General features: G+C 37.0%; 1 protein-coding gene across 1 annotated transcript; it reads right to left on the reverse strand.

Moving 5' to 3' along the window:
- Nucleotides 1-40,013: 40,013 nt before the first annotated feature.
- Nucleotides 40,014-60,712, reverse strand: LOC148281738 (uncharacterized). The gene is made up of 9 exons (XM_088226188.1): nucleotides 60,463-60,712; nucleotides 59,027-59,603; nucleotides 53,621-53,878; nucleotides 51,016-51,169; nucleotides 45,534-45,720; nucleotides 43,994-44,136; nucleotides 41,702-42,049; nucleotides 40,800-41,619; nucleotides 40,014-40,725 (listed from the first exon to the last, which is right to left on the reverse strand). Coding segments are annotated over exons 1-9 (2,652 nt in total). The 5' UTR covers nucleotides 60,465-60,712; the 3' UTR covers nucleotides 40,014-40,562.
- Nucleotides 60,713-60,948: the final 236 nt, after the last annotated feature.

A 60,948-nucleotide genomic window follows, 5' to 3' on the forward strand; every position in this document is an offset into this window, starting at 1 on the left:
ACAAGCTCTACTGGGTCAGTAACTAAATATTTCTTTGAAAATTTAAATGACTGCAAACAATTTGGCAAAGCAAACAAACACACCTTTGAATTAACACAAATTCTCACAGGTCACGGTGCTACACTTTCGTATCTTCACAGATTTAAATTGAAGAGTAGCAGTGCCTGCCCATGCGATACGCTAAGCGAGCAAAATGTCCAACATCTTCTCCTTCACTGCCCAATGTTTGCGAAAGAAAGGTATGATATGGAAAAAGAGTGCAACAAAAGAAAAATTGCAATTGAAGATTTTCGGACAGTTCTACAGCACAGCATATTGTCCCAAAAGTTCGTGTCTTACGCTAAACTAATAATAGAAAAAATAAGGCCAATGAACAAGTAATGGGGCAGGTACCCAAAACTTTTCAACTGTGATATGCATGCACTAACAATAGACATAGCTATATTTTATATTTAAATTGCTATAGTTTAACCATTTTACAGTTGTTACTGTTATTTTGTTACTTGTTGTTACTTGTTGCTTTGACTGACTCTGTAATGTAACTTTTGTTACATTATTGTTTTGAAGTTGATATGTAACTTTTGCTACATATATATTGTTATGAAGTAGGTGCGTAACTTTTGTTAAGTATCTATTGTTAAATAACTTATTGTTACAAATTATTATGTAACTTTCGTTACATTTATTGTTATTATGTTATAGAAATATAAATTTATGTTAATCCCTTTCCAGTCAAGGTTTTACATGGTTCCCTTGACAACGGTGCTGATTCCAATTCCGAGTCTCGACATGCGCACGTGTTGCTGGATATGTTGTGGTGACTAAGTTAGTGTACGCAGAGCGCACTTGGCAAAAACCGCAAGGTGACCGCCTGTGCATGAAGCGTGACACTGGACTGGGAATCGCGACATTGTTTGGTAAAACGTGGGCGGGCGGGACGAAGATGGATAGGCACTAGACGAATGTCGGAAAGTGCAAATAGTCCATGTCACAGCTTCAACACAAAACATAAACACATAAAATCATACACAAAGCACTAACAAAAATAACAGCCCAAAAATATCACCTTGTATAGTTATAAGCAAGGGATATCAAAAAACACAACAAAGAAAAAAAAAAAAAAAACCTAACCTAACCTAACCTAACCTAACCTAACCTAACCTAACCTAACCTAACCTAACCTAACCTAACCTAACCTAACCTAACCTAACCTAACCTAACCTAACCTAACCTAACCTAACCTAACCTAACCTAACCTAACCTAACCTAACCTAACCTAACCTAACCTAACCTAACCTAACCTAACCTAACCTAACCTAACCTAACCTAACCCTAAGGTTAGCCCTTCTACTTGGCAAATTCTTACACGGGCAAATAAAGTTAACATTGGATACCAGAGAGTTGTAGTAGAGGACGAGAGTCCTCTGGTTCAATGCTTTAAATGTTTATCTTTTGGGCATATCCAAAAGTACTGCAGCAGTGAGGAAAAATGCGCGTATTGCACTTTAAATCATTCAACTATGGATTGTCCTACCAAAGAGCAGGGTCATCCTAAGTGCCATAACTGCATTGTTAGAAAAAATGAAAACAATGACCATTTCGCAACCAGCAAACTGTGTCCTCTTCGTTCCTTTATGGACTTAAGGGCCAGAGAAAGGGTTGATTACCTTTGTTAAGGGCGCTCTCCTGAAGATCATCCAATGTAACCTTCAACGAAGCCAGGCTGCCACGGACCAAATCATCAGAAACTTCAAGCAAGAGAATGGTGACATTATAATCGCTCAAGAACCGTATGTTGGTAGCAATGGAAAATGCAAGCAGTACGCCGGGGTCAGAGTTATTGAAAGTTCCGTTAGTTCCAAGCACGAACCCAATAAGGCGGTTATAATTGTTACCAATCCTTCTCTTCTGTGTTGGCAAAACTCCGAAATTCTGGCTGACAGAAACATTGCCATTGTGACTATTTCCTGTGAGTTTGACAAACACCTGAACATTATTTCGGTTTACATTGAGCCAAGTTCTAATGTCAACTCTGTCCTTGATGTATTGCAGAATTTTCTAAATAAAACCAAAAGTGTTTTTATAATGGGAGGCGATTTTAACTGTAAGCACATACTTTGGGGATGTCCTAGAACAGACCGTAGAGGTGATTTTCTGGCAGATTTTATTGCATCTAACGCCCTTGCAGTATTAAATTGTGGCAAGACTCCTACTTTTCAAGTTGTGCGTGGAGGAAAAGTTATTGAAAGCATTCTGGACATTACAATCTGTGCCTCTAAGATTGTTGATAAAATTGAAAATTGGAAAGTGGATCACGTGATCTCAACATTATCGGACCACAACGCAATTTCTTTTTCTGTAAACACCCAACTCAAGACACAAAGTAAATCTACCACCAGGAAATATCACATTTATCCTAAACTCTGGCCGAGATTTAGAAAAACCTTGTCTTCAGAACTAGCCAAAGTTGACTCCCTTACCCCTGAAAAAATTTCTGTTTCTTCTCAATATGAACTGGAAAATGCTACATCAATGTACTCAAAGATTATTGCCAAAACTTGTGATAGGATTTTTTCGACTATAAAACAATCCTCCAAAACAAAAAAACCTCCTTGGTGGACAAGAGAAATTGGAGATTTATCTAAAAAGATCACGAAGTCAAAGCGCAAAATTTCGAATGCTTCCGGCAGCAGAAAATTTTTTTTACTGAGTAATCATCAAATTTTAAAAAATGAACTTTATCTAGCTATTGACTTAGCCAAAACAAGTAGCTGGAAAGACTTTTGTTCTTCGCCCACCAAAGATGGAATATGGGGAAAAGTGAACAAAATCGTGAATAGCAAAATAAGTACTAGTCTTCCCATTCACTTAACGGATGGCACTCAAATATGCAAAAGTCCCAAAGAAACTCTAAACATGCTGTTTCAAACTTTTTATCCTGCAGATGATCCAACTTCTGATACAAATCAGCAGGACTTCTTGAGAAGGGTTTCCTCTCTTCCATATGCTGGCTCTAGAACGGAGCCTGTTTTTCAAGACCATGAAATTATGACGGCTCTTTGCCATCAAAACCATAAAAAAGCTCCTGGTCACGATCAACTTACAAGTGACATTTGCCTACATGCAGTTGAAGCACATCCGGATGTTTTCCTGCATTTAGTCAAGAGGTGTCAAGCCTTAGGATACTTTCCAAGAATCTGGAAAACTTCATACACCGTCATAATTCCTAAGGCAGGAAAAAATGACTATAACCACATTAGATCATATAGGCCAATTGGACTTTTACCTGTGTTTGGGAAAACTCTTGAAAAAATTGTATGCAATAGACTTATCTCGGATCTGTTACACAGAAATCAACTATCCGACAAACAATTTGGTTTTTTGCCACAACGGTCAACTGAAGATTCTGTTTATAATATTGTCCATCATCTAAATACGGTTAGAGAAATGGGAAAAAAGAAGATAGCCGTTGTCTCTCTTGATATTAAAGGCGCCTTCGATAACGCATGGTGGCCCATTCTCTTGTTCCAATTAAAGAAAATGGACATCCCAGCAGATCAATATAATCTCTTACACAGTTACCTTACTGAAAGGTGTATTAAAATTGAAATCGCGGGAGTAAGCGATACCCGACCGAATACTAAAGGATGTGTACAGGGGTCAATTTTGGGGCCTATTATGTGGAACATCATTATTAACGATCTTTTGGAGCTGTTGATGGATCCTTCTTTATTTGTTCAGGCTTATGCGGATGACATTATCGTTATTTTTGCAGAATTTGACATAATAAACCTAGTAAGAAAGTGTGAATTGACTCTGGAGACTGTACATAAATGGGGCATGAAAGCTAAACTTCAATTTGCCCCCGAAAAAACGAATGTTTTATTCTTCAAACCCGGCAAAACAGTCTATCCAAAGATACTCATGAATAATATTGAAGTTAAAGCAGTCAAATACCTGAGAATTCTGGGAATTTATCTAGATGATAAACTCAACTGGAATGAACATGTTGATCAAATATGCAGTAAGGCTTTAAATCTGCATAAACGGATTATTCGAGCTGCAAAACCAACTTGGGGTCTCTCTGACACAATTCGCAGGCTTATTTATGAAACACTCATTCTTCCAGTCATCACATATGGAGCAGGAGCCTGGGGCAACAACCTTAGCATCTTTAACAAAAAAAAGCTCATTGCCACACAAAGGTATTTTGCTATAATGCTCTGCAAGGGTTATAGAACAATATCAACCAACTCTGCTCTAGCTATATCTGGAATTGTGCCAGTAGATATAAAAATTCAAGAATTCCATGATATTTACCATACAAAGACTACTGGTGCCATCAAAGGACTACCTAGTGACCGACTAGTACAAAGGAGAGTCTCTTTTAAGCTTCTAAGACACCCTGCAGAGAGGTTACCACCTAACATTTCTTTCCCAGGTGAAACTCTAGAAGATGATGGCTCAGCCTTAAATATCTACACAGATGGGAGTAAAATTGACGGAAAAGTTGGAGCTGCTTTCGTTGCCTATGTAAACGATAGTGAAATTCGAGCAAAAACATTGAAGTTGGCTGACGAATGTAGTGTTTTTCAAGCGGAGCTGGTGGCCATAAAGGAAGCTGTCAAATGGAGTAATGACTACACACATCGGAACATTATCAACATCTATAGTGATAGTAAATCTGGGTTAGCGGCTCTGCAGGCTAATTACTCAACAAATTCAATCATCAACGAAATCCACGAGCTCTTGCGCTGTACAAACTCTACAATACACTTGATGTGGGTGAGGGCGCACGTAGGTTTAAAAGGTAATGAAAGAGCAGATGAGCTGGCAAAACGAGCAACCATTAAAAAGTCGGTACCTACTTTCTCAATGATTCCACTAAGCTATGTAAAATACCTGTACCACCAAAACTCCATGACTGTATGGAACAAAAGGTATAAAGAATGTGCAAATGGGAAAGTCACACAGATGTTCTTTGAGAGTGTGCATGATGCTGTTTGCATCCTCAACAAGCATGGAAGAAGATATTTTCTTACCCAAATGCTCACTGGACATGGAGCTTTTAGACAATATCTCAATCGTTTTGGACTTCGTTCTGATGCATGCTGCCCATGTGACAGCTCTACTGTTCAATCTGTGGAACACGTATTGAAATCTTGCCCAATGTTTGAGCGGAACAGATGGATTCTGAAGCAGGAGTGCGATGCTCAAAATATTGACGTTATGAATCCACGGGAGGTCCTTAGAAGTGGAGTTGCTACCGGGATTTATTTAGATTTTCTTGAAGAAACTGTTGTGCAGCTCAAAAAGTACAATGGAGGAGGATGAACTTCCAGATTTCTAAGCCTCTAGGCTTACTATTAATCTATATTTCATTTCTTGTTTTTATTTTAATTTTTTATTTTTGTAGAATATGTATACTTGTATCAAACAATTTAATTTACACTTATTTAAGTTACTTACATTTTACTCTTTTTTTTTTATTTTTTACAAAACCGTTATCTATCTGTCGTTATCTCATTATATCTAGAATTGTAAATAGTGTGCTAATTTGTTTGTTCATAAATGGGCTTTGTGCTCTTCTTACTGTGTCCTAAATACACGAGACATCAGAGGGTGAACAAATTGATTTATTATTTCTTATATTTATCACTTTGTTGGTGGCAAATCAAACACTATCATTTTTCTTTTTATTCTAACTTTTATTTTCTCTTTTCTCTTCTCAATGCAAACATGACCGTTTTTATTAAACCATTTTAAACTAAATGTCAACATATTTTCACTGTTCATATGTAAATATAATTATAAGTCCATGTCTTTTGCTAACCGTGAAGTGCAAATATAACTCTTAAATGTAAACCTGTAAATATAATGTTATCTTTCTTATTGTAAGGTGCTTTTATTTTGCACAGAAACTCATTTTATTTCATATAATATGTCGTCTTCACTATCTTCAATACTTTTTTATAACATGTATGTATAATCTTTGTGGAGAACCTAATATGTAGGTGTAAAGCAAATGAACTCTGTTTCTTCTTCTTTTGTTGCAAAATTTTGTCCTAAAAGTGAAAATCTGTAAATAAAAAGTTATTTTTATTATTGTAAGGTGCTTTCATTTGCACAAAAATTCATTTCATTTGACATCATTTTACTATTTCTTTATCTTTAATACTATTTTGAAACAATATATATAAAAACCTGGTGGGGAACCGTAGCACGTAGCTCGTAGGTATAAGTCAGTTAAACTCTGTTTCTTGTTCTTTTCTTGTTGTTGTTGTTCTCTTAATCTTAATGCAAATTCATTGATTATCAATATGTGTGCCAACAAATGTAACGCTATTATCGGATAACTCAAGTCTGAGTATATAGTCATATAGCTTTAGTTTGTTATCTTGTTTTCTTTATTTACTGTTTATGCGACTCTTTCTCATTTTCTTACTACCTGTATTTTCTGTAAGTGTGAATCTCGTTTCTATACTACTTTGTTGAAACAATTCGATTTATTCTTCACGTTTTCCAGAAATGGTTTATATTTGGATTTACGAAACTAACTTTGTTGTTTTTCTTTTTATGTTAATTTTAAAGTACTTCATAACCCTGTTTAGATTTAAGAAAGATAATATGTTACTACTTTATTGTTATATCAATGTACTAAAACCCCTATTGGAACCGTCCAGGAATTGGTCGGTTGTTTTTCATTTCTTTTTTTTTTTTCTGATGTTTTTTTTTATATTTAATCTTTTCTTATGTAGTTTAGCCATATGTATTCTCTATGTTTTTTTTTTTTTTTTTTTACTTGAATTTTCACTGAACTTTACTAAAGTAATCTAGTAACAATAAATTGTTGTAACTTTTTGTGAACTATGTACTATAAGGCGTTTTTTTTAGAACATGTTAGCATGTTTTTAGGACTTAGGACTTAGGAAAACTTATTTTTGCAGCTATTTTCATGTGCATATTTATGTAATTTATATAACCTTGCTTAAATTTAAGATTAGTTTGTAAAGATTAATGTTTTGTGTTTTAGGAAACTAATTTTAATGTGAACATTTATATATTATAAAATTCTGTTTATATTTAAGAAACTAACTATGTTCCTATTCTTGTTGAGGATCTTTACGGTTTATCTTTTCCCTCTTTCTAAATTATGAAAGTTTACTTCTTAATGTAAATGTATCAATTCTATCAAATTTTTTACGTAACTGCACTTTTTCAAGTTGGTGGTATAACTTAAGAAAACTCATTTATGTAGTTATTTTATAAGTTTTATAATAGTGTACTTTGTTTAGATTTAAGAAACTAATTCTGATGCTTTTCTTATGTGAACATTTAAATATGATTAAACCCTGTAGAGAAATAAGGAGCCATTGGATGCTAACTTTTTTACACCTATTTTCTGTAATGTGTACATTTTTGAACTTTAAGACGTCAAGCTATCAGGCAAAAAGCAGTTGAAACTGCACTCACAATTTTATTTATTCTCAAAACATGTTTAAAATTTGTATAATTTTTTTTAGATTTAAGAAACCATTTAAGTAGTTTGTGAAAAAACCTTGCATATATAAGCAAGGTGAAAATTAATGAAGGATAATAAAATTATTTAAAAAAAAAAAAAAAAAACCTAACCTAACCTAACCTAACCTAACCTAACCTAACCTAACCTAACCTAACCTAACCTAACCTAACCTAACCTAACCTAACCTAACCTAACCTAACCTAACCTAACCTAACCTAACCTAACCTAACCTAACCTAACCTAACCTAACCTAACCTAACCTAACCTAACCTAACCTAACCTAACCTAACCTAACCTAACCTAACCTAACCTAACCTAACCTAACCTAACCTAACCTAACCTAACCTAACCTAACCTAACCTAACCTAACCTAACCTAACCTAACCTAACCTAACCTAACCTAACCTAACCTAACCTAACCTAACCTAACCTAACCTAACCTAACCTAACCTAACCTAACCTAACCTAACCTAACCTAATTTAATGCGAGTCTGAGACTCGGCTGCTTCCCAGCACTATGGAAAATTGCCAGAGTAAAAGTAATCCCAAAACCAGGTAAGGAAGATTACGGAGACGTGTCTTCATATAGGCCAATCGGTCTTTTACCCGTATTTGGAAAGGTCTTAGAAAAACTTCTAATCAAAAGAATCTCATGGAGATTCAATAAACTTGAAAAACTAAGCCCTAATCAATACGGATTTACCCAACAAAAGAGTGCCGAAGACGCTATGGTGAACGCGGTCACTCTCATTAAAGAAGCAACAAAGAATGGTTACCATGTCTGTGCTATATCTTTAGATATTAAAGGGGCCTTCGATAACGCTTGGTGGCCCCATATTTTAAATCAATTAACAAAACTTGAGTGCCCGAAGAACATATTCAATGTCTTCCAAGACTACCACTCCGACAGGATGGTAGAAGTTAAATACGCTGGCGCATACTCAAATAAAAGTTCAAACAAAGGTTGCATACAGGGATCTGCTTGTGGACCGGTGCTTTGGAATATCGTCCTAGACGAACTTTTACAGTTAAGTTATCACTGCAATGTTCATTTACAAGCATTTGCAGATGATGTCCTAGTTTTAATAAAGCACAAAGATACGAACTTATTGGAACAAATAACAAACGAAACTCTCTCCTTAGTCACTTCTTGGGGAGACAAAGTAAAATTAAAATTTTCCGAAGAAAAAACAAATGCTCTATTTATAACTAAGAGAAAAGCACAACCTCCAAATATATTTATGAGAGGAAAAAGGCTTTATTTTGTCAAAGATTGTAAAATCCTTGGTGTAGTTCTGGACGAAAATCTAAATTGGAGTAAACACGTTGACTCAATAACAAAAAAAGCAGCGAAAATAGCAAATCGCCTAACATTCATGGCCAAACCGACATGGGGACTCAGCCCAGAAATAGTAAGAACGATTTATAGCGGGGTAGTAGAACCCACTATTACTTATGCTGCCGCGGTATGGTCAGAAGCAGCAAAGAGGAAAAATATCCAGACAAAACTAAATAGAATTCAACGGTCAATGGGAATAAGAATAAGCAAAGCATATAGAACTACATCCCTCACCTCGGTCCAGGCAATTGCAGGACTCATGCCATTGGATATTAGAATTAAAGAGATTAGCGATATCTATTACACAAAATTGAACCATACTATCATAAATGCTCCAAACGACATATTGTATCAAGGAAGGATCGCCTATACAGATCTTCCACATCCAAGCAAACAAGTGGGCTTATCTACTGGGCATCCAGAAACGTACGCCAGACTTGAATTTCCAGAGGATGAAATAGACATCTACACGGACGGCAGTAAAACTGGAGGGAAAGTGGGCGCTGCCTTCGCCGCATTTGACAATTCCGGAGAGTTGTACAGTAAGAAGCTTCCCATGGCAGACTACTGCACGGTATTCCAAGCCGAACTCTTCGCAATTGTGAAGGCACTAGAATGGGTAACTAGCAAAAAGAAAAACTGGAAGACTGTCAACTTATTGTCAGATTCAAAAAGCTCTATTCAGGCGCTAGATGATGGATCGCCTAACAATCCCATGGTATTCTGCATACAAGAATCTTCGAGAAATCTCGAGAAAAGAGGCATTGAATGCAAATTCTTGTGGATACGTGGTCATAACGGTCTCTCTGGAAATGATAGAGCTGACGAGTTAGCGAAAGATGCAGCCTTACACGTAAAAACTGTAAAGCTATACACAAAGTTTCCACTAAGCTACGCAAAAAGGGAACTAAGAGAAAAGTCTCTCGAAGAATGGGAAAACCGATACCAAACAAGCTCTACTGGGTCAGTAACTAAATATTTCTTTGAAAATTTAAATGACTGCAAACAATTTGGCAAAGCAAACAAACACACCTTTGAATTAACACAAATTCTCACAGGTCACGGTGCTACACTTTCGTATCTTCACAGATTTAAATTGAAGAGTAGCAGTGCCTGCCCATGCGATACGCTAAGCGAGCAAAATGTCCAACATCTTCTCCTTCACTGCCCAATGTTTGCGAAAGAAAGGTATGATTTGGAAAAAGAGTGCAACAAAAGAAAAATTGCAATTGAAGATTTTCGGACAGTTCTACAGCACAGCATATTGTCCCAAAAGTTCGTGTCTTACGCTAAACTAATAATAGAAAAAATAAGGCCAATGAACAAGTAATGGGGCAGGTACCCAAAACTTTTCAACTGTGATATGCATGCACTAACAATAGACATAGCTATATTTTATATTTAAATTGCTATAGTTTAACCATTTTACAGTTGTTACTGTTATTTTGTTACTTGTTGTTACTTGTTGCTTTGACTGACTCTGTAATGTAACTTTTGTTACATTATTGTTTTGAAGTTGATATGTAACTTTTGCTACATATATATTGTTATGAAGTAGGTGCGTAACTTTTGTTAAGTATCTATTGTTAAATAACTTATTGTTACAAATTATTATGTAACTTTCGTTACATTTATTGTTATTATGCTATAGAAATATAAATTTATGTTAATCCCTTTCCAGTCAAGGTTTTACATGGTTCCCTTGACAACGGTGCTGATTCCAATTCCGAGTCTCGACATGCGCACGTGTTGCTGGATATGTTGTGGTGACTAAGTTAGTGTACGCAGAGCGCACTTGGCAAAAACCGCAAGGTGACCGCCTGTGCATGAAGCGTGACACTGGACTGGGAATCGCGACATTGTTTAGTAAAACGTGGGCGGGCGGGACGAAGATGGATAGGCACTAGACGAATGTCGGAAAGTGCAAATAGTCCATGTCACAGCTTCAACACAAAACATAAACACATAAAATCATACACAAAGCACTAACAAAAATAACAGCCCAAAAATATCACCTTGTATAGTTATAAGCAAGGGATATCAAATAACACAACAAAGAAAAAAAAAAAAAAAAAAAAAAAAAAAACCTAACCTAACCTAACCTAACCTAACCTAACCTAACCTAACCTAACCTAACCTAACCTAACCTAACCTAACCTAACCTAACCTAACCTAACCTAACCTAACCTAACCTAACCTAACCTAACCTAACCTAACCTAACCTAACCTAACCTAACCTAACCTAACCTAACCTAACCTAACCTAACCTAACCTAACCTAACCTAACCTAACCTAACCTAACCTAACCTAACCTAACCTAACCTAACCTAACCTAACCTAACCTAACCTAACCTAACCTAACCTAACCTAACCTAACCTAACCTAATCGACATGCGCACGTGTTGCTGGATATGTTGTGGTGACTAAGTTAGTGTACGCAGAGCGCACTTGGCAAAAACCGCAAGGTGACCGCCTGTGCATGAAGCGTGACACTGGACTGGGAATCGCGACATTGTTTGGTAAAACGTGGGCGGGCGGGACGAAGATGGATAGGCACTAGACGAATGTCGGAAAGTGCAAATAGTCCATGTCACAGCTTCAACACAAAACATAAACACATAAAATCATACACAAAGCACTAACAAAAATAACAGCCCAAAAATATCACCTTGTATAGTTATAAGCAAGGGATATCAAAAAACACAACAAAGAAAAAAAAAAAAAAAAAAAAAAAAAAAAAAAAACCTAACCTAACCTAACCTAACCTAACCTAACCTAACCTAACCTAACCTAACCTAACCTAACCTAACCTAACCTTTTTTTTTTTTTTTTTTTTTTTTTTTTTTGCGAAGGAGGAGAAAATCTTCATAGACACCTGACAGCCCGTACTGTCAGGTAGTGCCAGATTTTTACTGGCTAAAAAACTCCTCCCTCTCGCAGTAGCATATACACCCAGCGGATCTCACGAGTGAATATTCTTCGCTGGGTTGCCGGTCTGCGAGGTTTTACCTCGCCTCATTTGTCGCGGGCGCTATGGCCCGCCCAGCCCGGTCAGTGACAGGTGCTCCTAACTGGTACAGCACCTAACTATCCAATCACTGTCCTAGCCTAACCATACACAGCTTAAGGCATCTCACCTGTGTCACCGGGCAGTGTAGGTCCACCTGCGCCCACTTCAAACGGGCGAGGGCGGAGGCGCCTTCTTTCCCGCTCGGCCTCCTCTTTCGCGAGCATAACCGATCTCGCGAACTTCTCCCAGCTAGACCAAGAGGACGCGTTTTGGAGCATGGAGGGAACCATCTCTTCCGGGGAGACACGGGTCCCTCCAAGAGATTCTTTTAGCTCCCTCCTGAGTTGGTCCCAGGAGGTGCACTCAAATGCTGTGTGCTCCGCCGTGTCCTCACTAGAGTTGCAGTGGTGGCACATGGCTGTTTCTTCCTTGCCTATTCTTTTCAGAAAGGCTCCAAAACATCCATGCCCCGTCAGTAGCTGAGTCAAGTGGAAGCTGAGGCATCCGTGCTCCCTTTCCATCCAAACACCCGGGTCGCATATCAGCCTCCGCGTCCACCTTCCCTTCGCCGCTGAATCCCACCGTTCCTGCCAGCGAGTCATCGTCGTAGCCCGTGCGGTTTCCTTCTCCATGCCCGCATACGTGGCCTGCCTCTCGGCGGCCAGTAGGTCCACGGGGACTATTCCCGCCACGATGAGTGCCGCGTCTTCAGACACCGTGCGGTAACCCATAGATACCCTCAGTGCCATCCGACGCTGCACTCTGGCCATCATGAGCCTGGTCCTCTCCACCCTCATTGCGTCCGCCCATATAGGCGCGCCATACAATAGGGTAGAGTGAACCACCTCACTGAGAAGCTTTCTTCGGGTGGACTTTGGTCCCCCGATGTTCGGCATCAATCTGGCGAGTTGTTCGCCTACAGCGGCTGCTTTGCTCGACGCTTGGCGAACGTGCTCGGTAAAGCGTAGTTTGCCATCAAGGTGAACGCCAAGATATCTCAGCGTCCTCCTGTAGGGCACCTCGAAATCCCCGACACACAACTTTGGCGGCGCAATTTCACGTTTCCGCGTGAAAAACACCGCTTCTGTCTTCTCCCGGGCGAGTTCGAGGCCTGCGTGCGTCATCCATCGGGTTACCCTTCGCAGCGCCTCATTTCCGGCTACTTCCATTGCGGCCACCGTCTTTGCGGTCACTGTCACCGCAATGTCGTCAGCGAATGCGACCAGTTTTGTGTCCTCAGGGAGATGGATCCTGAGGAGCCCGTCATACATAACGTTCCACAGAGAAGGGCCAATGACCGATCCCTGCGGGACGCCCGCAGTGACGCTCCATGTTTGGCCACCTTCTTCCAGACCAGGGCCATCGTAGCTAAGCGTTCGCCCCCTAAAATAGTCTCTGATCAGTCGTACTAGGTAGCCAGGTGCCCCGACATCCAACTCCAGCGCTCTGAGAATCACTTCCCAGCGGGCGGAGTTGAAAGCGTTGCGCACATCAAGCGCCACCAGCACAGTATGCCGGCTCCTCTTCACGCTTCCTTCGAAGCCGCTCTGTACACCGCTTACAACACTGGCCACTGCGTCGACCGTCGAACTTCCGGGTCTAAAGCCGTACTGAAGCGGCGACAGTCGCGTCTCTAGGCAAGGCTGCAACCTTTCGAGAATCATTCTCTCTAACACCTTTCCCAGCCCGTCCAGCATGCAGAGAGGTCTGTATGCAGACGGGCCCGGTGGTTTGTTGGCCTTGGGAATCAGGACCAGCCTTTGCCGCTTCCAGGGTGCGCCGAAGATGCCCTCATTGAGGCACTTATTGAACATGTCGAGCACCTCACCGGAGAAGTTCTCAGCGACCACCCGTACCACCTCGTTTGGAATTCCATCGGGTCCTGGTGCCTTGCCATTTTTCAATCGCCCGACAGCCAGGGATAGTTCCGCCCGAGTGAAAGGTGGTGGTCGGGTAGACTCCTCTAGTGAGTCATCCAACGCGTCCCTCCTCATCGGGCCATGATCAGGAAAGAGTTTCCCTACCACGGCTCGCACGTTCTCCGGCTCGCTGAGGAACGGGTCAAAGACGCGGCCACTCAGTTTCTGCCGCACAAGTTTGTACGGCAGCCCCCACGGGTCCGCGTCGATCAGTTCACATAGTTCCAGCCAGCACCGTTCTTTGCTCTCTTTAATTTCCTTTTTTAAGGCATTTTTTGCATTTTTGAAGAGAACTCTTCTCTCCGAATCTTCCGGGCGTCTTTGCGCCCTCCTACTGGCGGCGAGACACGCCCGCCGGAGGCCAGCTATAGTGTCGTTCCACCAATACACCTGCCTCCCGCGGGGCCCGCCACCCCGCTTTGGCATAGAGGCGTCGCAGCCCCTAATTATAGCTGCAGTCACCTTAGTGACTGCTTCCTCAGCGGTGTCCTCAGGACGTAGGTCAAGTTCCTCCGCGATGGCCTCGGATAGGACGTCAGCTCGAAGTCGCTTGACACTCCATCCGATTGGCGAAGGGTCAATCTGGCGGCTTCCACCATTCATAAGCTGAAAAGCTATATAGCGGTGGTCGCTCGCCGAATAGTCATCTGTCACCTTCCAGCCTTTGATCTTTCCTATTGTCGTCTCATCGGCGAAGGTGACGTCGATGACTGACCGGGATGCGCCTCTTCTAAAAGTCGGCGCATCTCCAACATTCGCCGTATGTAGACGCAGAGAGGCCGCTAAAGCGCCGAGAATCTGCCCTCGTCGGTCTGTCGTCGCGGATCCCCACTCCGCCGCTTTCGCATTGAAGTCGCCCGCGACTATGACCGGGATCCTCGCATTTTGGGCATCATCTCGAAGGCCCTCCATTTGCTCTTCGAACAGCTGTGTCGAGGTATTCGGGGAGCAGTAACAGGAGTAAATCCTGTACCCGTCTACCTCTATCCAGGTCCATCCGGTTCCTCCACCACCTGGCGCAGCCTTTGTGATTTGTAGGCCTGAGGGCAAGTAGATCGCCGCCCTCGTGGTCGGATCTGGGTACCATCCCCTTTTCAGGTTTCGGTACTGCTCCGACACAATGACGACATCCACCCGCCGCTCTCGTGCCACCTGCAGCATCAGATCCTGGGCAGCTTTGCACCCATTCAGGTTGATCTGCAGGAATCGGATGGTCAAGGAAGGGTCTTCTTTGGTCTCTTTCTCGCAATCGCGAGCGCCTCCTGGTGTGCCCGGCACTGAGAGCTACCGCTCCGATGTTTGGCGTTCTCTTTGCCATAGGTAATGCAAAGAGGGCATAGTGGGCTGCTCCGGCAGTCTGCAGCCTTATGTCCCGGCTGGGAACAATTCCGGCACAGATTAGATCTGTCAGGAAGCCGGCATACTCTCGCCAGATGCCCATATCCTAGACACCGAAAGCAACGGGTCAGGCTCATCCGCTCCCGGAGGCGGCACACGACAAGCCCAATTTTTAGTTTGCCTCTTTTTAGGAGCTCCGTGGTGAGCCTGCTGCACGGGAGTTTGCACCAGCATACCTGGGTGCCCCCGTATGCCGGTCGCAAGCTCAGAATCTTGACGTGTTCCGCCCTGTCAACCTCCACTTGCTTGGTGAGGGCATCCAGCACGTCCACAATCTCAACTCCTTCGTCCAAGTCCCTGATGACGACCGTGGTGGTAGAAACCGCGCGTCGCACGGTCGCAGACTCACCAACAATCTCCTTAATGACTTTTGCGAGACCGTCACCGTTCTTCAGAACCTCCAGCAGGAGATCCCCGGTTCTTGTGCGTCTCGCGGTTTTCACCTGCGGTGCATCGGGGGCGGACATCTTTGGGTGCTTACCCAATTTCTTGCAGATGTCCGCATAGGAAGCTGCGTCAGTCGCCTTGACGATGATCGCATCGCTATTTTTTGGTTTCCCGCTGCCCGCAAGTTCTCGTTTTCTTTCTTCTTTCACTCTTCCTCTCCTTTTTCCATGTCTCCCCACTTTTTTCCACTCCCCGTCTGTAGTCGGTGCCAACTTTGCTGCACCGGCCGACGTAGAAGGGAGAGAAAGGGAGTTGGTCTCAGTCTTTGGAGGAGGAATAGGCTTTGGGTCGATAAACTTGTGATTCCCCTGGCCCTTCTTATTCCTCTCACCCCGGACCACAGCAACTGAGGCCGTCATCATTTGGGGACAAGTGGGGACAAAGTTCGTTGTTACAGTTGTTACAACCCCATCACCCTTCTCTAAGTCCTCCAACTCGTCTGACAGCATCTGAAGGGAAGTGCCTAGGAAGGCGATTCCCTCTTTTAAGTGGAGATGGACATTTGATCTCCCCTTAACAAAGATCTGGAGCTTCTCAAGCTCAGCGCGATGTCGCGAGAGCAACTCCTTTAGTCTAGAAAAACTTCCTGTAGCAGAAGATGCGGTGGGGGCCAGGTCGGCCACCCCCTCCACACTGCGGTCGCAGGCTGACGATGCCCGGGAGCCCGCTTGCTCACTCCCGACCACCGGTACTGGGCGTCCGACACCCTGCACCGTAACTGCTGATGGTAATATTACCATATGGACATTTTCATACAGCATGTGCCTGTTCTTAGTAGTCGCCGAAGCGACAACAAGCCCCCCCTACCACGACAAGGTGACAGGCGCAGGGGGGAACCTAACCTAACCTAACCTAACCTAACCTAACCTTTTTTTTTTTTTTTTTTTTTTTTTTTTTTGTAGAGGGGAAATCCATCATGGACACCCAATCTTTCAGACTGGGTAGTGCCGGACTCGTACCGGCTAAAACCCCTCCTCTTCTTCACAGCCGTGTCCCTGCCTTCCGGCTTACCAGCAGCTGATCTTGTCTCTTTTTACTCCTATCCCGTGACTGTTCCTCCAGCTTGGATTTTTCTTTCATCGGTTTCTTTTTCATTTATCACATTTTCGATGAATCCTGCTACTAGTTTCCAGTTTCTTAGGTTTTCTAAAACTGTGTCAATTATATTTTCAGTGTTTAGATTCTCTGTTAGTCCGAGCGTCTCCTTCAGATCATTTCTTTCGATTTCCCATTTCTTGCAGTGAAAAATCGAGTGTTCTGCATCGTCGTGTGCCTCGTCACAGTATATACAACATGTTGATTCGGCTCTTTTTATGCCGTGAAGGAATGCATAGAACACTCCATGACCACTTAGGAACTGGGTCATTCTGAATGTTATGTCTCCGTGTGGTCTTGCTATCCAGGTTTTTATATTTTTTATAAGACGGTGTGTCCATCGACCTTTTTCGGAGGAGTCCCATTCTTGTTGCCATTTTTCTATTGTTTTGTCTTTTTCTCTCTTTCTTTCTTCCAGAGTTACCGGTTTGTCAAGTCTGTATAGTCTTGCGCGTTCTTCTGCTAGAAGGTTTGCTGGTATGAGTCCGGCTATTACCAGGGCTGCAACTGTAGAAATGGTTTTATATCCTTGGCATACTCTCAGGGCCATGGGTCTTTGACCACTCAGTAGGACTTCCTTGTGATTTCTTTTTTTCAATGCCTGTTCCCATACTGGTGCGGCGTAAAGGATAATTGACTGTACAGCCATAGCTAGAACTTTTCTTTTTTTATGGGTCGGGCCTCTTATATTGGGTAGTATAGCACATAGGTTTCGAGCTGTTTTCTGTGCTTTTTCACATGATTGTCGGATGTGCTTTCCAAAGTTCAGACCTGAGTCTAAGGTCACACCGAGATATTTTACCTCTTTGAGGGGCTTTATTTTCGCTCCACCAATTTCAAAAGTGACTTCTTTTATTCTTCTTTCTCCACTCAATATGACTGCAATTGTTTTTTGCGGTGCAGTTTCTAATTTGTGCATCTCCATCCATAGTTCTATACTATGGATAGCGGTCTCAGTCTTAGTGACCAGCTCGACCTTCGTTTGCGCAGTTACTGAAATTGCGAGGTCGTCTGCGTAGCAAATTAGTTCAACTCCCTCTGGGACGTTAACTGCCATTACTTCGTCATAGAGTACATTCCATAAAGTTGGTCCGAGGACTGAACCTTGTGGCACTCCTCCCCCTATTTTCATGCGTGTGTCCTTGTTTAGCCATACACTTCTGCTTGTAAAGTAATCTGCAATTATATTAACAAGATATTTGCTGATTTCTTTTTTCCTTAGTTTATTTATGCAGATTGGCCAGGATGCCGCGTTAAATGCATTTTTGACGTCGATGAGAATTAAAGCGTTGAGATGTTTTTTTGTTGATGCTTCCCTTGCCAACAATACAATCTTGGTCACTGCATCGACAGTTGATCTCCCCTTTCTGAATCCAAACTGGTTTATGTTCAGGCCATTTTTCTCTTCGAGCTCTGTCATGAGTCTTCTGTTAATTACGCTCTCAAATATTTTTGCCATAACATTAAGCAAGCATATGGGTCTAAATTTTGATTCTTCATTGGACGTTTTTTTCGGTTTCTCGATTAAAACCAAATTTGCACTCTTCCACGTAATAGGAAAGGTCCCTGTTTTAAACAATTCGCTGTAGAGTACTCCAAAATATTCCAGGTTTTTCATAACTAGGCTTTTGACAACCTCTGGTGGGATCGTGTCAGGACCTGGCGCTTTACCATTTTTGATTTGACCGATAGCTTTAATCAGTTCAATTTTTTCAACATCAGTTTGGAAGTCCTCTTTCTCAGGTCCTATCTCCTTTTTGAGAGTCTCCCCTTCTGTGGTTATAAAGAGTTGTTGAAAAATGTATTTCTTTTTTTCTAGAGGTATATCTAGTTTAGCGCTTGGCATTTTGAGCTTATTCTTTATGACTTGGTATGCTTCCCCGAAGACATCCTCATTTAGCTGCTCGCATAGTGAGTCCCAAGATCGTCTTTTTGAGGAAGCTATTTCTTTTTTTAGCTCGTCCTTTGAGTTTTTATATGTTTTCCCAAGAGTTACTTTCAGGAGTACATTTTTACATTTTTGATGGTTTTTTCTATTTTTCCTTACTCTTTTTATCTTTTCCTGGATTTCCAAGGTCCACCAGTAGGGCATTTTGCCTTCTTTGTTGCACCTTATTTTAGGTGTGCTTTTTTTATACGCTTCTTTCATGGCCTTTTCACATTCTTCAGGGTTTATTTCTTTGTTTATTGTTGCTTCTCTGAATATGTTGTTCATGGTCTCTGGGCTTGTTTTTCCATATATGTGCCTGGGTTTCGTATCTTTAGGTATGAACAGCTTTGTTTGGGTGTACTCGTGGTCGCTCAGAGAAATATCTTCTAGGACATTCCATTTGAAGCCCTGCCTTGTGGCTCTTTCATTTATTAGCGTCAAGTCAATGTAAGATTTCCCATTTGGCCTTATGCAGGTGGGCATCTTTCCGTCGTTGAGGACTACTAGGTTTTGAGAGTTTGCCCAGTCAAAAAGTTCTGTGCCTCTTTTATTTTTATTTTTTCCTCCCCAGCTTGGGTGTTTTGCATTGAAATCGCCCGTAATGATGACCATTTTGTCTTTAGCGTAGGTTTGAATATCTTTTTGTATATCTAGTAAATGTTGTTCGAAGTCTGCTGTAGTGCATTTATTTGGACTTATATAAGTACAATATATTAGCATGTCCTGTTTCTCTACGCATATCGTGCATTTGAGACTTCGATAGTTTTCGATTTTTAGGCTTTTGTTGGTCTTTACTATCGCTGCTCCACCGTCTTCGCTGATAAAACTGTAGTTGTTTTTTGTTGTTTTTACGTTTGGTTCATTTATTGCTAGGAGGTCACAGCCTTCTTTTTTTGCAACAGCCATAGCCATGTCGTAGGCACCGATTTTTCTGCCAACGTTTATCTGGATTATGGTGAAAAGGGAGACGGTTCACTCCTTTTTTGCGTTTTTTTTACTAGCTTTCCTTTTTTGCTAGCAGCGAGCAAGGCTTTTCTGAACACTCCGCATCTTGAGCTCCCAGCTATGTGGTTACTCTCACAGAGTGGGCAATGCTCCTTTTCTTTGCATTTGTCTGCGTTGTGGCCATCTCTGGCGCATCTGCGGCATTTTTTACTCATATCGTTGTTATTACAGCCGGCTGCTTTGTGTCCATAGGTCCAGCATCGGTAGCATTTTTCTAGGTCTAGTCTTTCTTTAAGTTGGCATATGCCAAAGCCTATACGGATTTTTTTTAGAGATAGGATTTTTTCTGCGTCTTGAGATTCCAGTAGCACTGTCCCAGCCTGCGAATCTCTTTCCATGGGTCGAAGTGGTTTTACTGTTAGAAGTTCCGGGTGTTGGATTAGGTTTGTTTCCAACAGCGCCTTTTTAACTTCGTTTTCGTCCACTGTTGGGTCCATGTTCCCCAGATGGATTACTTTTTTCTTTCGTCCCATTGTTCTTATCTCTTTTCCGTCAACGAGACTTTTGATTTTCTCCTTTACTGCGTTTGAACTTTTTGTCAGTTTCATCAGTAACTGACCATTTTTCGTTTTCCTTACGGCACCGATCGCGCTGACTTCTTCTTCTTTAAGTCCACTTTTTATTGTTTTTAGTGTGTTTGCGTACGTCTCTTGGGTTCCTTCAATAACAATTACTTCTGATTCTGGGTTGTGTTTAGTTTCCTTTTTTACGGTCTCTTTTTTCCGTCTTATAGTCACGTTGCCGGTTTTATTGTAAATGGCGGCTATCATCTTTTTAAAATCCTCGAGCTTAATTCCTTTCGGGGAGATCATAGTAATACATTCCTCCATATTTTTCTCGTTTAATTCTTTTAACTTAGTGAGTGAGTTAAAGAGCCAGCCCATTTCATTTTTTTCGCATATTTTCTCGTTTGAGAAGAACACTGTGAAATTTTTGCTCCTCGTCACTTTCCCGTCCCCTGTTTCGTATGTTATAACCTGTGATATATCTGTGAAATATCCCTCTTGACATTCTGTTTTCTTACCTTCTAGTATTTCAGGGTATCTTTGAAAGAGTTCTTGGTCCAGGCTTGTTCGTTTATTGTCATTGCAGAAGTAAGCAATTCTTCCAATGTGCGGCCTTAGGAGATCGCCACTTTCAACTACTATGTTTTTAAAGTTATTTTTATTCCATTGTATTTTTAAATGTTTTTCAAAATCTTCGAAGTCCAAAATTTCATGTTCGTCCAGGTCAAAAATCTCAGGAGTTTTATTTAAGCAATTGGGACATTTAGAGCCTGTTTTGTGATTTTCGTTATCTAAATGCGTTGTAGGGGCTATTTTTTTATATTCGGCTATTTCAGATTCAAGAAGAGCAAATCTCTCTTCCTGAGAGAACTTATATTCTGAAAATTCCTTCTGAATTTGGTTGATTCGTTCATTGTCCATATTTTGTCGTGATATGGCCCTTGTGACTAAACCTGTTAGTTGACACGACATTCTCTTTATGTCTTTGTGGACATTTTTATTTCCATTAACGAAGATGGCGAGTTCATCAATCGTTTTTTTTAGAGCGCTATGCTCCCTCCTATTTTCGTTTAGCACTAAAGTGACAGGGCTTGTTACCAATTTTCGCTTTTTGGCCTCTCTATCTTCTCCTATGTCTTTTGTCTCAGAATCGAGCATTTCTTTTTCTGATACAGTTTTTTGGTCTTTTTTAGAAACTTTCAGTGCAGGGGGAGTTCTTTGAATTGAATCCCTTCTTGAAAAAGGGTCCGTCGAAAGTTCTAGGTAATCTTGGGATAGCTGTCCAAGAGGTGGAGATTCTCCGCAAAGAGAGCCAGGCTGTTCGTCATCTTTTACAAGAAAATTTAAGTTTTTGTTGTTTTGGTTTTTGGTGTTTTGGTTTTTATTCATTTTTATTCCCACGAGTAGTGAGGAAATATATCGTCACTGCACGTAGAGCCTCTTACATGCAGAAGGCTATTGTACAAAGGGGTTTCGCCTAGTGCCCCCAGGGGGCCGTTCGTGACACTGGGATTTTGAAACTGTCCCCAGTGCCATTCAGTCATCAGCACGGAGCCACACACTTTGACTTAAGACAGTAGCAGGGTTTGTGGGGGCCTGCTCCCTTAGGACACATCTAAAAAGACTAGGGCATGTCCATGCCTCCTTTTCTGTCAGGGTGAGGTCCCTTATGGCATGACGGACTGTAGACTAAAGGCATGCCTATGCCTAGGTTTTGGTTCGCGCCGAGTATTTTATTTCCTCGGTACCACACATATCTGTGAGGCATTCCCCAATCCACCACCGGGGGACGCGCCCAATGGGGGACCTTAAAACCCCGCAAGGGAACCTAACCTAACCTAACCTAACCTAACCTAACCTAACCTAACCTAACCTAACCTAACCTAACCTAACCTAACCTAACCTAACCTAACCTAACCTAACCTAACCTAACCTAACCTAACCCAGCATGAAGGTGTAAAGCTGTTGGACTCAGCTTCTTCTTCTTTTCTTTTTTCTTTTCTTATAATTATTTTTTTTTTAAAGTGAAATCTATACAGATTTTATATACATAAAATGTTAATTTTCTTGTAATGTGTAAAAATTTATTACTTGTACTAATAAGTTTACGTCTGCACTATTTTTAATACTACTTTTTATAACAATATATGTCAAACCTTGTGGGTAACCTAGTATGAAGGTGTAATGCAGATGAACTCTGCTTTTTTTTTATTTTCTTATAAATTTTAAATTTTCTAAAAGTGAAAATTTGTACATTAAATGTTATTTTCCTGTATTGTGCTTTTGACATGCACAAAAAATATATTCTCTTTAATATTATTTTAACTTTTCATTACTTTTAATACTATTTTGTTACAATATATGTATAACCTTGTGCAGAACCTAGCATGTAGGCGTAAGGCATTTGAACTCTACTTCTTTTTCCTTTCTTACAAAATATTATTCTGAAACTGAAATTCTGAATTAAAATGTCATTTTTCTTGCAATGTGCTTTTGTATGCACAAAATTTATTGTCTAATATTATTTAACCTCTTCATTATTTTTTTTTAATACAACTTTATAACCAAATATGTAGAACCTTGTGGGCAACCTAGTATGAAGGTGAAATGCAGATGAACTCTGCTTCTTTTTCTTTTCTTATGAATTATTTTTCTAAAAGTGAATATCTATACATAAAATGTTATTTTTCTTGTAATGTGCTTTTATATGCACCAAATTTATTATTTAATACTACTCGTATAATACCTTTTCACTATTTTTAATACAACTTTATAGCAAATATGTACATTTTTATGGGCAACCTTGGCGTTTGAACTCTGCTTCTCTTTATTTTCTTATAAATTTTGAATTTTCCAAAAGTGACAATCTGTACATAAATTGTGAATTTCTTGTAATGTGCATTTGACATGCAAATTTTTTTTTATTCTTTTAAATATTATTTTACTTTTACTAAAGTTACTAGTTTTACTAGAGTTACTACTCTCAATACTATGCTATAAGAATGTATGTATAACCTTGTGCAGAACCAAGCATGTTGATGTAAGAAAAAAGGAAAAAAAAAAAAAAAAAAAAAAAAAAAAAAAAATTTCATGGTGTAATGTGTTTAAAACACAAACGAAAAAATTGAACATTATAAGAAGAGAAATATGAATGTGTATGGCGGTTTCTGTCTTTTTTTCTCTTCTAAATATTACGATGCTAATGGATATTCTTTATAAGAAAATATGTGGATAAATTATGTAAATGTGATGAAACCTTGCACATATAAGCAAGGTATAACAAATAAAGGAGGAGGAAAAAAAAAAAAAAAAAAAAACCTAACCTTTGCTGACCTGACCTTTTGACTTTTGCTGACCTGACCTTTTGACTTTTGCTGACCTGACCTTTTGACCTATACTGACCTTTGCTGACTGACTTGACCTTTTCTGACCTTTCCTGAACTTACTTTAGCTGACCTGACCTTTTACTCTTCGCTGACTGACTTGACCTTTGCTGACCTGAACTTACCTGACCTGACCTTTGCTGACCTTTGTTGACCTGATCTTTTCTGACCTTACCTTTGCTGACCTAACCTATTGACCTTTACTGTCCTTTGCTGACTGACCTTACCTTTGCTGACCTGACCTTTGCTTACCTAATCTTTGCTGACTTGACCTTTGCTGATCTTACCTGACCTTATCTTTGCTGACTGACGTTAGCTTACTTGACCCTTTTACCCCATCTGAACAACTTGACCTTTGCTGACCCTGACCTTTGCTGACCCTGACCTTTGATAACCTGACCATTGCTGACATGACCTTTACTAACCTAATCTTTGCTGACTTGACCTTTGCTGATCTTACCTGACCTTACCTTTGCTGACCCTTGACCTATGCTAACCTAACCTTTGCTGACCTGACCTTTTGACCTTTACTGACCTTTGCTGACTAACCTGACCATTGCTGACTCATGTCACTGCTGACAAAAGTCATCCTTTGCTTACTTAATCTTTGCTGACTTGACCTTTGCTGATCGTACCTGACCTGACCTTTGCTGACCTTTGCTGACTGACCTTTTCTGACCTTTGCTTACTTGACCCTTTAACCCCTTTTGACCGACTTGACCTTTGCTGACTCCTGACCTTTGATAACCTGACCATTGCTGACATGACCTTTGCTAACCTAACCTTTGCTGACCTGATCTTTTGACTTTTGCTGACCTGACCTTTTGACCTTTCCTGACCTTTTACTCTTTGCTGACTGACTTGACCTTTGCTGACCTGAACTTACTTGATCTGACCTTTGCTGACCTTTGTTGACCTGATCTTTTCTGACCTTACCTTTGCTGACCTGACCTATTGACCTTTACTGTCCTTTGCTGACTGACCTTACCTTTGCTGACCTGACCTATTGACCTTTACTGTCCTTTGCTGATCAGTCAGGTCAGCCTGACCTTTGCTGACCTGATCTGACCTGAATATTTGCACGCCTCAAGCGTTGAGAAAGTCAACTGGAAGAAACTGAACTCTATTCAGCAACAAATAACCATCAGGTCATGGCAAAGGATACAGAACAACATCCTTGGTATTAGCACAGGTTTTGAGTGGATTCACGCCACTCGATCTGAGGATCAGGGATCTTGCAAAAGAATCATTTGCTTATACCTCAAGGTGAAGAAGAGCCTCACGGTCGCTACGATGGTCAGGTTCTGCCTGGGACGGCACAGGAAGAGTTTTAGATCTCTAGACAGATGGCAGTCTCTAGGACGGCAAAGTGGGTGCAGCTTTTATACCTTACGATGGCGTCAGAGAACTACCGTCGAGAAAGTTGAAACTCAACGATCGTTATTTGAGTGAACCTACCGGAATTTTAACTTAAATGTTTTCCCCTACCATTTTTCATGCCTATGATTTCAAGATAAAGCAGAATGCTGGCTACGAGCTCACCTCTGGGTGAGCTCGTAGCCAGCATCTGTGCTTACGGGTCATGGTGGGGTTTATAATAAGCAAGGTGACTAATAAAGTAACTCTCGCATTTAAAAAAAATAATTAAAAAACCTTATCTCACCTAACTGAACCTAACCTAACCATCCGTCAATTTTCGTATTTTCGCACTATTTGTTAAAATGAACTCATTATTATTTTTTATTTATTTATTTAAGTTTAAACACAAAACACTTTTTTTCCATCTATATTTTTAAATTTACCAGTTTAATTTGTTAAATAAGCACACATTCAAAACGGTTTTTTTTGTTGCCGTTCCATAATAATGATGAAACGGCAACAATAATTTATAAATCATTATGTATGTTGTTTAGAATTCAAAGTTTACAGCAAATGGTATTTGAACAGTATTTTCCGCTTATTTATTGGTTAATTTTTTATAGTTTAACAACATCTTTCGTGGACATCTCTTTAAAGTTTAATTTGAAATACTTAAATAATAACAAACAGAATGATAAATATCTCGTGATTTAAATCACCAAATTTAGTCCATTCGTCTATGATATGAAAAAATTTCATAAAAATAATTAGTTCCCTTAGTTTTTTAACGTTTTGGAAATTTAGAAAATAATAGCTCTTTTATAAAATTCCTCAAGAGTTAGGTAATTCCGTGAAATTGGAATTGGCGGTCTGCGGTCGGCGGTCGGCGGTCGGCGGTTGGCGGTCGGCGGTCGGCGGTCAGCGGTCGGCGGTCGGCGGTCAAGGGCTCTCGAAGCTCCCGCAGAAGATGACGTCGCGGGGCGCGGATGCGGCGTGCACCAGAAGCAGACGGAAGGGATGTCGCGCCTCGAATGGGCTATTATCACGGTTTTTTTTTATTAGCTAATAAATTAATTCGAAAAATCACAAGACAATCGGTACTACTCTTATTAAAATCCGTTAAGAAATAAGGGAGATATAAAGGATTAAAGTCTAGTCATTTGAATATAAATAAAAACAGAAAATTCATGACGTCACCAAGTTTGACGTCATCGTATGCGAATATAGTTTTTACGTAAAAATTTATGATTCGAGTAGAGTAAGTGGAATGGGGTGACTTTGTTCAGTTTCGAACTTCAAACCTTCGTAAAAGAAAAATTAAAATTCTTATTTTTTAAATGAGAAAATATTATGTTGTGTGAGCGAGAAAATAATAAAAACTTTGTGATCAAAGTCAACCCTTCGGAGTGGGGTCGCTTTGATACATCATGATTTTATGCGTTTGTTTTGAACATTTCATTTTATTTTTTCTTTATTTAGATAAAAAATATAAGTATACAACGTATACAACATTACTACTAAATACAATTTTATATTAATTTAATACATATATTTACATTAACGTTTCGCTTTACGTAAAAATTAAAACGATTCTTGAGTATAAAATGGGAAGTGATGTTTTACAATAATTTGTTTATTTTATTTTTAATCGGTAAATATTTTTAGTATAACATATAAATTATTTAAAAAAAACTGTGTTTTAAGTCAGTGCTACACAAAAAAGAATTATAAATATAACTTTTCACTTCTTTTTTAATTACATTATCCATCCTTCGATAGTAAATTACTTGCAAAAAAAACACTCAGGTATCAGCAAATTATGATTAGGCGTGTATTTAATAAGCGTTTAAGTCGAATCTCATGAAATAATATACTTTAATTCCACATAAAACAAAAATTATTTTTCTAATTATTGTAAACCAAAAAATTGAATTTTTATATAAACTCAAAAATAATAATTGAAATATAAATCAAGATTAAAATATAAATCAAGAAAAATATTATGGTGATTTAAAAAATGTATTTATGAAATATTTTAAATAATTGATAAAGCTAACATAATATACCTTGCTTTTTGATGGAATAAAATTATCAGTTAATGAATGTATTATTGTGTATAGGAATTTGTTCATTGACTGACATTATTATCGAAACAGAATGAGAGGTTATTGTGTTCTTTTTATTTGGTGAAAACTTATCTTTCACAGCTTTGAAAACATTTATTTTACCGAATGAATTAGAATCCATTACTTTATTCCAGGAAAACAATTATTGTATCAGTTTATCTGTTTCTTACAAAGACGTGAAACATACTTAGGAAATTAATATTGGCCATTGAATATGAAAGTTGAATACAATGTTCGACAAAATTTCACAAGAAGTGCAATTGATGTGTATGAGGTTTTTTTTACAAGCATTTCGTAACAATTATCTGATTTACTAGATGAATAACTTCACCGTTATCATTCGAGAACGAAGCTTCACATTTATTTGCTCACCTTTAAAAGAAAATCTTTAAGACTCGTTCATTTTAGTCATAATATTTTTTATTTATATTCTGAAATCCCGTATGTTAAGGGAAAATACCCAGTCCTCACATTTTGGTAAATAAAATTTTCCTTCTGTTCTGGAAAACTGGCTTAAATGATTTGAAAGATGTTTAACTTTATATTATTCATTGTATAGTGTTTCTAATAATATTTTGTAATGGTTGGAAGCAGCCCGAATTTTCTTAGTAACAGCTTTTCTTAGTATTTGAGCAAAATATTTTTTTGTAGGCCCTGTTTCAAAACTTTTATTAATAAGTTCGAATCATGTCCCTCTCAAAAAAAAGATGTGTATAAAATGATCAATTTCAGCTCATTTTAGAAAACTTCTTATTATTCGTTAATTAAAAAATAAAATACTAAAACAATCATAATAATGGACACTCAGTGATATAAGTACCAGTAATGTCAAGACAATGCAAATTATGAAATTACTTGTATCATTAAAAAAAGTATATTACTAAATTTAAAAAAAATTAAAAATATCTTGACGATTCCACTTCAAACTTCTTGAAATCTTACTTTCAATAAAGTTATATAACAATTTCATTTAAATCGTATTCCGTGTTACCATTAAAAAAACAGTTAAAATTGATCGAAATTTATTAATGATCAGTAGTTATAGAGATAAATATAAACAATATATCCGCTGATCAAAGTCGCCTTACGATTTAAATGTCGCCCCATTTTACGGTCGCCATTTATTTCAAGGTTGGCTAGAGAAGGGGAAAAAATCATAGAGAGCAATACGCGTCGTTTCAATTTCTATTCGGATTACCAACATTTAAAACAAATGCACGATTCGTGGTGTACTGTTGGGTGGATTTGGATGATCGAATTTATTACCAACCGAATAGAAACGCTTTTCAGAGATGTTGAAAATAGTAAACGAAATTTATGAATGAAATTATTGATTATTAGAGCTTTTATAAACACTAAAGGAGTCTTTGAGAAATCCTTTATATGTACAATGTGTTAAATCCGATATTCCTCCCGGGTGATAATACCCTATTCTACGCGGTTTAGGGGTATCGGAGCCGAAAGTGATGTTATTCGCAAACCTACAAATACAAGTGAGAGATAAAAAGGCTGTAGACAACTACAACGGACCGTAAACATCGCGAACATTCATCCAACGGGCCCGCCACCCGCGATACGACGGACGTGATTCAAGGACATGCGAGAAAGTTTAGTATTTAAAAACCACAAATCGATGTTCTCGACTGCTTCAACATACCTAAATATATAGGAGATCTAAATATATCGAAATTAAATGAAGTCATTACAAATCCAGAAACTGCAGGAATATTTGTGGAATTTTTGAGGAAAATTGTAATTAAAATCATATGAAAAAAATTTGAAAAAAAATAAAAAAATAGTAATAATAAAAATAAAAAAAATATATATAAAAAAAAGAACAAATAATAAATATATGAATATAAATAACAAAAGTGCCGAAGCCTTGTACATTACACGCAAGGCGGTAAACAATAAAACCAAAAAAAAAAACAAAAAAAAAACCAAAAAAAAAACCTAACCTAACCTAGCTAATTTTTATAAATGTTCTTTTATGAATACCTACACTACAAAACAACATGAAATGTAGAGCGTGGGGAGACGTGGGTGACTGTCAAGTCTCGATGAACTTATTCTTTTATTTAATATATTAAAATAAAATAAAATCACTTTGTTTTTATGTACCACTTATATTTTTTATAATTTAACAACCAACTAGTTTCGGCAATACTATGCCTTCTTCAGGGTTAATTACAAACTAACATAACATGTATAAATTTTTTACAGTGAAGTTAGAGTGGGCGTGGCTACGGGGGTAGAGAAGAGAGGGGAGGGAACATATTTAAAATGGGACTATTACTAAGATGTATTTGATTATTTATAATATTTAAATTTTTATTTACAGCCTTTCTAATCTCCAATATTTCAGAACAATCTAGTGCATATCCTTTTTTGTTTGTATGTAGAATTTTGATGCCACCTTCAAAGTTGAATGAGTGACTATTTGTTAGGATATGGTCAGCAAACTCAGAAAAAATATTGTTTTTAAGACATCTCATATGTTCTTTAACTCTAGTTTTGATGTTTTTCCTATATAAAATGACTTGCAGTCATGGCACATCAACTTGTAAATGCCTGATCGATCTAATTTATCAGTTCTTTGTTTAGTGTTTTTTAGTATACTTCCTATATTATTGGCTGTATAAAATGCTGGTTTTATGTCATCCGGTAAATCGTTTAAAATTTTATTTGAATAATTGTTAATGTATAAAAATCTTCTCCACCGTCAATTAATATTTAAATCCCTGTTGTTTGAAAACAGGAATAGATTTTGAATACATTTTTTTTTAATAAAAGACAGTTTGTGGCATTGAAAATATGTATATATTTACTTAATTTTAAATTCTCACATTTTTTTATAAATTTACTATATAACTATTTAAAAAATATATTGAAATGTGTCAGTAGCAACTTTAGTAAAAACTACTTATGATATGCCGTTGTTCTACCATTTTCCATAGTGCGCCGTGCCGTGCAGACGCCCGGCGTAAAAAAGCTCCCACCGCTGGAATTTCAAATACTTACAAATCCACGTCAGTTTATACTGTGTTCGGTGCCAAAACGTATTAAGTGCCAGTCATTCTCTGACTCTCGTCTAGTGCAAACGTCTCCAGTCGGTCGCTCCGGGTATTTTGTTCTGTTTTTTTCGAAGTCAAATTATTTGTAAACTTTCAGTATTTAAATTTCGGGAAAATTTGAGTGAAAACTGTTTTAACTTCCAACTTGTCGGAAAAGTACGGAAAATCGTAGAAAATTCCGGAAATCATACTTCCGGTAGCTTGACGTTTTTCCTGAGTTCGTGTTTTCCCGCCTGCCGCCGCGTTTAAATATTTTTCTTCAAGATTTTTATATTGGCTCCTGGTTTCAGTGCCTTCACGTGCATTGAGTTAACTTACTCTACCTGGTTTTTGTTTTCTTTTGACCTTGGTTGACTCATTTAAATCACAGACGACAATGTCTGCCAAGCCACTTCGCCCAAGTCTAGGGCCTAAGATCCTTCCTGGTGGATCTCGGTCAGTTCGTGGATCCAGGAATTTATCTCCGATTCCCGGGACATCCATCGGGCCCGCTAAGACTCCCATTTAGAAACTATCACTACTACTGAGGAGTCTTTGCGTTTGATAGAGAAAGCGTTTGATGCTCTCAATTCTGCCGGTAACCTTAAGAAGGACATCAAGCTGGAGGTTGTAGCATCCCTTAAGGCCATTGACATGATTGTCAGGCAACTGGCTGCCAAGGAAAATTCTTTAAACACTTCCAGTATTGAAAGCCTTGAGAGGACTATCAAAGAACAGTCGGCGATGATAGCCGCCCTCCCAACCCTACAGACCCTGGAGGGTTTTCTTGGAACCGCCAAATACCTTTCAACTCCTGTTCTGTCTCCGCCGCTGCCCAGGATGAGTTATGCCCCAGTTTTCAAATCTCAAGATCCAAGCAAAAAAGGGGAGGAAATCGAGGACGTGGTTAAAAAGAACGTAAATGTTCGCACCACTGGCATTGGTATAAATGGCTTGAGGAAACTTAACAACCAACGAGTGATCATGAACTACTCGAGTCGAAAAGATCAACAGAAAATTATTAATGAAATCAACACGAAGACGTCCAACTTACTTGTGGAGGAGGGAAGACGAAAGAAACCTCTGATGACATCAAGAGTCCATGGTTACTTAAAACGGAAATTTAAAAGTGCCTAATGGAGACCTTGTTATTAAATACAAAATACGTGATCGGAACGCTCTCCTTGCGAATATTGTATGCGAGGTCAGCCCGCCTACTTCTTGGCATGCTCTAACTCAGGCAAAAAGGGTGAATATTGGTTATCAGAGAGTTGTGGTGGAGGATGAGAGTCCGCTAGTTCAGTGTTTTAAATGCCTTTCGTACGGCTATGTACAAAAATACTGCAACGGTGAGGAGAGATGTGCATACTGCACACTTAACCACTCCACGAAGGATTGTCCAACTAAGGACGAGGGTCACCCTATCTGCCACAACTGCAATGGTAGAAATTATGAAAATAAAGGCCATTTTGCTACAAGCGCGCTGTGCCCACTCCGGTCTCTTATGGATCAAAGAGCTAGAGAGAGGGTAGATTATCTCTGTTAAGGGCAACCCTAATCTAAATATCATTCAATGCAACCTTCAACGAAATCAAGCGGCCACAGACGAGCTTATAAGAAATTTCAAGCAAGCGAATGGAGACATTATAATCGCCCAAGAACCATATGTTGGTAACAATTGAAAATGCAAGCAGTACGCCTGAGTCAGAGTTATCGAAAGTTCCGTTAGTTCCAAGCACGAACCCAATGAGGCGGTAAAAATTGTCATCAATCCTTCTCTTTTGTGTTGGCAAAACATGATGATATGATATGATATGATAATTCTAAAAATGGGGGGCGATTTAAACTGCAAGCACATGCTATAGGGATGTCCTAGAACAGACCGTAGAGGCAAGTTTCTGGCAGATTTCATTGCATCTAACGCCCATGCAGTATTAAATTGTGGCAAGACTCCTACTTTTCAAGTTGTGCGTGGAGGAAAAATTATTGAAAGCATTCTGGACATCACAATCTGTGCCTCCAAAATCGTTGTAAAATTGAAAAGTGGAACAGGTGATCTCAACATTATCGGACTACAATGCAATTACTTTTTCTGTAAATACCCAACCAAAGACACAGTAAATCTACTACCAGGAAATATCGCATTTATCCTGAACTCTGGCCGAGATTTAGGAAAGCCGTGTTTTCAGAACTAGCCAAAGTCGACTCCCTTACCCCTGAAAAAATTTCAGTATCTTCTCAAAATGAACTGGAAAATGCTACATCGATGTATTCAAAGATTATTGCTCAAACTTGTGATAAGATTTTTTCGACTATAAAACAACCGTCTAAAATAAAAAAAACCTCCCTGGTGGACAAGAGAAATTGGAGATCTAAGAAAATCACCAAGTCAAAGCGTAAAATTTCTAATGCTGGTAGTAGGAAAATTTTATTAATGAGTAATCATCAAATCCTGAAAAATGATCTTTATCCGGCTATTGACTTAGCCAAACAAGTAGCTGGAAAGACTTTTGTTCTTCGCCCACCAAAGATAAAATATGGGGAAAAGTGAACAAAATTGTGAATAGCAAAATAAGTACCAGTCTTCCTATTCACTTAACGGATGGCACCCATATATGCAAAAGTCCCGAGGAAACTCTACACATGCTATTCCAAACCTTTTATCCTGCAGATGATCAAACTTCTGATACAAATCAGCAGTACTTCTTGAGAAAGTTTTCCTCTCTTCCATATGCTGGCTCCAGAACGGAGCCTGTTTTTCAAGACCATGAAATTATAACGGCTCTTTGCCATCAAAACCATAAAAAAGCTCGTGGTCACGATCAACTCACAAGCGACATTTGCCTGCATGCAGTTGAAGCACATCCGGATATTTTCCTGCATTTAGTCAAAAGGATATTTCCCAAGAATTCGGAAAACATCGTACACCGTAAAAATTCCTAAGGCAGGGAAGATGACTATAACCACATAAGATCATATAGGCCAATTGGACTATTACCTGTGTTTGGGAAAACTCTTGAAAAAATTGTTTGCAATAGACTTATCTCGGATCTGTTACACAGAGACCAACTATACGACAAACAATTTGGTTTTTTGCCACAGCGGTCAACTGAAGATGCTGTTCATAATATTGTCCATCACCTAAATACGGTTAGAGAAATGAGAAAAAAGAAGATAGCCGTTGTCTCTTTTGATATTAAAAGCGCTTTTGACAAAGCATAGTGGCCCATTCTCTTGTTCCAATAGGGTATTTTCACGTTTTTTTTTTATTTTGCAAAAAAATAGAAAAAAAAATACGTTGGTAACTGTACAGTTTTTATTTTTTTATGTCCACGCGTTAATTTTTCAGAGCGGTTTAAAAACGTATACTTTGAATTGGCGCCAAAACGAACATTCGGATGCCGTATGGGCTTGTGACGCCACGCGTTACGAATTTGACTAACCGTTCAAACAAATTCATACGAATTTGTATAGCCTACGTGTTGTTTTTGTTGTAATCGGTTGTTTTACACTGTTTTAACTAATTAACGCGCATAAAATGTCTTTAGTTATAAGATACAAGTACTGTTTACTTCTTTAATACTATATTTTATGATGTAGACTATAGACTATAAACATTTACTAACAGTAGGTACTGAAATTAGCACTTATAAAGCTTGACAGGTACTACAATACTAAAATAGTTTATTCTTTGAACGTTATTGTTTATATTTGTATTATATTTGTGTACTTATGTTACATGGTTTAATTTGTGGATCTGTTGGTTTTCTATATGAATAAAAAATAAAATTACTGAAAAATTGCTGTATGAAAACCTACCTTATTTATTTGTGAAATTTATTGCATTTACAAAATGGCAACTGACCTTGAGATGCTGGACAGTCTTCACACTTGCAGGAATCTATTATTTCCTAGACTTCATCGCAAATCAACGTCACCGAGTACGATTTGGTTCTAACTTTATGTTCTCCTGGGGTGACTCGACCTTTTACCATTCAAATATCACCCGTCCGTTTTACTTGAATGTAATCTATGGCATTGTCTCCGTAATTTACCCTAGCTGATATATTAATAAGTAAATCATATTTAATAAAAAAAGGCATTAACACGCACTCGAGCAACAGAGCTGTTTACAAGCAATGGTATTTTATGGATTATGTTGTGTCAAAGTCACGTTACTTCCCTTTTGCATTAAATGTACGCGAAACCATATATTTATAGTACATGCAAATTTATTTATTTTTTCATTTATTAGTTTATACATACAATGTTACAAAATGGCACAAAAAAACACTCTGGCAAATTCTGCTAGTACTAGGAGTAGGCTCAGTATATGAAGGGTCGGCAAGCCAGAAATATTAATACGCCTAATGTTGCAATCGGTTCCTATATGGGCAAATGCCTGTTCTAAGAAACCGATTTGTTGCGGCAAATATGGTTTACGAATATTTTTCCCATAAATAAAAAACAATATTGAAGAAAAAAAAAAATTTAAAAAAAACAGTTATAGCCCAAAAGAGAAGAAAAGAAAAAAAATTAAGTTTACATTAAATGTAAAAATACAATTAAATACATAAATATAAAGCATACATACTTCGTACATACATATACACATACATACATATATACACACATATACATACATATACATATATATACACACATTCATTCACAATATACATGCACATGCGGAAATACAATAAATTTATATATGATTCAATGGGATAGCATAATATTTAGATTACTATCTTCAATAAATTCTCAGATTCCTTACTTCCAATGTCTGTCAACCAAATTTTTAAATTTCTCCTCAAAACTGATGGTTTATCAGATTTCCAAAATGACGGTATCAGGTTGTATAGTTTAGGTCCGTAATATAGAAATAATTTTTGGAATACCGCTGTACGTGCTATTGGAATCACCAAATCATTTCTTACTGTACTCCTGGTTGAGTGCGCATGACTCACAATCACCTGAGTGCTCCCATTTTTGTGGATGTAATAATACAACTATTTAAATGAATACATTCTGGAAGCAAACATTATATATTTGCTTACCTTACGGCCTTTACATTTCTATACTCGGAACTTAAAAAGTTTGTATTGGATGAGAAAAAAATACCTATCATGATTATATATATTTTGGGTAAGTTATCGGATTTTCCTTGTAAAAAACCAATTTCAGTCATAATGCTATGGATGTTTATAAATGAAAACAAAAAAAAACAACGGAAAAGACGAAATTTAACTATAAAAAACAAATAAAAAGCCACAAGCCGCCCGCGTCGGAGTATCTCAGTATAGGATTTGAGTGAACGTAGGATATATAAGTCACGCGTGACGTCATCAACCCTATTGGTCAGTTACGGGCCGTTTTATTTCTATCAAACTTTAAATAGGAAATTATAAATGAAAACATTCGTTTCAGATTTTGATAGTAATATGGTTCCAATCGTAAAAATATTCTTTAAATACTGAATACATTAAAAATCATATCCCCAGTTTATGAAAATACCTTATCAAAGAAAATGGATATCCTAGCGGATCAACATAATCTCTTACATAGTTTTATCTTACTGAAAGGTGTATTAAAATTGAAATCGCGGGAGTAAGCGATACCCGACCAAATACTAAAGGGTGTGTACAAGGGTCAATTCTGGGGCCTATTATGTGGAACATTATTGTTAACGATCTTTTGGAGCTGCTGCTAGATCCTTCTTTAGTTGTTCAGGCTTATGCAGATGACATAATCATTATTTTTGCAGAATCTGAGATACAAAACCTAGTAAGAAAGTGTGAATCGACTCTTGACACTGTATATAAATGGGGCATGAAAGTTAAACTTCAATTTTCCCCCGACAAAAAGAAAGTTTTATTTTTTAAACCCGGCAAAACAGTTCATCCTAAGATAATCATGAATAATGTTGAGGTCAAAGCAGTCAAATGCCTAAGAATACTGGGAATTTATTTAGATGATAAACTCAACTGGAACAGATCAAATATGCAGTAAGGCCTAAACTTACTTTTATTTTCTCTTAAACTCTAATTCTCAATGCAAACATAATTGCTATTATTAAATCATGTAAAACTTAATGTTCATATAATTTCACTGTTCACATTTAAATATAATTATAAGTCTATGCTTGGACACATGTCCTTTTTGCTAATCTTGAAGTGCAAAATATCATTCTAAAATGTAAACGTGTAAATAAAATGTTAATTTTCTTGTTGTAAGATCCTTTTACTTGCACAGAAATTTATTTTATTTTATATTATTTGACTGTTCTTCTAGGAGACTTCTATGACCAGGGAATCAAAAAGATGGTGGCCCGGATGAAAAAGTGCATCGAAGTCAACGGGGACTATGTAGAAAAATAGTTGAAAGTCTGTGAAAAACAATAGGGAAACTTATTTTACGGACAACCCTCGTATAACTTCAATTTGATCAATAGAAAAGCTAAAATGTATCTATGAATTTAGGCCTAAGTGCACTTAGTGCCAAATCGATAGTAGTTTGGAGTAAAAAATAACAAGGAAAGGGGGCACAAGTCGTTAACAAGTACAAACAAAACAAAAAAGTGACATCCATAATTAAAGGTTAACGATAAGGATTTTATATATTTGTTTGATTCAGGGGCGTCGGTTTCCTAATACCAGAAAACATTTATGAAAAATATTTAAAAATTATAAATTGTCTTACGATCAAAGGAAATTACTTACTTATGACAATAACCAGTTAAAAGTTGTGGGGTAAATGTGAAATACCTATTAGGCATAAAGAAATTTTACAGAAGATTACGTTTATTATCATAAAAGGAAGTAATTCACTTATTTTAGGCAGGAATTTTTTAAAAACATTTAAATTTAGGTTAGCTCCTATAGAGCAGGTTCAAAATTTAACATCCTCAGAAATGGAAGAAAAATTTTTTCGATTATTTCCGGAAGTAATTTCTGATAAGTTAGGCAGATTAAATAAATATAAAGCAAAGATTAAAGTTCGCGTTAAAAGATTAAGTTGAGGCGGAATTAAAACAAATGGAAAGTTTGGGAATAATCTCACCGGTTAAGTTAAGTGAATTTTCTTCACCGATCGTGCTACGAACGTGATAAAAAATATGGTCGTATATGTATTTGCGGAGATTTTTAGCGAACATTGAATTTAGTTACAATAGCGGATACATTTCCGTTACCGGGGGTTGAAAATGTATGGAAATGAAAATGTACTCATTTGGGTTTGTATGTTTAAAATCGATTAGTTTTTGGCACAAATAGTTCACCAGCAGTTTCGCAAGAACAAGTTATAATTGTTTACAAGCAAACAAGTACAACGTTTTTCGTACAAAAAGTACAGCGTTTTTCTTAGACGATATTTTAATTTAAACAAGTGTCAGTTCGATAAACAATCAGTAGAATATTTGGGTTATGAAATTTCACAGGACGGGTTAAGACCTTTACGTAAAAAAGTGGAAGCTATTTTAAATGCGCCGTATCCGAAAAATGTAACCACATTAAAAATTTGGTTAGGACTCGTAATTTTTTATAGAAATTTTATACCGGAAATTTCAGGAAAGTTAGAAACGCTACATAAGTTATGAAGAAAAGATGTAGAATTCGGTTTTGACGAAAAATGACGAGATGCGGTCGATGAGATAAATAAAATTTTGTGCGGGGATTGTGTATTGACTAATTACAATCCAAATTTACCAGTTTCATTATATACAGATGCATCATTTGACGGTTTAGGAGCTACGCTAGTTCAAGTTTTCGAAAATGGACTTCAAAGGCCAGTCGCTTTTGCGAGTAAAACGTTATCTTGCGCAGAAAAGAAATATTCAATTTCGGATCTGGAAGTGACGGGTATCATTTTCGGAATAAAGAAGTTTTTCCAATATTTGTACGGGAGAAAATTTACATTATGCGTAGATAACTAACCATTATTTTTGGAAAAAATAAAAATATACCAGTTTTAGCAGCGAATAGATTACAAAGATATAGAGTGATTTTATTGGGTTTTGACTATGAGGTCGAGTATGTAAAATCAGAGGACAACTGTGCGGACATGTTGTCACGGTTACCGATTAAATCAGAATCTAATGAGGAATTAGAGGATGATAATGAATTATTTGTAGATTATTTAGAAAACGAAAATTCAGGTATAAATTTAAATGTGCAATCTGACGGAAATGACGTCACTTTAATGGAAAAAATATTTTTTTGCAGGGCAATTGGCACCACACCCTGGAGATGAGAATTACTTAGTCATACATTGGTTTCATATAATTGGTTTGGTTCATAGAATTGTGTGAATATTATATTAATTCTAACTAGGGAGACTATTAAGTTTATATAGAGTTTCATTGTTTTATATAGGTAAGTCCAGGTTATGTGGGGGGAGTTGAAAGGAATGTAGGTATATTGTTGATAACATTAATATATCTACAGTCGTCTGCATACCCACACAACTCGGCAAGTCATTGTAGATTTGTCTCTCCTAGTAAACAGTCGCTCTCTAACCACAGTAATATTGACTATTTATAATAAACATCAGTCTTATTACTGATCTTCTGTACCACCGTAGGGTAAACAGATAGCTTCAACTATCTTTCATTGTAAACGTAGAAAGATTACATGTTCATATAATACATATTCTATTTTGTTAAATAATGTGAATGAAGTCAAGGAATTAGTATTAATATCGGATGGGAAATTGAGTTTTGTAAGCCATATTGACAATATCGTACAAAGAGAATATAAAATGCTGGTAATCGAAGAGTCAAAGCCATTCAGTAACATGATTATTTTATTAATACTATATTATTCAAATACGGAAATTGGTTCAATGAGGAAGTCCAGTGGTTTTTAATGACTTTTTACTTGTTAATAGACTATTAAACTAGGCCAAAATCTTTTATGTGTCGCATTATCAGCACTATGATTTTTTTAAAGTTTTGTATTCCTAAAATTCCTCTGTGTGTGACGTCTTAAGTTCTCTTCCGCTTTTTCTCAGCGAGTTCTGCCGTTCGGTCCGTTGACGTACCGTAAACTGGAAATATTTCACAACTCTCTTATTATTGGTTGATTCATATGAACTAGTGACGTCATTCAAAGTAATTCATTTTAACTTTTAAAAAAAAACATGCGTTTTTTAGAAACTTTGACATACAATTTAATGCTCTAATTTTTACCAAACGCAATTTCCCATAGGGCTGAACTTCTTCATTATGCAGGTCCTATTTATTATTGCCACACAAAAAGAATTAAAAACATTCAAAATAAATTTATTAAAAATTATTACAGAACAAATTCTAAATTTCCAAACTATGTACACATCTGCAGCAAAACACTTCGGAATTAATTCTCTTAAAGATCAACAAAATAGATTCCACTGAACTATTGTCTCTTAATACGAATTATTATTTAATTAATTCATTTATTTAAAAAGGTGTTTTCACTCTAGAATATTTCATAGCTGAAGCTTAAGACTGATCATCTTACCTTCATGTAACAAAAATTATCAATATACGCTGCGATTGGTGTACCAATGCAGTACCCTATGCACCATTAGTTGCGGAAAGGGAATGATGATGAAAAACACCTTTTTAAATAAATATATCATGTCTGGAATCGAACCCGAGATCTCTTGCATGGTAGGCGAACGCGCTGACCACTAATTTATTACAGATTAAAAATCAGATCAACACACTTTTTTTAGCATCGTTACAATAATCAAACGAGAAAAAATAATCTAATATCTCCTCGTATAATAATCATTTTAGAACGATAGACCTTTTCAGTGAAACGTGTGCAAATTGCAATAGACATTACGTGAGCGTAATTGCTCCAGCTCTTTGTCGTTACTTTGTATGTACGGTTTAATTCTGTATGACTGTTTATTTCAATAAATAATTAAACAAACAATATCCCTTAGGTATTAGATCATCTTTAATGATTAATGTTAATTAAGAACAAGTACCGCCAAATGATCTTACTTTGCGGAACAAACTTAACTGAAATAGGTTAGTTCTGATCTCATTTACCGCAGTGTGAAATTATCTTACTGCATTAAAAATGTGTAAGAATTTACTTTTTGGTGTTTCTTTTTCACAAAATCATATATTTTAGCAAACGGATTATCATATACATATTTTACTCTGCCTGTCCATTTTTTTAAATTCGGGCAAATTAAAAATACAGAAAAAAAACCGTTTCCATAAAAAAAAAATTTCAAGACAAATCATGAAAATAACCCAACAATAAGAAATTTACCATCATATTATACCTACTATTTTCGAGGAGTTAGTTAAAATAATACAAAATATGAATTAATATTTGGCTCTTTTCGACACGAGCACTGACCAAAATGTTACTGTAAATGTTGACATCATGTTTGCCTCGTAAGGCAGACAGCACGGTATATCTGTATGATATTTGATTATCATTCAGAGGCATAATCATTTGAAAATAATGATCATCATTTCTTAGATCGAAGAGTGTAAGGTTGTGGTAAAGCCGGAGGTCGCATTATGTCGGGGGAGTTGGGCTCCAATACAAGGTCACACGCCAGAGGTTGGAAGGGCTCAGCCGCTAACATGTCGAGCCGCTGACGCGAGAACAGCTTGCGCCGCGCACTGCCGCTATAAGAAAACAATGTCATTACTTGGCATTCAACATATTTACATTTAAACTCACTTATCGTTGTTCTACTGACCAGTTCTCTTTGTCCGTGTTGTCTGGTTTTTGTTTCTTATCGGTGAAATAGCGCTGCACTTCGGGGAGGCCGGCAGTGAACTGGTACCTCCGAACGATCTCGGCAGGTGAGGTCGCCACGGTGATAGTAGGTAATGGATCTTCGGTGGATGAGGTCGTCCTGGTCGATATCGGCACTACATCCGCAGTGGGTGAGGTCAACTTAGTTGAGATTCCAAATAAAACATCAGTGTGAGAAGTCGCTCTAGTGGAGATCGGCACTAAATCTCGAGAAGGTGAGGTCATTCTAGTGGAGATTGGCACTACATCTCTAGTGGGCGAGATCGGCCTAGTGGAGATTGGCACTAAATCTTCAGTGGATGAGGTCATTCTAGCGGAGATTGGCACTAAATCTGCAGTGGATGAGGTCAACTTAGTTGAGATTGCAAATAAAACTTCAGTGGGTGAAGTCACTCTAGTGGAGATCGGCACTAAATCTCGAGTAGGTGAGGTCATTCCAGTGGAGATTGGCACTACATCTCCAATGGGCGAGGTGGACCTAGTGGGGCTCGGCACTAAATCTCTAGTGCATGAGGTCGATCTAATGGAAATCGACACTAAATCTCCAGTGGGTGAGGGCGCCGTAGTGAAGATCGGCATCAAATCTCGGACAGGTGACATAACCTTACCGCTCTGATCATTACTATTATTTTGGGCATTTTCGGGCACACTAGATTCCAAAGCGACAAAATCGTCAAAAAACTCATCGCTGTTTTCCTGTGTTCGATCGAAGGTTTCAAAAATGGGATAATCTTCTTTTTCAGAGCATGCTTTGCATTTTCCTGTAATGAAAAAAATTCCACAGATAATAAATACCGAAAATAACAGGATGAGATTGATTGATGGGAATACGAGTACACAAACCTAGGGCAAGGGCGAGGGCTAGCTCGGCCCGGAGCTCGGCTTCCCGGCGCGCGGCCGTCTGCTGCGCCACCTCATGCTGCTCCTGCGCCAGCGTGCGCTCCTGCGCCAGGCGCCGCGCCCAGTCCCGGTGAGCCTTGTCCAGGAGAGTCAAGAACTTGGCGGACGTGTCCCGCCTGACCTCGGCTTCTACGCGTAGCGCTCGGGCGCTCAGCTCAGCCTCGGCTAGCTCGGCTCGTGCACGCTCCTCCCTCAGCAGCCGCCGCAACGCCTCCACCTCCGCCTCTCCCTCTCTCCCTTCATCACCACTACTCGCCACCAACATGCGCTGCTGATCGGATTCCTCTACCACTGGAATTTATATAGTACATAAAAATTCATTCATAAAAAATTCTAGAGGGAACCGACATTTTACAGTTGTGGGTCCCAAAGTTGTGATTTTTTACTATACAGCTCAAGCTAGGCAGCTAGGCAAGGGTAACTCAATTTTGAACCGCTTCAAAAATATGGTTCGAACGCTTTGAGCTGTTGAGCTGCAGCTTAAATTTCTAATAGGCGGCTCACAGCAGTACATTTTGAGTTTCGTTTGAATAGTACGTGTATGCAACACTTTACAGAAAATTCAATATAAAGTCAGCTGACTGTACATTATACATTTATTAGTGTGTGAAAATATATTACGTATATAATATACCGTAAAACCTCAATTTTATGTTTTCCCGCTTTTTACACGGAAACGTTCAGGACTCATTTTTCTTCTTACATTCTCAAACAAATATTCCCCTCCAATTGATGTTTTTTACTTTTGTCATTACACCGGTTTTACGTTTAAAAATTTTCTGAATCCATTTGATGTGTCAAAAAAGCCAAAATTATGTCGTAATAATGATGCCGCAGCCCACGCGCTACTGCGTGTGTCACGCTAATGAAGAATAAACAGGTAAACAACTAATAAAGGATAAATTATTGTCTTAACCTAAATAATTTCAAATAACAAATATTTCCCAATTAATGTTTTTTACGTTTTTCATCACACCGGTTTTACGCTTCAAAATTTTCGGAATTCATTTGATGTGTCAAAAAGCCAAAAATAAGTTGTGATAATGAAGCAGCGGCCAGCGCGCCACCGCGTGTGACATGCAAATAAAGAATAAAAACAGGTAAACAACTAATAAAGGGTAAATTATTCTCTTAACCTAAATTCAAAGTGGGTGCAGTGTAATTGACCTTTTTGTTTAAGTGTCTTCCTTTAGGGTTAGTCTTAGTTTTCATTTGAACAAAAACGTCATATTTATTTGTACAAATCATGATACGCAGTTGACAAACGTTTAGAAACAATGAAGTTTTAATATCATTAAATTGCGATGTTTAAAACATAACAAAAGAAATATTTAAAGTTATAAAAAAAGATGGTTTAAAAAGTTGACATAAAAGTGGAAACAATTTGCCGCGATCTATACAGCAGTCGTTCTTAGTGATGCAATACATAAAAAGTGATACCACTAAAAAAAACACTTTACGAGAAATATAAATTTATAAAATTAAAAAAGTTTTAAACATAATAATAAAAGTTTACAGATATATACTAAACTATCTCACTATGTGAAAGCATGTTACACTAAAAACAGGCTCCACATTATTACTGCTTGCGTATTATATTTACTGTCACATCACCGAATCAAATAAACTCGAACAAATATAACGGAACCGACTAATTATATGTAGTTCTTCACATGCACAAGGAAGCAAAGAATACAAGATTTAAAACTGCTGTCGATTATATCAGAATTAGGGCTCGTCTTAAAACTTTTTCTGGAAACCGTATTCTAGATAAAGGACGCAAGATGCCGGTAGTCTGATGATTTGAGATTTTTCGGAGACCAAATTTCGCCTTCGGCTAGTAAGTTTTCATTCAGATATTGCGGAAGAAACTCGTGACTCACCAGTGAGTCGTCCGCGTGGATTGGGTTAAATCAAATAAAAAAACAGATTAAATAATGCTGTTTGAAAAAATACAAAATATAAAAATATTTTTAGTGAAATCATTGAAAATAGTCAAAAAAATATATTAACAATTCCAATTATCACCAATTTCACCAATTTTCTGGAAGTATGTGTACACTATAGCGTAGCAAATTAATTATATTTTCATGCAATTCCTATTTTTTCCATAAATTTTTCATTTCCTCACTTTACCGTTTTTCTCGGCTGTACACTTTTTTTCTTGCTCCCTTGAAAAATGTAAAAAAGGGGGTTTTACTGTTTATTTCAGAAACATAATGATACTCTACTTACAGATTACTCGAGCCAGGGTGGAGAACTTGAGCACATGCTGCGTCTCCTCAAAGCTCCGCGGCTGTGGGTTCACAGTGACCAGCATGGCTACAGCCTCCTGACCAGATAGCGCACGCTGCAGGAGGGTTGTCAGCTTAGATTCCCTGCGAGAGAGGGAGTGTGATCAGTGAGAGAAACATACACTACAAGCGCGGTCCGTCCATAGATTGGATGGAATCGATGCTTCCCTAAAAATTTTACTTTTATACAATTCCCATGCGTGAGTCAAGGGTCTTGAACCACTACACCACGGAGGCCGCCTACTATATAGTATTTTTTATATAATTCAATCAGCTATAAGTTTACTAATATAAGTAACTGTAACAAATGTTTTATAATTAGTTTGCTGTTAATCGTAGCGATCTGAAATGGATTCAATATTCATAACTTCTAAAACTTCTAAAACATACACACAACAACAACGGATTAAGCTGGCTTGCTTAGCGAACGATGCGTATATTTTTTTAGCTCTTGTTTTCAAATATTGAGTATTTACCATGTAAAACTGAGGAAAACGCTAAAGTGAGGAAATTAATTTCACAAAAATAAAATTGATTTGCTACACTATAGTTAAATATACTTCCAGAAAAATTTTAAAAATGGTAATAAGTGGAAATTGACACTATTTTTTTACCTATTTTCAATGATTTCACTAAAAACACTTTTATATTTTTTCAATCAATATGATGTAAACTGTTTTTTATTTGATTTAAAAACAACATGTTAAAATTATTTTATAAGACAACTTTTTAAACCATCTTTTTTATGACTTTTAATATTTCTATTGTTATGTTTTAAACATCGCAATTTATTGATATCAAAACTTTATTGTTACTTAAGGTTTGTCAACAGCGTATCATGATTCGGACAAAAAAGAAAACTAAAACTAACCCCAAAGGAACACACTTAAACAAAAAGGTCAATTACACTGCACCTGCTTTGAATTTAGGTTAAGACAATAATTTATCCTTTATTAGTAGTTTACCTGTTTTTATTCTAAATTCGCGTAACACACGCGGTAGCGCGCGGGCCGCGGCATCATTATTACGACATAACTTTGGCCTTTTTGACAAATCAAATGAATTCCGAAATTTTTTAAACGTACAACCGGTGCGATGAAAAATATAAATTACATTAATTGAGGGGAATATTTGTATGAGATTGTATGAAGAAAAATGGGTCCCGAACATGTTGGTGTAAAAAGCGGGAAAACGTAAAATTGAGGAACATAAAAACGAGGTTTCAATGTATGATAAATAATTTAGAAAATTGGAAAATGTAACGACATGGAAAATTTCATTCTGATACTCTTTCTCCAAAACAATCAGTTCTAGGGTGCAAAAACAGGACGTTGTCTTATTCACACAGTGAGAGAGAGTGACAGAAAAACAATGCTGAAATACCTATTGGGCCTTACTTATAAATTGTCTGGCGCCGCTTATCCTCTCAACTCTATATATTACCGTGTGCACTAGTACAGAGAGCACAGCGGCGGCAGTACCTGTACGGGGGCATGGTGCGCTGCCCCGCCTGGCGCTCCCGCAGTGCGGCCAAACAGCGCTCCAACACATGCAGGGAAGTGTTGATCTTGCACGACTCGTTGAGCCTCTCTCCGCTGTTTTCTGTCATCTTAACACGCTCCGATCCCGCCAGGTCACACAGCCTAAATGTGCTGATCTTCGCTCCATCTATAATTGATTAACGGAATAATATAGACATTAAATTGTCGCTGCGCCTGCAAATTCCGCCATGTAAAAAAACACAACTTTTCGGGAGAAGGAAAAAACTGATTTACTCGACGGTGTCTGGCATTTCTTAAAAAGCAAATAAACACAAAATTAGAGCCTTACGTCGGATTTAGTATAATGATGTTTTATAAAATGATATTTTAATATTTAAGCCTTAATGAATATTTTTGTGGCTGAAAGGCACATAGCTGGTTTTATTTGAGGCTTAAAATCCGTTTTGTAAAGGAGGCAGCACATAGCGGATTTTAATGAATGCGTATTTTCGACATACCTGGTTTTATAAAAGGTTGATGATTGTTTTTTTATTTTATTGTTAAATTATATTTTTAACTTATGTGTAAGACATATTTAACCGAGCCAATAGTCTGTTTCGAACAAACCTTTATCTTCCCCAGCCAAACGTTGATATACCTAACTAAATTGTTATTTATGTGACGGACTTATGCAGTCCATTATAACGATAGTAAATACAATTTCTTATAATAAATACAGACACTAATAAAATAAAATACAACTTAATAAAATTAAAGCTAGGACAAAAAAAATTAAAATTACTACCTCAAGACAAGATCCGGTCTGTCTTGGTGATTTTTTAAATCTATAAAGACTCAAACCAAAAGAGTCCAGATCTTATCTCGAGTTTACAATACGACACAATCGGGACATTGGTGCATGCAAGCCATAGTTTGCGCTGTGTTGATCGAGGAACAGCACATTATTATTTCGCAACCGGCGGATTGGAACATTGAATGCCACTTGTTCCAGTAACGATGGAACATCAATTAAGCCATTCAGTGATGTTATCGAGTAAAAGAGAAATAAACACATGCAGAATAAGATAGATATACAAATAATCAAACAAAATGTATTATACATGATGTTTTAGTAATTAATTACCCCAGTAGCGAGAAAAGAAAGTAAAAAATTATAAACATGTTGAAAGAAGAAAATAAAATAGAAACTACAAGTCAAACATTATTGTATAAACGTATAATATATATGTATAAACATTAAAAATAAGTAATACAGCAATAATGATGTTAACATTTTAATAAAATAAATTAACCTCTCAATGCAGTATTTTAACAATAATAACGACTACCTACTAGTAAAATCATAATTTTGTCATCAAACTGATAGTACCTATAATTTAAAAAAATCAGTATTTGAGATTATCGTAAAAGAAGTGATAGTCTTGATGTATCCCTATATAATTTTAAAGATTGTAATTGTTCAAACTTAGACTTGTCAATTTTTTTCGGCCTGTCCAGTTATCAATACGTCGCAGATTGTACATAATTTCCTCGTAGTTGTAAAGCAACCCTCTAATTTGTGTTACGGTAGGATCTCTGGTTGAATGGCGCTGTAATTAGTGGAGAGTGTGTCGTAAGTCTTGAAAAAGTTATAATCTATATGCTTAATAATGTACAGTTTGGATGGTCTAGCTTTCCTCATGCGGTCAACGTAATATGTAGGGAAGTATAATGGAGGAGTACACTGTTTTTCCAAGGTCGAATGGACACTATCTACCTCCATCATCGTGTGCCCCATTTTCAAAAAGTTGCTCATTGGAGCAGTGTCAATGTCCAATACCAATGTGCCAATCGTCCTCCGCAGTGCCAATGCACTGCGGAGGACTTTATTTTTGTTTTGGTGAACGCAGCCGTCCGATAAGTGATTGTTGTAAATCCCTTATGAATTTCTCCTTCCATAAAGTCTATGATGCAAGAAATAAACTCATTCACTGGTAACACCTCCATTACATTCATGCCAAACGTACAGAAAAACATCTTTCGTATTATTTTCATAGATTGTAAAATTATGTAAGGCAAGTTTTTGCTTATAATATTGAGCAGAAACTAAACATTTTGGACAAAGCTGTGTGCTCTGAAGATCCATTGTTGCAACTAAATGATGGTCAGTGCAGGATGCAATAGCCAGCTTCTTTGCATCTCTTGCCTCATTTTTCTTACTGAAGTGAAGTTGATATACTTCTCTTAATTTTCCTTCCTTGTAGGATACACATATGTCGCATTGATCTTTGCGTGGTTTAAATATTGATATTTAAACCACGCAAAGATTTGGACGGGAGTTTTGCCATTCTCTGCACACCAGAACGTATAAACTGTATGCATTTCTGATTACGATTTAAATGTATCCTCTGTGTTTATTCTCGAACTAGTTGAGCGGCAATAATGGCTCAAAACTTTAGACAGTTTATAGATCTAACTTTCAGTATTGTATCTTTAGTCTGTGGATCTAACCACTGTTTCACAGACTCAGACATAAAAGTGCTGGGACTATTTCGTATTCTAGCTGTTTGAGTCTAATGACAGTTATCTATCTGTTTAGATGATATCCATTGGGTAAATGTATCTTTCGTGATGCAGTGTAGTGTTAAAAAAATCTATGCATACTCTAACTTTTTTACCATTGAGCGTGGGTAAGAAGCAGTCGACCCCAATTTGGCGTTTCGAAACACGTTATCATCTGATTGTTGTCACCTCTTGATTATTTTTCTGATATTCACGAGCCCAAAAATATGAGCTTTTTTAGCTTCTCAAGGTTGACAAGCTCTCTTTATTAGATACATATATTCAAACCATGATGATTGCACGATGTTTCTCTTATTTTTCTTTGCGCTCTCTTGACGAAAATTGCATGCCCAATAAATGTTTTAATACTACTTTATTTTTTCCCCAGGACTCGTAATATTTTATTGACTTTTCGCTTGTCCTCTGTTTGATTCATTAGTCAACAGATCATCGTCTGAGTTGCAGTTAGAATCAGCGCATTCAAACTGTCCCGTTTCGTGGTTCAATATAAACCTATAATTACATGGTCCCAGTTTATCTGCGCTACTTTTCTCATCTGAATTTGAAGCTTTTCTGTTTTAAACAGTCCCGTTTCAGGGTTGAGAATAAGTTTTGTACTATCGACATCATTATTCATAGACAAGAGTACAACCGAAGATGAATTCTCCATGTCTTTCTCCAAAACTGTTTAAATATTATGTAAATTATGTGACACGTTCGGATTCATATTTCCGACATCATGGAAATCAGTAAAATCGGTACGATCAGCATGATTATGATCGTTCAGAACTATGTTCACTTATCGCCGAGCTCTAGAGGATCTAATTTTTCAAAAGTTTTTTTTTTTTTTCAGTCAGTTATAAATGCCCCAAATACAAAAAAATATTAAAATACTTAAAAGTTTATGATCAGGCACATCATTTAAAACGAAATCAAGGAAAATGTAAAATAATTAAGTATACTATTAAAAATCATTTAATGATTGGTATGTACATAATATTTCAGTTGATGTTTAAAAAATGTTTGAACTAGACGAAAAATTGTATTCGATAGCTTAACAAAATTTACAAACAAACAATAAACTAAGCTTCCACAGTTTTTTAAGGTAAATATTATACCTAACAGCCTATTATTATTTTCTAATTATATGATAAAAAATAAAGTACGTAAATTTAATGTGCACCGATCCATGGTTTTAGCCAAATGTTAAAGTTATTATTACAACATAATATGTCTGCAAAAGTTATTTATTCATGTATAAATGTACATCATACTATAACAACACAAGTATTCTTAGGTAAACTTTCTAAATTACATTTTTGAAGTTCTAAAAGGTTATTGTTATGTCTTTTATATGAGATAGTTGAACGAAAAACAAACTGTTATATTACTTACCGGGCTTTTAAAATAAACACTTCTTTGAGTAAACGTATGCAATTTATTTTAAACTGTAATGTAATTAATTACACTGTTCTTAAATATGTTTTATCGTATGTGCTGCAAGCTGTGAGTCACAACAAGACTAGCAAAAATAGCGTTCTGAGGGAAGAGTAGGTGCAAACTCCGTTATGTGTCATTGATGGGCGCAATAGTAAGTTTTCCCCTTTAGTTAAAAATGCGATATGTGAACGTAGTGTATTTTGAAAACCATTTTTCAAATGAAAAATACAGCTTATAGCTTATTTTGCATTTTTCTAAACTAGCTTTGATATCAAAAAAAGGGTTTTATAGGCCAATCGGTCTCCCTCATTACAAGGCAGGGCGGAAAAAAACAAAATTTGCAAAAAAATAATGTTTGGCGGATTTTGCAGGAGCAACGGCGAAATATAGCCAGTTGTAGCGGAATAGGTAATGAACTAAGGTTTAAGGCTCGATTGAAAATACGTTCAATTGAACATTAATAAGTTCAAAATTATTATGTTCAGTACTGTACTTAGTACTTTATTACAATTATAATTGTGAAAAATCCCATTTTAGTTTTATGTTCTCACAGGGAATCGAACCCGGAGCCTTCCGTTCGTGAGTCAAGCGTCTTTAACCGCTACACCACTTTATTGCGAGTGCCTAATCTTCAAACTTTAATTGAGAACTGTTTTCAAAAAGAGCTATAACTACAAAAAAAGCAAAATGTCTTTTTTAACGGAGATCGATTCTTCTGAGACCTATAGATTGGTGAAATAAAATTTTAGCAAAATGCGAATCAAATTGGATTGGACTATCATTTAATTGTATAATAATATAAAAACATTACAGAAATAACATACCAATACAAAGGTATACGTAGGCATATAAAATATTTTTAAAAAAACTTATATTTCTGTGTTAATAAGGTTACGGGAGATAAGTCAACAAATATATTGTAGTGAATTTGTTGACTTATCTCCCTTCACCTTATCAACACAGACGTTATATAATTACTATTTTATATTCCCGAGTCAAGTCAACTTTTCTATACATTCCTATCACAAAACATGTAGATGTTTTTTTTGTAAATTCGGAAAGTTTAATTTTTTTCAACGATCAGTTACATAATAGCCGCTTATTTCTATATTATTGACTATTCATATCCAGTAAATAAGTTAGTATGTAGAATTTATATGAAAGGGTATTTTTGTTTTTGTTAAAATCCTAGTTGTTATTTTTTTATCATGAAAAACCATCACCTGAAAATTTTACTTTTTGTAGATATTTGGCTTTGTGAAAACGGTCCTCAATTATAACCGATTCGATGTTTTCACAATAAATACTGTCTTTCAAATAAATAAGGCTGAAAATGAACAGCGTGCAATTAGTAGGTAAATAACTTATATACTAATAACATAATATTATAAAATGGGAATCAAGCTGCGGTAAAGCGGTACACTCGGTTCAATCTGTCGGGAGAATAACACGAGGATTAATAATATCAGGCGATACGAACCGTCGGTATGTTGAACCAGCTTAATGGTGAAAATGCAGTGAGAGCGCGAACTGGTGGCGTTAACATTAGTGTGGGCGTATCTGAGGTTGGCCCGGCCACAGACCAATAGAGCGTACGCCTCCACAGCGCTGCGCACGCACACCCAGCGCAGGTCCTGCAACGATCACCACAGGTACAATATTTTGAGATTGACTACTAATTCTGTAATTTAAATGTTTAGTAAATTTGTATTGTATATTTTCAATTCTTTTTGTGTGGCAATCATAAATAGTCTAGCAGACAACTATCTATGGGCCTCGGTTTATTAGGATCTCGAGCACCTAGAAATGTCTCCCCTTTTGGTCTCAAAACTTTTTTTTTTGTTGTTCGATGCAACTAAATATAATAAAGAAGAATCTGTCACTCAAAATAACGCTACCAAAACCATGCAAAACTTATAGATATGTACATATATATATACATCAAAATTGGTTAGTAAGCGACTAACATTGAATAGTGAAGAATCTGATACAGTAAAACCTCGTTTTTACGTTCCTTGATTTTACATTTTACCACTTTTTACACCGAAATGTTCAGGACCTATTTTTCTTCATACATTATTTTACAAATATTTCCCAATTAATGTTTTTTACGTTTTTCATCACACCGGTTTTACGCTTCAAAATTTTCGGAATTCATTTGATGTGTCAAAAAGCCAAAAATAAGTTGTGATAATGAAGCAGCGGCCAGCGCGCCACCGCGTGTGACATGCAAATAAAGAATAAAAACAGGTAAACAACTAATAAAGGGTAAATTATTCTCTTAACCTAAATTCAAAGTGGGTGCAGTGTAATTGACCTTTTGTTTAAGTGTCTTTCCTTTAGGGAAAGTCTTAGTTTTCATTTGAACAAAAATGTCATATTGATTTGTACAAATCATGATACGCAGTTGACAAACATTTTGAAACAATAAAGTTTTAATATCATTAAATTGTGATGTTTAAAACATAACAAAAGAAATATTTAAAGTTATAAAAAGATGGTTTAAAAAGTTGTCATAAAAGTGGAAACAATAATTTTGCCACGATCTATATGAAAGTTGTTTTTAGTGATGCCATAGAAAAAAAAAAACCGTATAAATAAAATTTCCCAACATTTAAAGGAATTATTTAATGCAAATTCAAAATTCAATTTTTTTTATTTACACATAAAATAATTTTAACATGCTGTTTTCAAATCAAATAAAAAAACAGATTACAGATTATTGTTTAAAAAAATATTTTTAGTGAAATCATTGAAAATGGGTAAAAAAATATTGACAATTTCCACTTATCACCATTTTTCTGGAAGTATATGTACACTATAGCGTAGCAAATCAATTTTATTTTATTTTTATGTAATTCCTATTTGTTTCATACATTTTTAATTTCCTCATTTTAGCGTTTTCCTCAGTTTTACACTTTTTTTTCTTGCTCCCTTGAAAAACACAAAAAGAGGGTTTTACTGTATTAAAATAACAACAGTCAGCTGATGGTGGCTATATAAACTTAGGTTGCTTTGACGGCGCTATCCCCTATGGGCATTGAAATCAGTAAATGTGAATTTTTGTAAACAAAGAATTGTTGAAAAAAAAAAAAAATTTAACGTTTACTAAAGTTAAAAAAAATTGTTTTTGCAATGTGCAGATCTGAAAAGAGGTTTTATCTAATGCATATTTAGATTTTTTTTAAATATATCGTGAATTAGAAAAAAAACAGCGTTTTAAAATGGCCAAAAGATCTTTAAAACGGATCCAGGTAAGTGGGTGGGTAATTAAATTGGCCATATGGGCCTGAATGGATATGTTTTCTTGGCCTTATTAAATACCTAGTCGATCAGCTCTTCGGACCTCGGTTAATAAGAATCTTGGATGCGCTATATAAATTCTCTAAACTCTCTACCCCAACTTGATTTTCATTTTCTAATAGTGAGTTATTTACAACTCGTTGAAAATGACCGCCAAAATTGAATCATTTTGATAAATTATAACAACACTAATATTTATGTTTTAAAAAAAAATAATAAGTGTAATAACACGGAGAAAACCATTAGAAAAAAAAATTGGGAAGAAGAGGAGAAGGTAAAATCGTTTACCTTTGGTTTATTTGTGTTTCTTTTTTTATCACAATTAATTACATACAAACATATAACATTTCAGATATTATTAAAAATCACTTGAATCGTATTGAGAAGGTCGCAGAACTTTGATATTTTTTATAATTGAAAAAAAACTGATAAAATATCCATTAAAATTACCGAAAAATATGACTTTTGACAGATCGCGTGCTTATTCCAGCGTTATACCACATAATGTGCAGGTATAAGTTTCAATAGTCGCTATCCCAGATTTAAACCGATTTTAACTCTATGCAAAGTTTATAAGTGATACTTTTTGCTATACCATCATTATTCTGCCACTATTCTCAAGCTTTACTTTATACCCGATTTATGAGTAAGGCCCTCCATATAAAAGGACCGAATCCAACCAGACCGTGCAAACATGAATAATATAATAAATATTGATGAAACATTTATAACACTAAATAATGGATTTGACATGCGATTCTCAAATGAACGCAGCTTCAAACCTTAAGGTAGGGACGGAGGCCGCTCGGCTGCAGGATGCGCAGTCTAGCGGGCGGCGCGGGAGAGCGCTCCCGCAGTAAATCAAAGGCCGCCTCGTTGTACAGCTCGGCGAAGGACACCCACACGTGCGCACGAGTGGCAGCACGCTGACGGTGGTGCCACGCGCGTGACGCCCGAGTGAGCGCCGTGCTCATGCGACGGTACGCCGCTATGCTCGCCACCACGTCATCGCCGCAGCGTTGCCTGATCGATTCTATTGCCTGAAATATTTACACCAGTTTAAAATTATCGAGGATACGGATTACATTATTTTAAAACCTTTTCTATAATAAATTGGTGGGTTAGCGCATAAAGCTCCCATGTAAATGCAGATGTAAATGTAGCTACTTGATAAGATTAAAGTTTAAATGGGTTACTGATAAACACGACAATAAATGTATGGGTCATTCCTTAAGCATTAAAGAACTTATTCGATGGTATAAGGAACAAAGATACGAGGGTAGATCATCTCTGAATTTTTTAATGAAAGATAGTTTTTCCAACAAAAAACATTTTTCCTGAATTTACTTCATCCAACGTTTTTCCAATTATAGGATCCCATCCTAATAATAAAATTTGTCAAGGTCCTCATATCCTTGGCAAAAATTTATGCGGTTGTCTGCTTTCAATGGCTGTCAAACAAAAACTATTGACTATGTTAGTAACTATTAACCTGATGGGTAATCAGAATACCTGAAACTGGTTGTATTATTATATAAAACTCGTGTGTGGTCTATATAATACACGGTGTTTTATTTTAAATATATTCAAAATGTTGTACCACAAAGTAAATGCTAAAACAATAAAGAGAATTTATTCGATGGAGACCCACAGCAAGTGCATCTTTCAGCAGGATGCCTTGCAAATTATGTACTTCTGGATTACTTTCTTGCAGCACAAAGATGCTAAGGCTACCAGATTACAGAAGGCTCTTTCAGGCAGCTTTTCTCGTTCGGCAACGAGCAAATTTTCCGTGTACATGGGCACCGCCAAGGAGACTTATGTCCTCAGATGCGGTGTGCGGTATGTGGTGGGCAAGCTGATTACACCTAAAGATTTGCAATGCCTGGGGAACTTGATGCCTTGACAACTTAAAGCGGCTCTAAAAAACAAAGGATATCCAACGAAATATTGACTGCTTAATATGATTAAATATTTGTATTTAACCACATACCGACTTTTCTATGTCTACCGGTTTTGAGACGTACCCGTCGCTTGTGAAAAGTGACAACCTGGACATTTTGTGAAAAATATTAATGCGTTTTCCTCAGGCAATGATGTCTTAAATGACACCTTGTATATTTTATTTGGTAAGTTTTTTGACTCTTTTCTTATACTTATTATTTATTCATTTTTTCGGCAGTAGTCGATTTGTACAAATTGTATAACATAGTTAAAAAGAAATCAAATTTAAGATACATATCAAATTTATAAATCTTACATACATATGATGTACACATAGGCACATTATGTATGTTGCATACGTTATTATAAATAAATAGAATTTTACATATAATATGTATTTTGCATTAAATGTTTCACATAAACGAGGGGTGGTAGAATGTTTCCGATGATTCTAGATTTAATTTTCAGTACTATACATAACATTTGTGTATCTGAATCTATTAATCCTTTGTTGCACATTGGCAAATATCACCTACCACTTAATATAAATGTTACGCATGCCTTTAATATTGACTCACTTAAACCTAACGATAATGCGCATTACAAGTTTGATAAAGGTGATTATAACGGGTTGAAACCTATATTTCTTGTCTTATGACTGGAGCACTCTTCTTTCTAATACTGATATTAATGAGGCTATAATTAACTTACCAATGCTTGAATGAAGCGGTAGATACTAAATGTGTTCATCCCTAAAGCTGACTTTATCCAACCAAAGTTGTTACAGCCTCGCTAAACCATTTTCATGCTAATTTAATCTTTCTCTGTCATCTGGTGAGTTTCCATCCTTATGGAAAATGAGTTACAAAAGGCCTGTTTTAAAATCAGGTGATAAATCTGATGTACACAAATATAGGCCTATTTCAACATTATCTTATATACCTAAAATTGTTGAAGCCATTATTGCTAGCAAAATCACACCCCTGTTAAAGAATATACTGATTGATGAACAGCGTGGATTTAGATCTGCCAGATCAACCACCTCTAACCTGGTAGATTATACTCAGATTATTTTCAAAGCACTCGAGGATGGTCAGCAGATTGACTGATTTTTCCAAAGCATTTGACAAAGTAGACCATAAAATTCTTACATATAAATTACATGCCTTGGGATTAAGAGATCCATTACTCCCATTTATTAATTCTTCTTAAGAGAAAGGAATAAATTTCCGGTAGGAAATTAAATGTTTGGATAGATAACTATTTGTCAACCAGTGTTGATGTTACATCGGGTGTACCTAAGGGTGCCCATTTGGCACTGCTTTGCAATTTGTTTATTAATGATGTTGCTAAATCATTCTCTAACTCTCGCTTCTGGCTCTTCATAGACGACAACAAAATTAATAAAATAATTCAAACTTTACAAGACTGATTTTTCCTTCAATCAGACATCAAGTCTTTTAACCAATGGTGTGAAGTCAATAGATTAAAACTAAATATTAAAAAATGTAAAATAATGTAATTTCATTGAACAAAACAACCGATTTCCTTCAAGTACCTAAAAGAAAACTCCAAAATTGATGTAGTTAAGTCCATCAGAAATTTAGGAGTTGTTTTGGACTATAAACCTACATACAATGAGCATATAGATATGGTACATAAATCACTGATAATATGGTAAATAAATCACTGAAATTACTTGGCTTCATTAACAGAATATTCTCTGATTTTACTAATGTCCGCACTATCAAAACTGTTTATTGCTCAACTGTTCACCCTCTTCTAGAATATGCCTCCGTGTATGTAAATCGTATAAACCACATTGAATCAGTTCAACATCGCATCGTGGATGCTTGGACTAGAGAGCACCCTTGAGGTGATTTTCACAAAAATGGCGCTATATAAATTATCTAACTATATATATATATAGAGAGAGGTAACTATTCATATACTGAAGAGTGAATGTTATATATGTAGGATTAAGTTGTTGGATGTTAGTTGGAGTTTCTACCCCAGTTAGAGATTGACAGAAAAGACACGAGGTTGCTGTTTAATGCGTATTTATTACATGGCGAATAAGATACAGCACTTGGTTGTGTGGCACGGGTGTAGCGGCGATGATGGGTTGAAGTAACTGCACTTGAACTACATGTTGGAGCAGAGCAAACTGCGCTGATCTTGCTGGGCTGACTGAACGAGCTGACTGATGTTGGCTGCGTCCTATGGTCTCTTTATAGACGACGTTCCTTTGTAGTTCATTTCTTCATGGTAGGGACGGTGTGAATGTACTGCAGAACGATGCCCTCCGATTTCATGTGCGATACTCATAGAGTTGCATTTTACGAATGTATTGAATTCGATGGAAGATGATGACATTGCATCGTCGGTCATTAGTCTACTTCAGGTGAACTAATTTAACGTGTGTGTATCATCGACTATGGGCTATGGACCCTATATATATTTCTAGTAACAATATCAATATTAGATCTACGTTTTTGTAGACTATAATACGGCATACTAAATGGTATAACCGATGTGCCATAATTACTGGGACAGGTAAAATACTATATTCTGACTCGTAGGTTAAAAAACAATGAAGTACTGTTTATCGATCAGCATGGAACAAACTATGGCCATAATTCTCTAACCACCCATCTTTGTCATATTGTTAACTTGAAACAAGATCTGGACTTTTTTGGTCTAAGTTTACAACGATTTAAACAAGCACTTAATAAATAGTCCAGATCTTGTCTCGATGTCCCTTATGTTTGTCGATGCTTCTTTTCTTATTTTTTAATGTTTTAACTGTTTTTATTGATTTATTTAACACTTTATATACATATACATATGCAATACATATACATATAAGGGCGGGCATATTTGCCTTAAGGCAATTTGTTCCTACCTACCCAAACTGTTCAGTTTGAGAAAATTACAAGTCCATGGACATATTGAATCTTATGATTTTATACAAAATTGAAAACAAAGATTAACTATAAAAAAAATAAAAAATAAACCAAATTAACACTATACTACGAAGAGAGGAGAGGGGTGGGAAGGAAAGAAGAAGGATAAAGGAACAAGTTAAATATTTAAATAATGACATTTCAATCTTGACTTAAATGTAAATAAAGAAGGGGCGTCTCTAACATTAGTGGGTAGATCATTCCACAATCGAGGAGCTACTACTGTGAAAGTGGAGGCAAGAAAATTAGAGCGATGAAAGGGTTCTCTCGTTACTAGAACAAAGAGATAGTCTGTGAAGCGATAAAGGTTGGAAGAGCTCTCTCAGATAAACAGGCGAAGTGGGATTATTTAAAATATTGAGAAGAAGTGATAGAATGTGAATGTTTCTTCTATGCCTGATACTAAGCCAGTGTAGTTGCGTGCGATACTCGGTTATGTGATCGAATTTGCGAAGATCAAAAATATAATGTATACAAACATTTTGCAATCGTTCCAACTTATCAAGTAATTCAGAGTTAGCATCTGGATAACATACATCCGCATAGTCAAGAAGTGGAAGAAGTAAGCTCTGGATTAATGTTTGCTTAACATTAATTGGCGAGAAATTCTGTAATCTTTTAAGTGAGTGCCAACTGCTATAAAGTTTACGACTAACTTCATTAATCTGATCGTGCCACCCTAAATGCTTATGAGTGATAATAACTAAGTTTTTGACCGAAGTCATGAATGGAATTTCTGTACCATCTATTTTGAAAAAAGGAACTTTGGAAAAATTCACTTCTGAATACATTTTTTTACTACCAACAAGTACAATTTGGGTTTTTGTTGGATTTATGAAAAATCCGTGTTTTTTTGTCCATGAAGAGATATGCTCGAGTGCAAGTGACATTACTTTATGTGTTTTAACAATGTCAACGGGTTCCAAATGAATACACAATTGTAAATCATCTGCATATAAACGGTACGAACAGGGGAGGTTTTTTGTTATTGGATTGTTCTTATATTGTAACATTAATACCCTATGAATTGTATAAATGGACAATGTCCGTAAATAAATTAATTAATTAATAACTTCAAAAATGGGCTAGATTTGTTTTGGAAAAGTTTTAAAAAAGTGGAAAAGTGTTTTGAAAAAGTGGAAAGAAAAAAACAACTAACTTTCATTAAAATAGATTTAAGCATATTATCAGCTTTAAACTGCTAGCCGAAAAATTAAACTAATGATAATAATAAAATAAATTATACTGTAAAACACTACTTAAATTAAGTCAACTTACGGCAACTTCTTTTTTCTGCTGAAGAATAGTCAACTCCTGAAGACTGTCACTGTCGGTTGGCTTAAAGCGCGGCACATCTTCGGGACTCACTTGCGCAAACAGAAACTCCAAACTACGCGGGATAACTCCGGGCTGGCTATCGGTACCCATGAGGGAGTATGTCTTCCCCGATCCGGAAGCTCCGTACGTCATGAGAGTGAAGTCGCGGCCTTCCACAAATCGACTCAGTCGATCTTTCACTATTTTATTAAAGACAGCTCCCTGACTGCAATCACGAAAGATGTGCGTGAATTTGTAGACTTCCGTCTTGGAGTTCTTGCGAGTTGCGAGCGCCGTGTCGGACTGGAGAGTGTAGGGGGCGGGGCCGGCTTCAGGGGGCTGCGGCTTGAGGCGCAGGTAGACCCGCAGGGCGGCGCGCGCCGGCTCCGCGGTCTCATCTCTGAACAGGCGCGTGCCATGAGGCGGGCGCGGGCGCATGCGCGGGTCCGTGATGCTCGGCTCCCGCGGCTCCAGGAAGGATCCCACGTCGCGCCGCCCCTCACCGTTCTCCTCCGTAATACTACTACGAGACATCTTCCTGCAACAATAAAATTACGCAAAAAAACTAGTGCGTTTCTTCTGAGCCATGTGGAAGATTATAACGACACAAACACCCGCTGAGCATGTTACAATTAGTAGAACTATCTCGCTCACACTGAGCTTCGTAGGAACAGACACGAAGTATTCCCCGATTTTACCTCAAACCCTTCCTCTACAGCCGTGTACTTTAGAAATACATAGTTGTCCTCGCTGCTTATTGTCATTTCATATCCATTTCCTAATTGGAGCATACGATGTCCACGAACAGCCTCTGCGCCTCTGCGCCTCTGCGCCTCTGTCCGCTGCCAGCTCCTGCACATCCCCCGAAGTCGGGATTGTGTCATGCGGTTCTGACACGAACTGCCTCGGACAATCAGCAGTGGACGTTCAAAATGTTGAGAACCTGGTGCCTGGTGAAATTAACAAGTTCGGTCAAGGCTCTCCGTAAGCATCCCCGGTATATGGCCCAGCCGACACGATTGACCCATTCGATAACAGTCGGCATCAGAAAATTATTATCTTATTTCTAGCCTCTTTAACATACACATTTAAAAATGAAATAAATAAAATTACTTTGGTGCTAGATGAAATTTTATTTTAAAACATTAACAAAGTATATAAAAACTAATGACAGTTACTTAGATTCTACAATTTAGTTTGTAGGTATTAAAAAATGAGCCAGCAGGCATTATTGTGACATCTTCAGATCGACATTGCATCAAGTATGAACCTGTAGACGATTTTAATCAAACCAATAAGAAAATCTTTGTTACGTTCAGAATATAGCAAAATATTTATAGTAAGCACAATATTTTCATATCCATAGCATACAACAAATAAGTTCAATAAATACATACATTAAATCAGAAACATGAACCCTAGGGAACTTATGCCATAAAAAAATTGTAAACCATTATAGCCAATGCCCACTAAGCAAGAAAAACACAGATTTTGACGGATATAACGAAGTATGTAACTGAAAGTTTCGATTTTGTTTAGAATTTCTATTCGTCCTATTTTCATTCGCGTCAAATTCAAATTTGCTGTAACTTAAAACGGTTAAGCAGAAATCACAGATTAGACGTGGAAACCAAGCGCAGATAAAGCGCATATCCAATATAATTTACCAAAGAAGCATAGACTAAAAATGGGAGTTAAAAAATATACGGAGTCACGTATAGTAGGGGTCTACGTTCAAGGCGCACGGAAAGAACGTGGTTGTGTGTTTTAACTATGGATGTAAAATTAGGTAATTTTACCGAAAGGCGTGGTAAAATACCGTAATTTACGGTATTAAAAAAACGAATTTGAAGTACTAATTTTTATTTTGCAAAGCTACTACA

Source organism: Micrasema longulum, unplaced genomic scaffold (assembly GCF_059751315.1).
Source record: "Micrasema longulum isolate JH-2025_06_02 unplaced genomic scaffold, ASM5975131v1 h1tg000414l, whole genome shotgun sequence".
Lineage (NCBI taxonomy): Eukaryota > Metazoa > Arthropoda > Insecta > Trichoptera > Brachycentridae > Micrasema > Micrasema longulum.

Excerpts from the sequence above, each read along its gene's own strand:
- LOC148281738 (XM_088226188.1), bottom strand. Across the intron at positions 45,721-51,015 it reads GCTGGTTCAACATACCGACG|ATGGAGCGAAGATCAGCACA; the intron begins GTTCGTATCGCC and ends AATCAATTATAG. Across the intron at positions 41,620-41,701 it reads AGCCCTCGCCCTTGCCCTAG|GAAAATGCAAAGCATGCTCT; the intron begins GTTTGTGTACTC and ends TTTTCATTACAG.